The 72,089-nt window shown below is 36.8% G+C and overlaps 4 protein-coding genes and 1 long non-coding RNA gene across 7 annotated transcripts in view; 1 reads left to right on the top strand and 4 right to left on the bottom strand.

The window, feature by feature from the left end:
* Positions 1–3,925: 3,925 nt before the first annotated feature.
* Positions 3,926–6,770, top strand: LOC132614271 (RING-H2 finger protein ATL66-like). Its single transcript, XM_060328689.1, has 2 exons — positions 3,926–4,264; positions 6,597–6,770. The coding sequence occupies exons 1-2, from the start codon at positions 3,926–3,928 to the stop codon at positions 6,768–6,770; spliced, it is 513 nt and encodes a 170-aa protein (XP_060184672.1).
* A 21,175-nt stretch (positions 6,771–27,945) lies between these two features.
* Positions 27,946–31,901, bottom strand: LOC132637962 (uncharacterized). Its single transcript, XR_009581585.1, has 3 exons — positions 30,012–31,901; positions 29,455–29,529; positions 27,946–28,297 (listed from the first exon to the last, which is right to left on the bottom strand). It is a non-coding gene; the product is annotated as an uncharacterized LOC132637962 (long non-coding RNA).
* A 1-nt stretch (position 31,902) lies between these two features.
* LOC132637949 (transcription factor bHLH51-like) lies at positions 31,903–38,703 on the bottom strand. 2 transcript variants are annotated; one of them, XM_060354959.1, is made up of 2 exons: positions 37,970–38,703; positions 31,903–37,706 (listed from the first exon to the last, which is right to left on the bottom strand). In XM_060354959.1, the coding sequence occupies exons 1-2, from the start codon at positions 38,210–38,212 to the stop codon at positions 37,218–37,220; spliced, it is 732 nt and encodes a 243-aa protein (XP_060210942.1). In that variant the 5' UTR covers positions 38,213–38,703; the 3' UTR covers positions 31,903–37,217. The 2 variants fall into 2 exon arrangements, with proteins under 2 accessions (XP_060210942.1, XP_060210946.1); XM_060354963.1 differs by having other exon boundaries at positions 31,903–37,703; positions 37,970–38,694.
* Positions 38,704–40,180: 1,477 nt separating this feature from the next.
* On the bottom strand, positions 40,181–45,326 carry LOC132637932 (uncharacterized). 2 transcript variants are annotated; one of them, XM_060354947.1, is made up of 2 exons: positions 45,094–45,326; positions 40,181–41,132 (listed from the first exon to the last, which is right to left on the bottom strand). In XM_060354947.1, exons 1-2 carry the CDS (start codon positions 45,133–45,135, stop codon positions 40,431–40,433), a joined length of 744 nt encoding a protein of 247 aa, XP_060210930.1. In that variant the 5' UTR covers positions 45,136–45,326; the 3' UTR covers positions 40,181–40,430. The 2 variants fall into 2 exon arrangements, with proteins under 2 accessions (XP_060210930.1, XP_060210935.1); XM_060354952.1 differs by having other exon boundaries at positions 40,181–41,126; positions 45,094–45,325.
* A 23,100-nt stretch (positions 45,327–68,426) lies between these two features.
* Positions 68,427–72,089, bottom strand: part of LOC132637922 (clathrin heavy chain 1-like) — a 15,188-nt gene continuing 11,525 nt past the window's right edge. Inside the window, exons 24-30 of the mRNA XM_060354938.1 lie at positions 71,233–72,089; positions 70,622–71,107; positions 70,341–70,511; positions 70,070–70,255; positions 69,709–69,831; positions 69,101–69,211; positions 68,427–68,980 (exon numbers count right to left, since the gene is read on the bottom strand). The exon at positions 71,233–72,089 is cut by the window's right edge and continues 146 nt beyond it. Coding sequence (XP_060210921.1) covers positions 68,822–68,980; positions 69,101–69,211; positions 69,709–69,831; positions 70,070–70,255; positions 70,341–70,511; positions 70,622–71,107; positions 71,233–72,089 — 2,093 coding nt within the window. The 3' untranslated portion in view covers positions 68,427–68,821. The remainder of the gene's footprint in view (positions 68,981–69,100; positions 69,212–69,708; positions 69,832–70,069; positions 70,256–70,340; positions 70,512–70,621; positions 71,108–71,232) is intronic.

Below are 72,089 nucleotides of genomic sequence, written 5' to 3'. Positions count from 1 at the left end.
CATAACTTTAGTTTTTCCTTAAGGATTGTATGCCGGATCCGGCATACACTCCCCCAGCCCTGCCTTACGAAATTATTTTTTTATTTTATGCCTGAGCGAGGGTTCGAACCCAGAACCTCAGGTATCCAAGCGAAGGTCAAACTTAAAGAACACAAATATGAGGAGCAAAATTTAAAGACCAACCCAAAAGAAGGGCAATCCGTGCAAAAAAATGATTTAATTTTTTGTCTACTTATTTCACATGATTGCTTGAGGCCCATGTTTTTAAGAATATGTCCAAGCTCATGTCTTTAAGTCTTTTAACTCTTTAAGTGTTAAGTGTAAATCTACTGACAGAAGCTCACATTAGAGTCTAATGTCTTTAACTTAAATTTTTAGCCTTTCTTTGTCAGCCATGTGATTTTAGGTTGTTTTTTTTTTTTTTTTTTTTTTTTTGAATTTATACCTTTCTTTTTTCTTGGGTGAATGGGTCCTAAACTTCTAATATTGTTCACATGAAAAGGACGGAGGTTGTAGATATGGAGGTTCCTATAGAAGAACTTCAGTAACATCAGCATTTGCTGCAACTCAAGCACATGGTAATGCCCTAATACTTCTTCCGTGGGTAATCCTCCTAAAAAGCAGAAAAGAACAACTCCTTGTAGTCGAAATCCTTGCCTTGGGGATAATGATAGAAAAACATCTGAAGTTTGGGATCATTACACAAAGTTTTTTTTAATAAAAATGGGAGAATTGAGGGCAAAATGCAAGTACTGCCCCAAAGTTTAGGATCACTACCCAAAGTTTTTTTTTATTTCATATATTTTCATTTTAATTTTAGGTAGTCTTTATGTTTAATTAATATGTATGTTTGTAACAACAACTAAAAGCTCCTATGTTCTACTTTATTTCCAAGTATGTGTATTAAAATGACAAAAATGGTGCAGCCACTACTAAATTAGTTTTAGCTCTATATGTAATAGTTTAGTAACTTTGGGTAACTTGAGTACTACACTATCACTAATAGTGAAAATGTTTCTATGATGCATGTTCCACCTTAAATTATAAATAAAAGTTATCGTTTGAACAAAAAAAAAAAGATATGTCTTTTTCAACTTTTTAATGTTTTACTGATAAGTCTCATGGTTGCTGGTCATAAACTGACAATAATCAAACCGGTGGTTATTATTTTATTTGGGTTGGTTATGATTTTAGACATTTAAAAACCGACTAAATTGGTTTAGTTATGGTTTTAATCAATAATCGACCCAAACTGAACCATGAACACACCTAGGAAAGGGAAATCGGGAAGAAAATTATAACGTGGCAATTCAAACCCTCACCAATAAGATGAAAATTCAGGTAGCCAACAACCGTGAGTTACTAGATCCCTTTGTATACCATATGAATATATATTATTATGACTTATGAAGTTTTTTCATTTTTCTCTTCCATTTCATTATGGGATTCAGATATTGTTAATTTCATGTGCACCTTATCTTTAGAAACTTACCAGCTTAAAGCTTGCCAATTCTGCTTGATTCCCCTTATCAGACTGCCCTTCGTCACGTCACACACAACTTTCTTGGGAACTCAGCGTCCTCGCTGAGGTTTGCCTCGCCATCATACAGAGAGTATACTGGCTCTAATACCATGTTTTTCACAACTCAAGCTCATGCACGTATTGTCCATTTTAGGCGAAGGCCCTCACGAGTTTATCTTTCTAGCTATGCCACATCAAACCCCAAAAGGGCATACACTATGTAAACTTGTGTTGTACCATATAATGCTCTTCACTTTCGTCTTCCATTCCAATGTGGGATTCGTCTAAAATGTCATGTGCACCTTATCTTCCGAAGCTACCAGCCTAGACGCCTACTAGTTAGAGATGTTCATGGTAGGTATTGAAAAATCAATTCCGTAACTTTAATTTTTTATTTTTAAAAATACTATAATTACCACACCAAATTAATTTGGCATGGTTCGATATTTCTAAGTTCGATTTCGGCAAAATACAGTATAATAAATCGGTAATCATAGTTTGTTCGACTTCTACTTATATATAATAGAAAATTATAACTTCAACTATTCAAAAAAAAAAAAAAAGAATCTCAATTATACCATATTAACACCTTACACATACTGAAATATTCAAATAAAAGCAAAAGCAATTCCCTTAATTAATTAGTTATCACAGAAAGGACATTCTAATCAAGACAAACAATTACTATTAAATTTACCTATTCTAATAACTAAGAATCAAATTTTACAGAATTTTAACAAAGAAAATCAAAAATACAAAAATAGTGAAAATGAAATTCAATATCTGAATAAATACTGCACAAATTTTCAAATTAATATTAAAAAATACGGTCAAATATAATCTCACTTTTTAATCAATCAACTAAATTCCAAAGTTCAGTTTATTCTTCAAGCTATTTAGAACATCGATCACATCGGCCAGAAAGTACTTGACGCGAATGCTTTAGTATTTTGTGACACTATTCCTTTTTTGTGGAGTAGTATATTTTTTTTTTAAAAAATGAAATTTTAATTTTTAAGAATACTATAATAATAACATACACGTAGTCATATTAATATTATAATATATTTAAGATCACAAATTTTAATGATAAAAAAATTCTTTCATTCTTAATATGTGTTCTGCCAAATTGGATTGTACAATTTAACGGTTAAACCAATAATCCAGTTACCAATAATTGGGTCAATAGTTTGGATTATTGGTTTAATGGTTTGGGTATCGGTTCATGTCCCAAGTTATTTAATTATTGATTCGGATTTCAGTTTGGACACTATTTATAACAGTTGAACCGATAACCTGATAGTAATTTATTCAATTACTACTGCAATTTTACCCTTCAATATATAAAGTGACTTGGGGTTTATGCTTTGTTATATGTTGCACCTCTTCGAGTTGCTCTTGTGAAACTGCAGGATAACTTTCTCTACTTTCTCAAATATCTCTACTTTAATATTTGAGAACTATTTTCATGTATTTCTTCACTATATTTTATAGGATTTGATTATTAGAATGTGCATATTGTCCTCTACTTTGAAGTATTTACATTGTACTAGTGTGTAATTGTGTATAATCATCCATCTTGCATCTTGCAGGAAAAAAAAAACCGTCAGATAATTCTTGTGTCACCACTTTATTTTAAATTTGTAAGGATAAAATTCCATGTGAAATCTTTAACGGTTAAATCGATAACAATCAATATTCAATTAACTGATAACCGATATCGTAACGGTTCTTTAAGGTTTAGCATGTCTATAAACCAATAACTGATAAGTCGAATCGATAACCTTCAAAATCGAACCGAACCAACATATACGCAGCCCTACTCCCAAATACTCCCCACGTCCCAATTTAAGTGTTTTAGTTTGACTAGACACGAAGTTTAAGAAATAAATAGAGAGACTTTTAAATCTTGTGATCCTAAATTAAAGATGTGTATAGTGTACTAAAATGTCTTTAAAATTTCATGGTTATATACTTGTCATGTAGGATGCGTGAATTGTCAACTTACTAAATATAGAAAAAAATACTCTTTTTGAGACAAGCCACAAAGAAAAGTAACACGGGATTACCATTTTCCAAATAAATTAGAAAAGGTATATTTCTCCATCATATGTTGCGTAAACTGTTCTATTTTCAAACGGGCATCAACAAAAACCGGAGAACGGGAAGGAAATGAAGGCCAAAAAGAAGAAGTGGGATTTCCCGTTTATGTTCCGTAATTCTGTTTTAAGATTCTATTCCCCTTTTGTCTATATTTATTTTGAGTCCTGTCTTCACAAGAGTCAAAATAACAAATAAAACTATACGAATAGTTATTTTTTACACGTCCAATATATTACTTTACTTATTCAAATTCCCTAATACATAGGAGTTTGAATTTAAAAAGCAGAACAAGTTATCACAATGGCTTCACAACCATTCCATTGGCACTATGCTGAGTGCGAAGACGCCAACTACCAACTCCCTGGTACTACTCTCTTCTTCATCATCGTACTCCTCTCCCTAATTCTTTTGGTCGCCATTCTTATCCTCTACTCTCGCTGGATATGCCGTTCCTCTCAAGCGCCGCCACAGCAACTTGTCCAGCTTTCTCATCATCATGGTCTTGACCCTACTTGTATCAATAAACTGCCTATTACCTTTTACGGAACTAATACCAGCTGTAACATTTTTGGTGATCAAGCAGAGTGTTGTATATGTCTAGGTGTTTTTCAAGATGGCGATAAGGTTAAGATTTTGCCGGTTTGTCACCATAGTTTTCACTCGGAATGTGTAGATAAGTGGCTTAGAAATAGGTCGAGTTGCCCGCTATGTCGTGCTTCTCTACGATTGGACTCACCTGTTTGACACCGCTGTAAGAAACGTCTATACCTTTTTTTTTCAGTTGTATGATTTGTCTTATCATAAATTGGGTAAATTATTTTGAGTAGTATTATTTTCTGAATTTTCAAATTTGTCTTTAGATTATGTCAAAGGTTCAAATTTACGCTCCATTTTAAAAAAATCCTTAATTGTGTGACACATGGCATCACTACTAAGCTTCCACTGTTTGAAAATAATGACAAATTTGTTTCATTTGGCATAGCTCATGAGCAAATTTTACCCCACCTAGTAACGACGAAGACATATTTGACCCCCAACTATTAACAGAGGGCAAATTTGTTTCATTTCACATGGTCTAGGAGCAAATACGACCCTTAACAAAGGCAGGGTTACCGTTGAGTGCTGATGTAAATTGTTGTTACTTTAAAGTAAATCTGCTACTAAAAAAATTGTTATTCTGTTAGAGTTAATTAAAATTAAAATTTGGTGTAGCTACGTCTATTAGATTTTAAAACAAAAAAATAAAATTAAATCCTAATCTATGTAAAAATAAAGTTTATGCATACTCAAACAATTACAATTTTAAATGGTAATCCATGCACCTTCAAGCTTTTAGTTGACCTTTAATGATGACTTCTTCCATTAGTATTGTTGTTCTTGTTTTTCCTGTTATTGTCATTGCTGTTAGACTACTTAGAAGAGTAAAAAGGGTATTTATCACTTCATATTATTATTATTTTCTGGAAAAAGTGGTCATTGATCGTATAGTAGCATAAATGGCAAAGGCGTGATATATCTTATTGTTCATGTATTCAAAAGAAAATGAATACAGAGATATAGCATGTTTAAATTTGTTTCATAACTAGGGGCGAATTTACATAGAAAAAATGAGTCACGTGAACACATGGTCACCCGACGAAACTCGGTATATTATGTATATAATTCTTAAAATATGTATCTAATATTAGCCAAAGGAACACATGGTCAAATAGGACTGAATGGAGCACTGGTTAAGTGTTGTGTTTAATCCCTTAAGGTCATTGGATCGAACCCAACTAAATGCACTGAGATGTATCAACACTTAACACAGAAAAACATAGAAAGACGTATGGACGGAAGAAAAAGGAAACCTGAAAGGAGCAATGTCCTTCATAGACACCAAATAATTGACCACCTCTGTAAGAAAAGCGTTAAGTGATGCAATTGCAAGAACGCATCAATGGAACAGTGCAAGGAAATGGGAAAAAGTAGATGAAAACTTGACAACTATAGCTAAACAAAATTATTCATTGATAGTGATACTGATTAAGGACAAATACATGGAATAAATAGCCCGGAATATTCCCAGAACCACTGCCACAGCTGGCCTATTTCATATGAAGCAATAACTACCCAGCAGAGAACCAAAAGTGCCCAATTGCCAGAATTTAAATGAACAATTGTAATTGTAAAAGCTAATAACCAATCAGCCTATAACGACATGTACACCTACACAAGCCACAGGTACAACAAATAGCTCAGCATTTTCGTTCTCTCATTTACATCGCCCCATATCTGATCTTGATGCTTCTTCTAGACTCCAGGATGTCATATTTTTCTTAATACATCACCATAACTAATTACTAGAGTATATAATTTGAAAGAAACAATTAGCAGATTTAATCTGGACTTGTGAATGGTTTTGTCACCTCGGTATCAATCAGAACCTCATGAATATAACAGAGCCCATTTCTCCGTGTAAGTTTGCATTTCCAATTCTCTAAAGCTAGCAATGGCAATCTCACCAAATGAACAAGATGTGAAAATTGAATACCATTAAAAAAGTACTACCTGATTTTTTAAAAAGCAGGGCACAAGCATTCTATGAAGATTTTGGACGTTTAATAAGTAAAGTTGTTCAGTTAATTTTTTCCTCTTTTCATGGCAATAAAATTAGAGTAAGAAGCACACTATACAATAGTTACAGGTTACAGTGAAGCTGAAGCTCTGCTATGTTTTGTACTCCGTAAGAGTTGAAGAGAATGAATGCTATTGATACAACAACATTTCCAACTGTTACAACAAAGCTCATGACCCCTTGAGGTCTTCTGCCAATTTGAATTGAAGGGTATAAATAGAATCATATGTGTATATCCCAAGAAACCATGTGTGCCTTGGAATTGAAAATGAAAAGCTTGCTACAGTTTGTATAAACATAAAGCTACCGTCATCTATTCTGATCTCTGTTGATCTCTATTATTGATGTAAACAGGTAACAAACACCCAGGATGGTGTTTCCTTCTCCCATAGCATCTCCAATAAACCACAAATATCGCAGACGAGTGGAACTTTTAGAAACCAAAATATGAAACCATCGTCTGTCATCATATCAGCTGCTGCTACTACACTGTTGCTTTTATTTCAAGAATACAGAACTAAAATTTAAAGTTTTGAGCTTCAAAAGGAACTGATCACAAAATGTCCATAATCATCATATGGCCATGATACACAAGGATTGCTATATCTAACTCATCATGAAAGACAATAATAGAAAGTAACTCTGCTTAACATATCTAATGGCTTCTATAACACTCTTGTATTACTTCATAGACAGGGAAGTCAAAACAATTAGAAATTCACAAAGCTACTTAAAATGACATTATTTAAGCAATAAAAGGGAGTAAAACTTTCTGTTACCCGTCCAGATCAAGGATAGGATTATACACAAGCATTTCCCAAGGAATTACAAAAGAATACCACAATGGATTGTAGTAAAACGACTCAGAGGACCAAAACATCCTTTTATACGTTTCTAAGAAGATAAAAAATATCCATGCACCAATCTCGACCAAAAAGAACTTTTATAACGAACCTCCCTAACACCACCATGACAAGTGAGAAAGCCACCAGAACTTTTCGCAACAGATGGGTCCAACCACAGGAGTCACCTCTATGAATGGGCAGAGCTGTAAAAGGGAAAGCAAAGGAACTGGAGTTTTTATCCCTCCTCCTTGCCATCCAAGAAGAGAGACTATTTCCTGGAACGCTAAGCTCCAAAGGTAAACCGATTCGAGAGGACTTCTTCACCCCCACTGCTATATAATCCAGCTCATGATTGGCAAAATTTTCCTAAACTATTGTTAATCCAAGAATATATAGCTATGTAACTATACTAGTTCAGTTTTATGTTTTAGGTACAATTGTACAAAGGCAAAGCCTTCTATTGTACTACTCCTATAATCAGTACAAGTTAATTTTGGATTGCTAGTCTATCAGATAAAAACTTTACCTGATGAGGATATGTTGAGTGTCATTCCATTAGGGACAGTACCTCTAAGGGTTATGGCTCTTAAGGATTCTGAATTTCACACTCTTTGTAACACATACATCTAGTTTTATTTAAGCCACTTATTGAAACAACTCATATAGTCATATGGCTGAGTGCTATAAGGATCAGTTGTCAAAATACAGGTTTGCAAATAACCTTTCAATTCTTGTTGCTGGCTGTTTAGTTCTGGTTCCTCCTGTCACTCAACTGATAGCTTGGAACAATTATCTCTTTTTATAAACAACTGATGAAACAGCCATTCCTTACATCTCCTAACGTCAAACTCAATGATCCCTCTGGAGAATATGATCCAACCCAAGTACATTGATGGAGCAAATACATAAATTAATCTGTGCCTATGTACTAAAGTTGTGTTGAATAATCAGATTCATATTTGCTCAAGTGCGGGGGAATTAGAACTTGTACCAATGAGGCTGACTACAACAGCATTTCCTTATGGGGTGGAATAATCAGATTCATATTTGCTCAACTATTAGCATTAACAAACGATTAACTTCCACGTTCAACGAAGTGACGTGACAAATTTACAAAAGAAACAATTCCGTACACTCCGTACTCGTTTTACCAATTAACCAACAACGCAGTTAGTAATAAAACTACTTACATCGACCGCTCTACTAATAATCACTGTCTAGCTATCTTAACCGTCTCCATACTACCATAACAAAACAATCGTCAGAGTTACTACTACGAAATGTACTTATGATTAAATTGGACATAATCTGATTCAAGGTGATCAAATGCTGGATATCATCATCATCATCACGAGCTGCACCTACCTCTACTTGATGCCCCAACATAACAGCAATGTAAGTGAATAAAGCGACGAATACAAAAGTATTAGGTCCAAATCCAAACTCCCCATAAGCAATATTAACATTAACCATAAAGAGTACATTTAGTGCCCGAAAATCTCTGGGCCTACCAAAATAGAGCAGCAGTTGAAAGTAACACATAATTGCTACTATCACAACAGGAGACACGTTTATGTTAAACAGCTTGTGGCTGAAGAGTGGCGCTACAATGGACCTAAGATATCACAATCATGGCGTTTTCGTTCCAACCGGAAGTAACGATAAAGACGGCAAATGTAACGGCTACGATGGAGTGGTATCAAAAGTACCTCAGCTAACAGAATGGAAGCAGCAGTATACATAAGCCACGTTGTGTACCCAAGAGCAGTGGCACTTCCCATAATAAAGAAAAATACAGCCAAGCTCTTCATTTTTCTTTAGCTAAAATTGGGTTTAGAGTGTCAAAGAAAGGTATGGCTGTTTCGTGTTTGTGAAAATGTGCCAGCGAAAGTTACTATGTGTAATGAAAGAATAACCCAAGTAGGTCGGAGTCACTAGCTTTTACATTTGTGATGAGTACTTTTGTTTTCAAGAAAGAAGACTTGTGATTAAAAGTTCACAATTTATGTTTCATGAACATTTTGGAACTAGTGATATTTTACACATTTTTGACAGAAAGAGAACCAGAGGAAAAAACAAAGACTCTGAATTAACCAGCGTCTCTTTCCCCTGCAAAAGCTAAATCAAACCCTTTCTAGAAAAAAAAATTCCTACCTTTTCATAGTTACACCCAAGCTTTCACGGAATTGGCTTTAATAAAAGGGAAAAGGGTCAGAAATGCCCCTCAACTATGGAAAATAGAGTAAAATTGTCCTTAATTTAATTTTGGTCCCAAACATATTCTTATCACTGATGATTGGTTCAGATTTGCCCCTTAACTATGGAAAATAAAATAAATTTGTCTCCTGTTTTAATTTGATCTCAAATTGTGCTTACCATGAGTGAAACTAGCTCACGTTTTCCCCACAAAATTATATCTATGGGATAACAAGCCCTACACTATATTTATATGGGCTCATTGTAGCCAAATAGTATATCTTCATAAGAGCTAATTAGTTCATTCTCATTTGGTAGGAGGTATTAGATAAAATAGTCATGGTATTATATGTGGTATTATTTTGTGCAATGTTTGTTTGATATTTTTGGAGATGTATAACTAATACATGGATTATTCAATACACTATTGGGTGTATTATCTTATACCACCACCACAATGGGATAATTTATCCATGGATAGCTTATACATGGATAAGAAACTAAAATGACAAAATTAGCCTTCTTTTATTCCAAGAAACCTATAAAGGCCAAACTTCCAAAGATATAAATGTAACAAATTGTCTTAGTTTTAAAAATACGGAGTGCAACTTTTGGTGGTGAGGAGTACGGGTTGAGAGGTGGAGTAGGCAAGTGGGGTGGGGAGGAGGGGAGGGGTGGGGTTGGGTTGGGTTTGGTGGTGCGGGGGTGGAGTTGGGGGTTGTGGGGGTGGAGCGTGTGGGGTGGTTGGGGAATGCATTGGTGTGTTTTTGTTAATCCGGAAAATGTTTCCCTCAAATTTTTATGGAAAGCATTTTCACCTATTTGGAGAAAAACATTTTTCAAAATCTCAAGTGCAACCAAACAAGAGAAAATAGGAAAACATTTTCCATCATACCAAACACCTAAGTTTCTCGGACTCGGGTGTGCGTATCCGATACGGGTACGGGTCGAAGTGTCGGATAAGTGAAATCTAAATTTTAAGATTCGAGGGTGCAGATCCAGGTAGGGATACGGGTGCGGGGATTCGGCTAAGAACATTTAAAATTATAAAAATAGAGCTATAAAGAACACGACCCATTGAATTCTTGGTTTCTCTCTATTTGGCCTGAAACATGAAGCAGCGAATATGACACATATAATATTGAAGGTATGCCATTACCCATGTATTAAATCTGATTTATCTTTCATTTTGAGCAATCAAAATCTCAATCCCCCCCCCCCCCCCCCCCCCAAAAATTTGTTCATGGACTCCGGTCAAAGTATCCGAAGTTGGTTGACTGTATCCCAGATGCATCCCGCTCCCATACCCGCACCCGTCCCCTGTCGAGACGTGTGCGGCATCAAAAAGGAAGAATCCGCGCAACTTAGCCAAACGCACCCTACATCTCCTAAAGTTAAGCTCAAAGATCCCTGTGGAGAATATGATCCAAGTACATTGATGGAGCAAAATACTAAGCTCAAATGCTTGGACATAAACTAATCTGTGACTATTTACTAAAGTTGACTTGAATAATCAGATCCATATTTGCTCAAGTGCAGGTGAATTAGAACTTGCACCGATGAGGCTGACTACCACAGCACTTTCTTATGAGGTGGAAAAGACCACAACACAACCATATCATGAAATACTCCTCAATATTGGCAGGACAAAATAACAACAAAGGGAAATAGGAGTACACAATAAAACAAACGAGTAACTTCTACCTCAATTGTATTCAACAAAGTGACGCGACAAATTTACAAAGAAACAATTCCGTACGCTCCGTACTCGTTTTACCAATTAACCAACAACGCAGTTAGTAATAAAACTACTTACATCGACCGCTCTACTAATAATCACTGTCTACCTATCTTAACCGTCTCCGTACTACCATAACAAAACAATCGTCAGAATTACTACTACGAAATGTACCTATGATTAAATTCGACATAATCTGATTCAAGGTGATCAAATGCTGGATATCATCATCATCATCATCATCACGAGCTGCACCTACCTCTACTTGATGTGTTGGGAATAAAATAGACCCGCAAAAATAATATTCACGGTATTAGTGATAAACGCGGAACACTAAGTTATGGTTAAATCAGCAAGAAAAAAATGCAGCAATAATGACACCAAGATTTTACGTGGAAACCCTTCTGAATAAGGGGAAAAACCACGGCCAAGAGGAGCAGCTGATATCACTATAGCGATGAATTTTACACTGTGTAGTAACGAGTACAAATACTCCTAAGACCACTACACCCTCAAAAGAAATAACACTCTTTTGATTTTTCCACCTCACTACAATATCACTCACACTCTATTTTTCTTCACAGACTATTTTCTTACAGTCTATGGAATACCTCACTTTTGCTCTCACTCAGATGTATTGTCTGAGATTTTGGTGTGTTACAAATGAACTATAAGCTGCCTATTTATAGGAATGAATTTCCTATGATGAGATAAGCGCTTACATCACGACTATGATGAGGTAAGCGCTTACATCACGCCTATGATGAGGTAAGCGCTTACATCACGAAAATGTGAACAAAAGAATTAGCTTGTTGTCCAATTCCACAATTGCTACCAATGTGATTTTGTCTAAGGAAGAAAAATCTTCCTTCCTTAAAAATATGGGATAGGGGACTGGACCCCACAAATCTCCCCCTCCAGTCCCATTCACCTGAAGGAGGGTACACTGGCTTCTAATTTGAGTGCATACCGACAAGTTCTTTGCACGATTCGAACTTGTCTCTCGGTACCGCCTTGGTCAGCATATCTGCAGGATTTTCATTCGTGTGAATCTTCTTGACTTGGAACAATTCGCTTTCCAATTGCTCACGAATCCAATGATATCTGACATCGATGTGTTTTGTTCTCGCATGGTACATAGAGTTCTTGCTCAAGTCTATTGCACTCTGACTGTCACAATAGAGAACATACTCCATTTGCTGCAATCCAAGTTCTTGAAGGAATCTCTTGAGCCATATCATCTCTTTGCCAGCTTCAGTAGCCGCAATATACTCCGCTTCCATTGTAGATAGTGCGACACACTTCTGCAACTTTGACTGCCATGATATAGCTCCCCCTGAAAAAGTAAACAAATATCCAGTAGTGGATTTTCTGTTATCAAGGTCACCTGCCATATCAGAATCTGTATAGCCCTTCAAAATTGGATTTGATCCTCCAAAACACAAGCATTCATCTGAGCTTCCTCTTAGATACATGAGTATCCACTTCACAGCTTCCCAATGCTCTTTCCCTGGATTTTCGAGAAATCTGCTAACAACACCGACTGCATGAGCAATATCTGGTCGAGTGCATACCATTGCATACATTAAACTTCCGACGGCAGAGGAATAAGGAATCTTGGCCATTCTCTCTTTTTCCTCTGTTGTTGTAGGACATATCTTTTTGCTCAATTTCAGATGACCAGGAAGAGGTGTGCTAACCCACTTAGCACTCTTCATATTGAAGCGCTCTAGTACACGTTCTATGTACTTTTTCTGCGACAAATAAAGCTTCTTTTCATCTCTCGAACGAGTAATTCTCATGCCCAAAATCTGCTTAGCATGACCCAAGTCTTTCATTGCAAAAGACTTACTCAACTGTTTCTTCAACTCGTCAATCCTGGAAGCATTTTTGCCTACAATCAACATATCATCCACATATAGCAGAAGGATGATAAAGTCACCATCAGAAAATCTTTGTACAAACACACAGTGATCTGAAGAAGTCTTCTTGTAGCCTTGCTCCCCCATAACAGACTCAAACTTCTTGTACAACTGTCTGGGAGCTTGCTTCAATCCATAGAGACTCTTCTTGAGTTTGCATACAAGATTTTCTTTACCTTTTGCCTTGAAGCCTTCAGGTTGTTCCATATAAATCTCCTCTTCTAAGTCACCGTGAAGAAAAGCAGTCTTCACATCCATCTGCTCAATCTCCAAATCAAGACTAGCAGTCAAACCAAGAACTGTCCGAATGGAGGACATTTTCACGACAGGAGAAAATATTTCGTCAAAGTCAATACCTTTCCTTTGACCAAATCCCTTAACAACCAATCTAGCTTTGTATCTGGGCTTCAAGCTGTGTTCTTCGGCTTTAACTTTGAACACCCACTTGTTCTTCAAAGCTCTCATGCCCTTAGGCAATTTCACCAACTCATAAGTATGGTTCTCACGCAGAGATTTCGTCTCATCTTGCATGGCTTCAATCCATTGATCCTTGTGCTCATCTTCCATGGCCTCCTCATAGCATTCAGGTTCTCCCCCATCAGTGAGTAATACATACTCATTAGGTGAATAACGGGAAGAAGGAACATGCTGTCTAGTAGACCTTCTAAGTGGAATATCTGACTCATCCACGACTTCATGAGTAGGAGCATCTACTTCATCAATAGCAGCATCGTTATCATCGTCAACATGCTGATCTGGAACATGATTCTGGGCATCACCATCGTCATCGAGCCCACCAACTTCATCAGCATTTGTATGAGGAACTTGATCAAGATTAACTAAACCTTCAGAACTTGAAGATTTTATCTTCTCCGCTTTGTTAATATCTTCAATGGTTTGATCCTCCATGAAGATAACATCACGGTTTCTCACGACCTTCTTCTCAATTGGATCATATAGCCTGTAACCAACTCATCAAGGCCATAACCAATGAAGATGCACTGCCTTGTCTTGGCAGTTAATTTCGACCTCTCATCTTTAGGCACATGTACAAAAGCTTTACAACCAAACACTTTCAAGTGGTCATAGGAAACATCCTTTCCATACCAAACTCTGTTTGGAACATCACTTTGCAAAGCAACCGCAGGGGATAGATTAATAACATGTGCAGCGGTCAATAAAGCCTCACCCCAAAAGGAATTCGGCAACTTTGCTTCAGAAAGCAAACATCTGACTCTTTCCATCAAGGTCCTGTTCATCCTCTCTGGTAAACCATTAAGCTGAGGAGTCTTAGGAGGAGTCTTCTGGTGTCTGATACCCTGTTGCTTGCAGTATTCGTCAAACGGTCCACAATATTCACCACCGTTATCAGTACGAATACACTTCAGCTTCTTTCCAGTTTCTCTTTCAACTGAGGCCTGAAACTGCTTAAAGACACCCAACACTTGGTCTTTAGTCTTTAAGACATAGACCCAAAGTTTCCTTGAGCAATCATCAATAAAGGTAGCAAAATAAAGTGCACCACCCAAAGTCCTTGTCTTCATTGGACCACATAAATCTGAATGCACCAACTCAAGCAACTCTGTCTTTCTTGAAGGAGGATGAGACTTGAAAGAAACTCTATTTTGTTTTCCAGCCAAGCAGTGCTCACACTTTTCTAATTTAGCACTTTCGAAATTTGACAATAATTTCTTTTTGGCCAGAACATTTAGTCCTTTCTCACTAATGTGGCTAAGCCTCTTATGCCATAACGTTGAAGAGCTATTGCTCTCAACTGCATTCACCATATCAACACAGGTAGAGGCCGTAGTCCAGTATAGACCACGACGTTTTTCGCCACGAGCCACAATCATGGAACCTTTAGTAAGCTTCCACTTTCCAGCACCATTGGTACTGACATATCCCTCATCATCCAAAACACCAACAGAGATCAAGTGCAAACGAACATCAGGTGCATGCTTTACATTGTTTAAAACTAGTTTAGTTCCAATACTAGTTTTCAAACAAATCGTTCCAACACCAGCCACCCTAGATACAGTCTCATTACCCATACTCAAAGTTCCAAAGTCACCCGGAGTATAGGATGAGAAAAGTTCCATCTTTGATGTCACATGAGATGCGGCACCACTGTCCACAACCCAGCTTGACTCATCACAAGCAATATTTATCAGATCCGCATCAAGGACAGTAACAAGATCTTCTGTAGTGACAGCGGCAACACGACTGCCATCTTCTTTCTTTTCCTCCTTATCTCTATTCTCCTTTTTCAAAATCCGGCAGAACTTCTTTGTGTGCCCTTTCTTCCCGCAATGATAGCACTCAATATCTTTAAGTCTGCTTCTGGATTTGCTTCTATGATGTTCTCTATTTTGAGAACCACGATTCTTGCCTCTCCCCCTAGTGTCAGTCACCAAGACATCTGATGAGGAGGAACCTTGAGATTTTCTTCTCATCTCTTCATTTAAAAGACTGCTCTTGGCAAGATCCATAGAGATCACACCATCCGGAGCAGAATTTGATAATGAAGTTCTAATAATTTCCCAAGAATCTGGTAGGGAACCAAGTAGAAACAGGCCTTGAATTTCTTCATCAAAATTAATGCCCATAGCAGATAACTGGTTCATGATCCCCTGAAAAGTATTCAGATGATCTGTCATTGCGGAACCATCGTGGTACTTTAAACCCAACATTTGTTTTATCAAAAACATCTTGTTGTTACCAGTTTTCCGAGCATACAAACTTTCAAGATGCTCCCATAGGGTCCGAGCATGTGTCTCTCCAGAAATATGGTTCAACACATTATCGTCAACCCACTGTCTAATAAAGCCGCAAACCTGCCGATGCAATAAATTCCACTCTTCATCTGATTTATTATCAGGCTTTTTATTGGCAAAGACAGGTTGATGAAAATTCATGACATAGAGCAAATCTTCCATTTTGCCCTTCCAAATGGCATAATTTACGCCACTCAAAGTAACCATTCTACTAATGTTGACTTCCATCGTTTATCACAAACACAAATACTATTTTATTCGAGTACCAAAGTAATTCTTTTCTGATGTGGAAGTTCAGACTGTGCTGCAACCACAGAGCATACTCAGACAGAACCTTGGCTCTGATACCACTTGATGGGAATAAAATAGACCCGCAAAAATAATATTCACGGTATTAGTGATAAACGCGGAACACTAAGTTATGGTTAAATCAGCAAGAATAAAATGCAGCAATAATGACACCAAGATTTTACGTGGAAACCCTTCTGAATAAGGGGAAAAACCACGGCCAAGAGGAGCAGCTGATATCACTATAGCGAGGAATTTTACACTGTGTAGTAACGAGTACAAATACTCCTAAGACCACTACACCCTCAAAAGAAATAACACTCTTTTGATTTTTCCACCTCACTACAATATCACTCACACTCTATTTTTCTTCACAGACTATTTTCTTACAGTCTATGGAATACCTCACTTTTGCTCTCACTCAGATGTATTGTCTGAGATTTTGGTGTGTTACAAATGAACTATAAGCTGCCTATTTATAGGAATGAATTTCCTATGATGAGATAAGCGCTTACATCACGACTATGATAAGGTAAGCGCTTACATCACGCCTATGATGAGGTAAGCGCTTACATCACGAAAATGTGAACAAAAGAATTAGCTTGTTGTCCAATTCCACAATTGCTACCAATGTGATTTTGTCTAAGGAAGAAAAATCTTCCTTCCTTAAAAATATGGGATAGGGGACTGGACCCCACATGATGCCCCAACATAACAGCAATGTAAGTGAATAAAGCAACGAATACAAAAGCATTAGGTCCAAATCCAAACTCCCCATAAGCAATATTAACATTAACCATGAAGAGTCCATTTACTACCCGAAAATCTCTAGGCCTACCAAAATAGAGCAGCAGTTGAAAGCAACACATAATTGCTACTATCACAATAGGAGACAAGTTTATGTTAAACGGTTTGTGGCTGAACAATGGCGCTACACATAACGCCACAAATGGCCCTAAGATATCACAATCATGGCGTTTCCGTTCCAACCGGAAGACAGCAAATGTAACGGCTGCGGTGGAGTAATACCAAAAGTATCTCAGCCAACAGAATGGAAACAGCAGTATATATAAGCCATGTTGTGTACCCAAGAGTAGTGGCACTTCCCATAATAAAGAAAAAAACAGCCAAGCTCTTCAGTTGCTTAATCTTCATTTTTCTTTAGCCAAAATTGGGTTTAGTGGGTCGAAGAGAGTATGCTTGTTACTTATTTGTGAAAATGTGTCAAAGAAAAGTATGCCTTGTTACTATGCGTTTGTGAAAATGTTGTGAAAGAAAGTTGAAAGAATAACCCTAGTAGGTCGGAGTCACTAGCATTTACATTTGTAATGTACTTTCGTTTTCAACAAAGAAGACTTGTGATTAAAAGCTCCCCATTTATGTTTCATGAAGATATTGGAATTAGTGATATTTTACGCATTCTCGCAAAAACAAAGTGAAAGAAACAGAAGTAGACGAATAAAAAGACTCCGAATTAACCAGCGTCTCTTTCCCCTGCAAAAGCTAAATCAGTCAAACCCTTTCTAGAAATATTTTTGCTGGCTTTTCATAGTTACACTAACCTTTCACGGAATTGGCTTTAATAAAAGGGAAAGGGTCCGAAATGCCCCGCAACTATGTAAAATAGAGTGAAATTATCCTTATTTTAATTTTGGTTTCAAACATACCCTTATCACTTGTGAATTGGTTCAGATTTGCCCCTCGATAATGAAAAATAGAACAAGTTTGTCTCCCGTTTTAATTTGATCTCAAATTGCGTTTATCATGAACTAGCTCATGTTTGCCCCTTAAAACTAGATTTATACGATAACAACTCCCTACACTATATCTATATGGGCTCATTGTAAGCCATATAGTATATCTTCATAAAAGCTAATTAGTTATCGTTAATGATTGTATCACACGGCTTCTGGAACACTGTCCATGTTAGTAGACTATCCGAACCTGTATGATGAGCAGGGGCGGACCCACATATAGCATGCCGAGTGCTCGAGCACCCATTAAGCCCGACGGAAACTCTGTGTACCTATATAGAAAACATACGGAAATGGCTATAAAGTATTCGTAAGCACCCATTAGCCAAAAAGTGGGATGGGTGCTTTGGTTCTGAGAGAGAATTTTCTGCACTCAAGTTCTTTGGCGTGGGAGGGTTCTAATCCTGCTGCAGCACTTTTTTTTTCCAATGACAAACAAAATTGGAATAAGCAAATAGAAACTTCTTGTTTTATAAAAAAAATGGTCACTCCTCTTTTATATACTTTTTGCTTACCTTTTCTTTATTGTTTTTCTACCTTCCAATATTTCATTTCACTAATTTTATTAATTTGTAAAAACATTAGTAGGCTTCCAAAAGAAAATGGACAAAGAAACCCTTCCTGACTTCTCCTTTTTTGTTGTAGAAAGCAACTGGGAAAAAAAAAAGTAACAAAGCTACACAACAACTAGCAAGCTTTATTGTCCTCCCCAAAAATCTCAAAATCAAAATACAAGAATCAAGGTAATAAGATTTAGCATTTTGATTAAAGCTAGAGATTTTGATTATAAGTATAACACGCCATAATCTGTCAGAGGATTTTGGGTTTTTGCAATTATTATTGCTGGGTTAATGTGTTTTCACAATGCCTACTGTTTATGCTTTGTAAAACAGATTCAGTGAATCATTTTTGTCTTATTTTTTGTTTAGTTTGTTAGGAAAATGTAAGATACTCGCAATTGTTAGCCATGACGCTATTATTCATCGTTTTCAACATATAAAAAGTCCTCGAACATAATTGTAACTCGTATTTAGAAGTTTTTTTTTTTAATCATGATATTATTAGTGTTCATTCTGACTAAAAGTATTTTGTTACCGATAATATTAATCATAGTTTTTTCTTTAACTTTTTTTCACTATCGCGTTCGAATAGCTATGCACTTCGACTATGTGGTTGATAGCAACTTTATGTTAAAGGAAGTGAGCACTCACGACCTTAAAATCCTGAATCCGCCACATGAAAGATGCTGCTGGATTTGTGACTTGTAAACATGGCGTTCAACCTGCCATGAAAACCATGGCATTTCATAAGGTACTTGACATCGTAAATTTTAGCATCGAAAAATACCTTCAACATCTCTAAAAACACCTTCTTCGTCTCAGTACGTATCTTCAAAGGTGTTTCATCTTCAATCTAGCTATGAATTTGTTTTTTGCATTCTTTTAAGTTTAGCTCTATTTGTCGTTTTCACTAAAATGCTAGATTTATTTGTATTTTCATTTTCAATCTTTTCTTTTGTTTAAATGTTCACAATCAGGAAATTGCATCTTTAATCTAATGTATTTATAAGCGTGCCTCATTGAAATGTTAGATTTATCTGTATTTTCATCTTCAAACTCTGTTTCTGTTTAAAGTTCACAACCTAAGCTTAGTAAAAAAATTGGAGAAAATTTTAATATGTTAAGTTGTAAAAAAATTATCCGTGAGTGTTGTATTTGTATTGTAGTATCTTTTAAGACACGTAAAGATTTTAACTTCACAACAAATATATGTTAGTAATATTTCATTATATTGGGTAATATTTAACTTAAGCGAATAAGATGTTAGCCGTGTGTTTGAAATACACTACCTTTGATCGTGTTGTCAAACCATATCTATATATAATATAAAGTTAGGCATAAACAAGGTGATGTGGCACATCTCTTTGGCCAAGAAACACCATTATCTTTTTCTCATTTTTTGGCATTTTGTTATATTTTCTCATTTATGTGATATGTTAAAAAAGATTAAAAGTCATTTCATTAACTCTCTTAATTATGTTAATGTGATTAATGTGCATTAAACTCATTAGTTAAAGCAAAAAAACTTTACTCTCCCCACGGCTGAGGAGTTATGTTTTGGAGATATATATGAACCTTCTCTTAGGGAAATATATGAGGAGCAAAGTTAGAAATACACTTTTACTAAAACTCTGAAGTGGCTTCTCTTGCAATAATATTTTTTTTCTTATGATGGTTAGGACCATTTCTTTGTCAAAATATATGAAGCTGAATTGTGAAAGGATCTATATTAAGGTACGGAAATAAAAAAAAAATCGGGACAATTTAAATGATTGGTTTCAAATTCTACATTTTATGTTATTTAAATTTCAGAAGTTCATAATTATTCAAAGAGGAGTTTGAGACTATGACATGATATAAAAATTGAGAAAATTTAGCTGAGTGAGATAGATTTTTTGATAAACAAGGTGGAGTGTATGTATCCAAGTTCAATCTGAACAGGCATAAGTTAGGTGGTGTGTACCAATCTTTGGTTAAGAAACATGTTTGTCTTTGTTTTTTTTGCTTTTATTTTTTATCATTTCTTTGATTTATTGTTGTAAGAAAGAAAGACAATGAAAATTTGTAAAGGAAAATGAATAGTTAGATAAACAGGAGTTTCTTTATCATGGTTTATTTGTCTTAAAATTCTACCGAGAATGGTAATCATTTGTCTTAAAGTTGTATTGAAAATGATAATTAATTATCTTATTCTTTGAAAGAAAAAATTTCTCAGTGATAATGTTCCCTCCTACCCTGTAACTAAAGACCAACTATCAAAGATGTTACTACTACTCTGCCAAGGTCAACTTCGAATGAAATTTTGCCATTTATTTGCAAGTGTTCATAATATCATTCAAATATATCTTATACTACTATTATAATTATATGAAGGCATGAGATTATATCTGCCATCCAATCAAAAGGGAACAGTGTAAGCTAAAATTAATTAAATTCCTTTTGTTATTTGTTTGTACTACCATAAATGTCTCTACTGTAAAAAATAAAAAATAAAAAAATCTCTATTGCACCCTCTCTCAACATCATTGGCGGATCATGTGATCTCCGTTTCTTCTGTTTTGGCTTTTAAAATTAATTTCTTTTTCTTTAATCCATTAGTGCGTCATGTTTCAGTTATTATATCATTTGTTATCTAATTTAAATAGAAAAGAGCATGGTCCATTACCATATTTTTCTTGGTAATGTTAAATTGTTTTATTTAAGTTATAACGAAAGTGTCACACCCCAATCCTGATAGGGCATGATGGGTAGATCCGAGCGAACCCGCTGGTTCTCGTTATACTCATAATCTCACAGGACTCTTAAGTCATGAAATGAAATGCATAATGAAAGCTTTTCAAAACATTCTTTTCGTCTTTCTCAATTCAAGTAAAATCTGTAATCTTATGAAATTTGTAATATAATGCATAATGATACATCGGCTTGCAGAGCCGCTTGCAAGAATGACATACTATATACGTGACTCTGTCTGCAAAGTCTCTAACATAAATTAATATACCGTAACATAGATACTCTGACTCGGCAACACTCCGGAAAGAAATGGAGCTCGCCAACCCAGCTGGAACATCTTCTAGCAATATCCTCTACTCATCTGTATACACCTGCATGGCATGAAACGCAGCGCCCACAAGAAGGGGGCGTCAGTACGAATAATGTACTGAGTATGTAAGGCATGAGTAACAACATAACATAGATATGAAAAGTAACAAGGAATAAGAGAGATAACCTGTACATCTGAATGCCTCGTAAGGCGGATGTCATGCATGCTTAGCCTTTGAAGAAAAACATTTTATACATATACATAGTACCATGCCCGGCCAGTAAGGCTCGGTGTCATATATATAGTATCATGCCCGGCCATTAAGGCTCGGTGTTATATATATAGTATCATGTCCGGCCATTAAGGCTCGGTGTTATCATCATTAGCCCGCGTCCGGGCCTCCCTCGTCCGGGGCAATATCATAACATGCCCACTGCAGTGGTGTGCACATCTACGTGCCTGCCCGGCCGACTATAGCGCGGCGCGGTGTGAGAAAATACATACATATATATATAAAGCATACATGAGAGCCAAGTAAAAGCCATAAGTACATCGGAGTGACGTAAGGTCGGTAACCTCCGATTATATTATGGAATAATCATCGTCGCTTTGTCTCACCTTGAAGGAAAAAAAATTATTATAAGGTGAGACCAACAACAATGAATAAAATTAAGAATGGTCAACAGATAGCTCAATATTCTCATATCGTCATTGAAATCATAAACTTGGAACCTTTGAACACAAAATCGTTCTCATCATAGTCATCATAATAATGTAAAGCTCATGTGCATAGAAATCTCTATGAATAAAATCATCTCATAAAAGCATTGATCTCATAACTTGAGACTTTTAGCCATAAAATCATCATCATCATAGAAAATATCCTCATCTTTGACATCATCATTATCATCGTAAAAACATGTTCATCGCTGTTATCATAAGAGCTCACAGAATCATAAATCTCTGGTTTGGAAAATACGGCATTTTGGGAAAACAGCTATGAATTATTAGGAAAGTAGTTATGCCTTGGAGTTGTAAACATTTAACTTTTGAAACGAGGAAGATATGGAAACATTTATGAAGCCATAGTATCGGAATCATGCCTTTAGAAGCTCAATAAGATTATAAGGATCACGAAATTCGTGAACTTCTAGCATTTGCGGAACCAATGATATTATGAGTACGACACAAAGATTTATAACGAAAGGATCATGCCTTTAGAAAGAAGGGGACTAGCCTTAACATACCTGGAAGATAATTTCTCGACTTCCAACTTACTTCTCGTCTTGCAATTCACTTAAGATTATTCGTCGCCTCGTAATCTACATATACAACCATTCATATCATCGTTAGGTTCGTCATCATGCTTGTCTCAAGACTTTAATTAAAATCCTTTTAGATTCTGTCGAAATTCGGGCAGCATCTCCCCTGTTTATATGCCTAGTCCGAAATCATTATATCAACAATCAATCAACAACAACAATACCAACATCATCAATACCATTATCCATGCCAATATATATCCTAAAACATCCCACACGATGTTTTCTAAATTTCTCAACTAACCAACTCGTGATACGACTATTTAATAACTTTATTTCCGTAAGGAAACCGAAATTAATACCAATAATAACAACAACAATACCCTCAACATTCTACAAGATAATTATATATATTTTCATCCAAAATTCTCCTCAAACCTCAATCCATAAGCCAACAACAACAACACAACAACTACAACTTTTATTTCTTGAAAATATTCCTTAATCAAGGTTGATAAATAGAAAGATTCAATGATTCATACCTTATATTTACTAAAGTAGCAAAATCTTCAATATCCACTTGTTTCCAAGCTCATTCCAACACAAAACGAATTTATAATTGCGTCTACGCATTGCCCGGACCTCGATTGATATTCCTTAGCTTGAATTTCACCCAAAATCCTCATCTTTTGTGTGATCTAAGAACCCTTTGCTTGCTGAATTTTCTGGAAATTTTTGGAAGATTTTATGACCAAAAAAGAGGGATTTTGACCCTTTTATAAGTGACAAAGTCCGCAGTACTGTAGCAGTACTGTAGCAGCCCTGTTTCTCCATCGACAGTTCAATTTGTAACGTTCATAATTCTCTACTCCGATGTCCTATCGATGAATGATTTGTTGAATTATAAACTAGACTCGACGAACTTCATTTTAGGCTTTTGTTTCACCTTAAAACTCCAAATATACATGGAGATATACCCTTCCAAAGTTGACTAAAAATCTACCCAACATTTCTCAAATTTTCGTCGAACTTATTTTCTTCAATTTGCTTGACCTCGAAACCTTCCGAAACTCTTCATACATGATATTTATCATTTATTATACATGATAATGGTCATATTCTTGTGTTTCAAAATAGTCTTTCCCGATTACGACTTACGAGATCGTCATTCATCCTTTACGTCATTGTTGCATACCCCCCATGACTTGTACCTTCCAAAACATCATGAGACGTCTCCGACCCTCCATTACTACGGCTACGTACGTGTCATACTCATGGTTTGAAAATTCAGGGTGTAACATTCTCCCCCCCTTTAAAAAAACATTCGTCCTCGAATGTTGGGGTAGAGTTCGCTCCGAGGTAGATGTCAATGTTTTTGCCCGTATTTGTCGGTATTTACTTTTCTTACTTGTAGTCTTACTTGCTCATTTAAAACTAAACTTATCCGAATTATGCAGTTTGTTCTTCCTCTTTTGTAGCCAAAATTTATGCCTGTACTCAAGGTCATCCCTTTTCTTATTATTTGTCTGTCTACTAACTCTCCATGCTATATCGCTTTCCTTGTCTCTTCAGCCTTCGTTGTTTACATTCTTGTATGCCCTTTCATGCCGTGCTTACCACATACTTTTATCCAATTTTGATCTCATCTTCTTTTTATTCAGAAATTCTTGTTCTCTTCGATCTCCACGTGCCTTCCTTATGTTTCACAGATGTCCCAAGCCTTTGTCTTCTTGGAGTTGGCCTATTCTTATTCTTACTTCCTTAAAGATAACCTCAAAACTGGTCACACTTAGCATCATTTGCTTTCTATAGCAGTCGAATTAATATTTGCGGTACTTTATCTTTAAATTAGTTTAACACAGAAATGTCTCGCTTAATTTCTCTTTCCTTCAATTGGACTTCTGGCACTTGGCTATCTAATGGCAATTCTTGTACTTATATTGAGAACATCTCAAAACTCTTCTTTTGATGATTCATTTTCTTCAATTTACGCTTAAAGTTTCTGATCCTTAGTTCGGCTAATAAATTTGGGGGGGGGGGGGGGGGGGGTGGGGTAAATTCAGAAGTTTGTCGAAAAATAACCAAGATTCTTAGTCATGCAGCGAATTCGAATCTCTTCATTCTTTCTTTTGTCTGTAACCTTCATTCCTCCCCTTTTTTCCAACAAGAGTCATCCTGTTACTTGTTCTACGAGGTTTCATTGTCACCCTCTTGTTCCAATCAAAAGTGATATCCTTCGATCACTTCCTTTGGGTTTCTCCTTGTACCTTTTAACCTTTGCCCGATTATCACTTAATAAGTCTTTCCCATGGTTTGGCCCAATTATCTGTCATTTTGATTTACCAATCAAGCTCATTTCGATTTACCAACCAAGCAGATCTCTTAATTCCTTAAATGTCCATCTTCTTTAGTTATATCCTTGAATCATTTTCCTGCGATCTTGTCTTCACGACTTCATATTCTGTTGGCTTAGTTCCTCCTATTCCGCAGCCCTCTATTTCCCTACTAGTGGGCAGCTTTCTTATTTAGCCGCGACACTTTTCCTTGCTTGTTTCTCTAGTGCTATTTGAGATTATGCTCTTAGTATTAATCGATTTTATACACATATCGTCCCATCTCCTTTTTAATGCTTTTGTCGAACTTCTTAATCCCTTACAATGTCATCATAGTTCCACCTACGGTAGCGCCCAGATGGCTTGCAATAGCATTTCCTTGCTAATAGCTTATTATTCTCATTAATTACTTTACTTCAGATTACTCATCCAATGCGTCAAAAGTACATAGCCTCTATATTCAAATGGGACTCCATTTGACCCATACGACAATCCTTAGCACCATTCCTTATGCACTTGTATACAATATTTTCTTGTCATCGTTGTTATCCCTTAACACCAGATTATATTTACAACATACTAATGATCATATCTCCGGATAATCTACTATTCAAAATATTTTCAAATCCTTGTTTGAATCTTTCCTCCAACTTCCTCTCCTCTAATCTCAACACCATTACAAAATAACTTATTAGCATGAGACTAAAATAAAATCTTAGTTAATTACAACTTCCTCTCAATACGAGTGTGCTTCCCTCTTTAAGTCCTTGGCTCTCCTATACCAGCGGCTAATTGAGATTTGACGAGCTTCCATTCTTCTTCAAATATTTATCGTCGTCCCCACACCATTTTACTAGCCGTTTCATCAGGACGATTATTTATATGGTCCTATGACATATACTCTCACGATTTAATATAAACGGTGACTTATGATTTCACGACGCAAGAGATATTTTCTAGTCTCAGGTACTACTGTTGTCGTGCTATCCATAGGCATACTGTCTTTCTTTCTTTTGACGATCATTGAGATTCCTATAAATATTCCTTTTTTAAAACTCTCATCTCTTCCAACGCCGCGATTTTTCTTTAGTAATCCCGTCTGTCCTGATACTTATCCTTGATCACTTGTATGCCTTCTCACTTCCCCCGTTACCTTTTTGGGGTACGTTTGCTGCATATTTACTTGTAACAAATATTTCTCTGGTACGAGCGATTCGAATCATAGCCCGGGACACAACGTATTGCATTGACAAAACTTTGTTTCCTTGGTTTGCTAAACCTTCATTATCTTTTCATGCCTCCTTTCCCGTGTCAGTCTCATAATATACTTGCATTTAGTCCATTTCCGCTTTTTCTTTAGCACATCCTTGTTGTATTAGTTCATCTCGAATTTCGACTCCTTCAAGCCAACACATTTCCTTCTTCTGTACTTGGAAATATTCTAATTCGTCTAAGAATGTTCTCATATACCAGTAACATTCAAATATTGACCGTCTTTGGTAGTCAATTGGCCGAGCCTAGCGATCCTTCAACTCCTCTAGTGCATATAGTGTCGGAGCTACTTTTATTGTATGGTTTGACTTATTTCTCTTTTGCTAATTGAATTCTTGTATCAAGTCAAAAGTCCACACATTTTGAACACAAATTAAACCACTTCCTTCCTTCATGCCTAATAGTCCCTTAGGTTAATGAATCCATGGTGACATTAGAATTCGTTAGGCTTCTTATATCATGCCCGACTATACTATGCTCCTTTAGCCATAGAATAGTGCATTACATTTATTCATACATGCGTACCATTATTGGTCTGGTCCGGAAAAGAAAAAAAATTGTGCAGGATTCCGCTTTTCTTCCGCGATACGGACTAAAAGCGGGAAGTTCTGAGGCCTTCCGCTTTCCTTCCGCGATGCGGACGGAAAGCGCAATGTCCTGAGGCTCTCTGCGCAGAACTCTGTTTTCCTTCCGCAGCAATGTTCTGAGGCTGATTTTGATTGAGAAATTAAGGATTTGATTCTTGGCCTTTCGAGTAACATAAGGTCATAACCTTCAAATGAATTATGGAGCTCGTATCGAATTCAAGGGAGTAGTCGATGATGGTAAACCAAATAATGCTTTATGAATCCTTAAAATAACAAGGTTTTACGACTTGAAATACAAAGCATGGGAATAGAGTGGATTTTGTTATGGAACGCTCGTGTTTATGTACTAATTGGATTCGTGCCAAAGAAAGAGGGAAGCGAACACCTTACATACCATATTCGTCAAACTACCATTTAAAGAGTTCCTTACATCAAAACTTGCCTTTCACCCGAGCCCATATATCGAGAAATATATCATCAATCATACTTTCATCACATTTCCATCAACTTATAAGTACTCGTAGACGTCCCTTCCTTAATTTAGCTCATAGTGTCCCATAGTTTCTTCAATAATGACTTACCAAACGGATGATGGTCACATTTTCCCTTTACTCTTTCTCTATAGACATGCAAACAATTCAATTTGTAAAAATTTCGGCAGAGTTTCATCTATAATTCTTACTACCTCATTCCTGCACACAGCCTAGAAAACACATTCGATGCCCCACAGAGAAATCACAACTACCCATAATATCTTGCTCAAGTTCTTACATCAACATCTATCCATGTTAGTAAAATAGGAAACATACCTTCTGAATGAACAACTTCAATTCTCAACAATTACCTCGTAGCGGCATAATCAACTGCTTATCCATGATAAAAACATTTGGGATTCGAATCAGGGACATCATATCCTATGATTTAGCTCTATGGCACGATCTAAGATAAGAAAGAAGGTCAATGGTTCCTAAATGCCCTGCAGCCTCTTGTTTATAAGTGTGGCGCGCTTCACACCCATAAACAAGACTCTACTGGACACGACTTTGCAGACAACCCCTAGGACGAACAGCTCTGATACCAATTTGTCACACCCCAATCCTGATAGGGCATGATGGGCACCCGACCCTTACTTAGAGTCGAGCGAACCCGCTGGTTCTCGTTATACTCATAATCTCACAGGACTCTTAAGTCATGAAATGAAATGCATAATGAAAGCTTTTCAAAACATTCTTTTCGTCTTTCTCAATTCAAGTAAAATCTGTAATCTTATGAAATTTGTAATATAATGCATAATGATAAATCGGCTTGCAGAGCCGCTTGCAAGAATGACATACTATATACGTGACTCTGTCTGCAAAGTCTCTAACACAAATCAATATATCGTAACATAGATACTCTGACTCGGCAACACTCCGGAAAGAAATGGAGCTCGCCAACCCAGCTGGAACATCTTCTAGCAATATCCTCTACTCATCTGTATACACCTGCGTGGCATGAAACGCAGCGCCCACAAGAAGGGGCGTCAGTACGAATAATGTACTGAGTATGTAAGGCATGAGTAACAACATAACATAGATATGAAAAGTAACAAGGAATAAGAGAGATAACATGTACATCTGAATGCCTCGTAAGACGGATGTCATGCATGCTTAGCCTTTGAAGAAAAACATTTTATACATATACATAGTACCATGCCCGACCAGTAAGGCTCGGTGTCATATATATAGTATCATGCCCGGCCATTAAGCCTCGGTGTTATATATATAGTATCATGTCCGGCCATTAAGGCTCGGTGTTATCATCATTAGCCCGCGTCCGGGCCCATGCCCAATGCAGTGTGTACATCTACGTGCCTGCCCGGCCGACTATAGCGCGGCGTGGTGTGAGAAAATACATACATATATATATAAAGCATGCATGAGAGCCAAGTAAAAGCCATAAGTACATCAGAGTGACGTAAGGTCGGTAACCTCCGATTATATTATGGAATAATCATCGTCGCTTTGTCTCACCTTGAAGGGAAAAAAATCATTATATGGTGAGACCAACAACAATGAATAAAATTAAGAATGGTCAACAGATAACTCAATATTCTCATATCGTCATTGAAATCATAAACTTGGAACCTTTGAACACAAAATCGTTCTCATCATAGTCATCATAATAATATAAAGCTCATGTGCATAGAAATCTCTATGAATAAAATCATCTCATAAAAGCATTGATCTCATAACTTGAGACTTTTAGCCATAAAATCATCATCATCATAGAAAATATCCTCATCTTTGACATCATCATTATCATCGTAAAAACATGCTCATCGCTGTTATCATAAGAGCTCACAGAATCATAAATCTCTGGTTTGGAAAATACGGCATTTTGGGAAAACAGCTATGAATTATTAGGAAAGGAGTTATGCCTTGGAGTTGTAAACATTTAACTTTTGAAACGGGGAAGATATGGAAACATTTATGAAGCCATAGTATCGGAATCATGCCTTTAGAAGCTTAATAAGATTATAAGGATCACGAAATTCGTGAACTTCTAGCATTTGCGGAACCAATGATATTATGAGTACGACACAAAGATTTATAACGAAAGGATCATGCCTTTAGAAAGAAGGGGACTAGCCTTAACATACCTGGAAGATAATTTCTCGACTTCCAACTTACTTCTCGTCTTGCAATTCACTTAATATTATTCGTCGCCTCGTAATCTACATATACAACCATTCATATCATTGTTAGGTTCGTCATCATGCTTGTCTCAAGACTTTAATTAAAATCCTTTTAGATTCTGTCGAAATTCGGGCAGCATCTCCCCTGTTTATATGCCTAGCCCGAAATCATTATATCAACAATCAATCAACAACAACAATACCAACATCATCAATACCATTATCCATGCCAATATATATCCTAAAACATCCCACACGATGTTTTCTAAATTTCTCAACTAACCAACTCGTGATACGACTATTTAATAACTTTATTTCCGTAAGGAAGCCGAAATTAATACCAATAATAACAACAACAATACCCTCAACATTCTACAAGATAATTATATATATATTCATCCAAAATTCTCCTCAAACCTCAATCCATAAGCCAACAACAACAACACAACAACTACAACTTTTATTTCTTGAAAATATTCCTTAATCAAGGTTGATAAATAGAAAGATTCAATGATTCATACCTTATATTTAGTAAAGTAGCAAAATCTTCAATATCCACTTGTTTCCAAGCGCATTCCAACACAAAACGAATTTATAATTGCGTCTACGCGTTGCCCGGACCTCGATTGATATTCCTTAGCTTGAATTTCACCCCAAATCCTCATCTTTTGTGTGATCTAAGAACCCTTTGCTTGCTGAATTTTCTGGAAATTTTTGGAAGATTTTATGACCAAAAAAGAGGGATTTTGACCCTTTTATAAGTGACAAAGTCCGCAGTACTGTAGCAGTACTGTAGCAGCCCTGTTTCTGCATCGACAGCTCAGTTTGTAACGTTCATAATTCTCTACTCTGATATCCTATCGATGAATGGTTTGTTGCATTATAAACTAGACTCGACGAACTTAATTTTAGGCTTTTGTTTCACCTTAAAACTCCAAATATACATGGAGATTTACCCTTCCAAAGTTGACTAAAAATCTACTCAACATTTCTCAAATTTTCGTCGAACTTATTTTCTTCAATTTGCTTGACCTCGAAACCTTCCGAAACTCTTCATACATGATATTTATCATTTATTATACATGATAATGGTCATATTATTGTGTTTCAAAATAGTCTTTCCCGATTACGACTTACGAGATCGTCATTCATCTTTTACGTCATTGTTACATACCCCCCATGGCTTGTACCTTCCAAAACATCATGGGACGTCTCCGACACTCCATTACTACGGCGACGTACGTGTCATGCTCATGGTTTGAAAATGCAGGGTGTAACAGAAAGTGATGGTGTCATATGTGTGGTCATGGTATATGAAGTTTGAATATATAGGGGGAAAAAAATCTAATTGTCTTTTTATTCTATAATTGCCAAAATTAGTATAGACGGAAGGTCAAATACAACTATATATAACTTAAATAATCTTTATGGGAAATGAAATTTTATTGTTTGTATCTTTCACTTACTTTATAAAAGATGTACTTTTATCTTATAAATACAATGGATGAGGCATGGATTTTTAATTCGGATTGATACATTATAGTAATGTCTTAAAGTTGTATTGCTCTCTCTCTCTTCTCTGTTTGTTTGTTTTATTTGATTATTTTCAAGTTACATCAAGAAGGAAAAAATATTTCTCTCTAATATAACATTTAATTAATTAGATATTATTTTCTCATTACAGTTGTAACATTAATTTTTCTATCATAGTTAATTTTTTGATATAAACGCGCGAAGCGCGGTCGATTTCTCTAGTTTACTATATCAATTGAAGTATTATGTTTTATATGTACAATTTCTCTCAAAACTTTTGTTTGAAAGAAACTTTATCTGTCATTGTCAAAGTATAGTATATTTAATGAACATTAAAGAGGAAGGAAATAATTATTTTTTTCAAAATCCTAATATCTCCTTCTTAGGAGTTGTTTTCAGATGGAGAGTAGAGTGAATTGTTGAATACCAATTTCTGAAATTCTCACAGCAATTCATTTTTCAGTTATTTATGTCCATCCCTATAAAGAAGATGCATCCTGAATAAATTAAGCATTTTTACATGATACACCTTTTTCTAGACATATTTACTCATAATACCAATGCTTTTTAAACCTACACAAAATACCCTATTTACCCATTTTTAATTATTTATTAGTACTACATATGCCACTAACGCTATCTTCTTAAATCCCTCCTCTAATTAGATTGTGTATATCAACTAAAACCCATTTACAATTACTTCGCTATCTCTATTTGAATTTGTATAAAGTCTCCATAGTCATTCTGTTGAGCATGAGCGTTGTCTCTCTCTTGTCATCAACCTTTGTTTACTATTCACAAAACTCAAGAAAGTGATCTAATACCAAATAATGCAATTGCAAGAATGCAGCAATGGAACAATACGAGAAAAAGGGAAAAGGTAGCTATACATAATAGTTTAATACTGAGAAAGGACACATACATGGAATAAATAGCTCAGGATATTCCTGATGGAATACAGGCTTAAACAGCGGAAGCAAATAGCCAGGATCGAACTTGCATGTAATATAGACAACACATAATCATCAATTTTAATCAAACATGAAATCGATACTTATCTCTTGAAGCGTGGCCACGACACCAATTCGAACCTTCAAGCATGAGTAAAAACCGTCCTCATGATCATCCCCCAGTTCTACGATCTTCTACTGTGTAACCCGAATAATACCAGAATCTGTGACATTTGTGTTGGCGAATTTCTATGAAAATTGTGTAGAAACTTGTTATGACTGTAGCCTCCTTATGGAATAAGACCCTTTATATAACTACATGTTTAAGGTTTAGACCCTTTCCCAAACCTGCTAGGTCTTTGTAACGACCCGTTTGATCGTATAGGCATTTTACCCTTTTACCCCGTTGACCTTTACTCTAGCCCTGATAGAGCGTGTTTGACTTGCGGGGATGGGTAGCACGGCTCCCGAGGTGATGGGGCGAGTCTTATTTCATGAGAAAATTATAAGTTCTAAGTTGAATATATGAAAAACCTTTGACTAATAGTTGACTTTTGGGTAAACAGACCTTTTTGGGATTTCCTTTGGTTCCATTAGGTCCGGAGGGTCAATTATGACTTGGTGGGATGACTGGTTTGGTTCTTGAGGCACTCGGGAGCTTTTTGGGCCTCTGGTTGGAATCTTAATTTGGCTGTTTAGGCGTGACCGGGCCAAGGTGACCTTCGTTGGGAATTCTGAGGCCATGATTGAGTTCGTAAGGCATTTTTAACTGTGTCTTCATATTTGGTTTGTATCCGGGAGGTCTCGAATGGAGGTCGGTTTTTTGGGTTGAACTTGATGAAAACCAGAAAATCTGGTTTTTTGGTGTGTTGCTTCTACGACGTGGTGATCTCCACTGCAGGTCCGCAAATGCGAGTTTCTGCTAAGTAGAGTATTCTCCGCACCTGCGAAGTTCCTTCCGCTGGCGCGGTATCGCACAGGCGAACATTCCTCCGCGTCGGCGAGGATGCTGCGTCATTAATGAATTCGCATTTGCAGACGTTTCTCCGCAATTGTGGGATCGCGTAGGCGGACACAAGTTTCGCGTAAGCGAGATCGCTGATATCAGAAACCTTATATTCACCATTCCGAACCCACTCCTTCCGTGCAGTAAAATTAAAATCTAGAGAGTTCTAAGGGTGATTTGAGGAGATTTTGGCTTGATTCTTCATTGGGTAAGTCTCTTTTACTCTATTTGTGTTGTTTATGGTCTACGTATAGACTCTATGGTGGAAATAAGGGATTAGTTGGGGAAGATGGGGTTGTAAATCCTAGTGTTGAGTTTATGAATCTTGTGCTATAAAAATGGATTTTGTTGGTAAATCTTATAAAATCTAGTCATGAAATAATTGGGATAACCAGATATTAAGTTGAATCTCTCTTTAATTCATGAAATTTGAGAATGGAAAAGTTAGGGGTTTTCTCTATTTTGGGGTTTTCTATTAATGATGAAATTGATGATAAATTGAGGTAAAGTAGTGATTTGAGGGATGGTATTGGACTTCCTAAGGGTTGGGTGAACCATTTTAACTTGAAATTCCAATTTTGCCCTGGTGGGCTCGGGTTTCTCTTTTAAGGTTATTTTTCGATTCAGATAAGTTTATGGCAATATGGGTGTTGTTAGTCTCGGTTGCTAATGTAGATTAATTTTTTATTAGACTTTGATAGTTCGGAGGCTTTCGCAAAGGGAAGGCATCTGGCTTGAGGTTCGTGGCACCTGATCGGCCTTCGAGGTAGGTTATGGCTTACCTTTCTTAGACTTTGATTAGCGAATTGCATGTGTTATGTAGTTATTGATGGTGAAAGCATGATAGGCCTTCGGGAATGGTTGTGGTGTTAAATCCACTGGCTTGGTATGATTTCTGATTATTTGGGCTTGCCACTGTACTTTATGCAATTATTGACATGTGTTGTACTTAACAAGGTGGTTGTGGTTGTGTGGGTTGTCCTAGTTCTATTTGTTGTGATTGGTATTGAGTATCTGATATGTTCCCATGATAGTCTTGATAATCCGTGCAGGGGTGGAATTGTCATTGTAGTGCTTATGAATTTCCATCTCATATTAACCGGCATTAGTTACATGTGATTCCTCATTTCTTGCATTCATATATGATGAAAGAGTTATGGGAACGGATTTTGAAATGGAAAGAAAGAGAAAGAGGAAAGTAACATTATTATTGATATAGTCTGAGGTCTGTACCGGATATATAGTGGCCGAGTCATGATCTGAAGTCTGTTTCAGAGTGGCTAGTAACATTATTATTGCTATAGTCCGAGGTCTGTATCGGACATATAGTGGCTGAGTCACGATTTGAGGTTTGTTCCGGAGTGGCTAGTACATGGACGCCGCGGGTCCCACATGGGTCATGACTATTAAAGCGAAAAATGCTTATAGCATGTATGTATAGGTTCGAGACATTGATCATGGCATCACATTGCATTGCATCCCATTTGCACTGTACGTCTTATCATTGTATCACACATTACTTTAGTGGATTCTTATTAGTTATTCTCTTGTGTTGTAGCTTATGGTTGAGGATTTACTAAGGACTTGGCAGACTTGTGGTTTAAAAGCTTTAACCTAGGCTATGACCGAAAGATATTGAGACTTACTGTGCCTTTTGTTGTTGTTGACCATCTTATCTGTTCTTCTCGTTGATTTTTGTATTTCATGTGTTAACTAATCTTAGTCGGCCTATGATACCCACGAGTACGTGTGTTTGTACTCATGCTACTCTTGGTACACCTTTTTTCGGGGTTTAGAGTTGTTCCAGGTTAATGTTTGAGATATCAAGGTAGATTCCGAGGATTTTCACCGAGATGTTCGGGTGAGCCACTAGCCGGTCCTGCATTCCGAATCGCTTCTTATGTACTCTGTCTATTCTACTCTTACGAACAGTGTTTACTATTTTGGAGTCTGTATGTCTTTTCAAGCTTGTAACTTGATGTAGAAGCTCTTGTACCGTGTAAGATCAGATTTTGGGAATTTTATTTATAAAAGTCTTGTTTTGTCACCTGTTTATGTCATTATGATTTAGATTATGCTTCTAATTATTTTAATTCCTCACCTACTTCCTGAAATGAGGTAAATGATTTAGGAATGGTACGCCTACCAGAGGGAATAGTGTAGGTGCCACCACGACTGCTATTTGGGTCGGACAATCTTTCTTTCCTCCAAGAAATCGGATTCCATTTAATTCTTTATTATTCGTGCACACCAGGGGCCACATAATTTAATTAAAGGGACTTCCTATTATGGAATTAATTTGAAATATCTGAATTAACTCTACCATAATAAATTGTGAATTATTCCACTAAAAATTTGTATTTGCACTCCTCAATTTAATTTCGAAATCTTTCATTAAATCTTATTTAACTGCTCATGTTAAGATTACAGATACCAATCAACTAAATTAAATTACTGACAATTTAATTCATTGACTAATTAAATGCTTTATACTTCTGCTTAACTTATTTCATGTGACGGATACAAAATCCACATGCAGGGTTTTCACATGAAAACTTATAAGCATCCATAAGGGGGAATCATCAATTTCAAAGTCGAGACATGAATTCTATCAACTAATTACTATTTCACAAATGCTAATTGTTAATATCCAACCTATCAGTATACATTGACTCACAATAGAGTCGTGTCTTTTGATAAGTCAAAATAATGAATAAATCACCTTGATCATAATAATTATATCAAGATTAAGAGTATAAGTACATTTAATGAACTAGAGAAGTTGTTTATATATTCGGTACAAAAACACTTATCTCTACTTGGTCCATTCAATACATACAAAATGTACTAGAACAAGAAGTCAGAACTATACCGTTCCCATAACGAAGATGAATTATATTTAATTTTGTGCTACAATCATACCAATGGCTTTGTCCAATTTCCATCTTATATTGTGAATATAAACTTTATACTTAAAAGAACTGATGATTTAATCTTTCTTGTATAAGCTAAACTCTATACACTAAATCATCTACTATATAAGTGAAGGACACACATACGAATATATGCTCTATTTAAATTTTTATTAAAAATTGAATAAATATTTTTTCTATAATAAATACTACTATATCCAAATACATGGTTAATAGCATATATTCCAACAATCTCCCACATAGACTTTTAACCATGATAATTATTAGAATATAGCATATCAAACACATGGTTAATGGTATATATCCCAACAATTCCAAGGACCACCGCCACAACTGGCCTATTTCATACGAAGAAACAACTATCCAGACCAAATGTGTCCAATTGCCAGAACATTAGTGGCCTAATGCGAAATAAAACAAACTTCTACTTTAAACCTACTGGAACTTAAATGAACAATTGCAAAAGCTAATAATCACTCGGCCTATAACAACTTTAACGGCTATGTACTCCTATGCAACTTTTATCATTAAATACGTTATACTAGACCTATCTGGAATTACGAAAATTAATTAAATAAAATGATTTTGTTGAATCAAACTTTTCTTACTTTAAAAGTTTTAGACCCTTTATGGCTCTTCTTGCATTCTAATATCAACTTAATTTATTATGTCTTTCCTTGCAAACCCATAAATAATTGGTCATTATTTTGCATAATAGCAAAACAAGTCACATCAGGTGGAAAGAAACACTGAAGCACAGCAACACCAGGGTCCAAAATCGCATTGAAAATCTATGTCAATTCAAGACACTTTTCACTTGCCAATAAGATTCTGTCCATGCCAAATGATATGATACTTTCCCCAGCAAAGAACTTGCAGAACCAGGGGCCATAAAATTTGGGCTATAGATTTTTATTACTAAATAAAAAGAACTTAACTCTATACATAGACAGTGCAAAGACGGTGTAATTTAACATGTTTGTAGCAAGTTATCCACCTTATAATTTTTAGAGTTTAATTAATATCACGGCAATGTAAATAATTTTTACATCCTGACCATGTCATCTTTATCTGTTGTAACAGGTAACATATCTTACTTTTAATATTTCAAATCCCACATTTTAAGAAACATACCTGTAGATTTTTTTGGATGAACTGATAGTGTAATAAATGCTTACATTGACTGTTTACAAAACTTAAACTCTCATTTTTAAGATAACTAGTTCCACTTATTCCGAGTTATCACCTACAGTTATGTTAAAAAGTAACCTGATAGTATAAAAGTTAAACTCATAAAGTAGGAAATTAAGAAACCTGAGCCGGCAAGAAGAACCTCTGCCTCTTGCTTTTAGTTCTGTAGTGGGATGTAGAGGGGAATATAGCAATTCTAGAGAGGACTACTCTGAGAGACTGTTTGAGAGAATTCATGCAAACATCTTTTGCAAAGTTGTCACTGTGACAAAGCAGAAAAATACCCTTAATTCTGCCACCCAAAGTAGTTATATCAGCCTCTATAATTGTTAGTTTCAGGTTCTTAATCCCCCGCTGTAGCTCTGAGAATAATTCAGGCCGATCATCGCAACAAAAAGAGGCCTTAAGAATCACACTATTATCCTTCCTCTTGCTTGTGCTCGTGCTTGCGGGCCCTTTGTTTTCTTCCTCATTTAAATGCTCAATTATTACTTCATCAATGTCTGTTGGAGTGTTCAACACTTTGCTGATTTCTGTTGTTTTTCCTTTCAGATCCTTAACATGATCAACTACACTTCCTAATAGAGCTGCCTTATCCATCTGCTAGAAAGAGGGGTCAGGGACATTTTGTAATCATGTAAAAGGAATTGAGTTTAACTGTTATAGTGTTAAAAAAAAAAAAATGCACCATCCAATCACCTAAAGGATAGCCACATGTAACCGTTCATAAAAATGAGATTATTGACCTAGAAAATAAGGCCAGTAACCAAGTTACCTGCTAAAACTACTTAAAATTTACTGATATTTTAAAAATTCTTTATATCGTCAGTGTATAAAAGTTAAATTTCTGGCGGCGTATGTTTTACCTTTTCAGAAGTGGGAATAAGTTTTCTGAGAGTAGAAAGCTGAGCATTAATTCTGTCTCTGCGCCTTTTTTCAGCTTCACTGTGGCTCCTAGAAGCACTTGCAGTTCCCCCTTGGAAGGATTCAGGGTAATTTTGAAGTTTGAAGGAGGTAATATTAGGAACTTGTGGGAGTGAAAAAAGTGAATCTTGATTGAGACCAGCAGTTTGAGGCCAATATTCTGAACAAAAGGAATTGTCCATCATGTCCTATATCTTTCTTTCCTTCTCAATCTAATGAAATTGATATATCTCGTGTTTTAAAGAACACAAATGAAGTTGGATGTCACTGTTTGTGCACTTTGTAGCTACGCGTGATGTTCAAGGACTGATGCTGGTTGGTGTGATGTCTAATGTAACTTTTAATTGGTCATGCGGAAATCTTTATTGGATTGATCAATTATGACTGTCATTTCAAGAAGACAAAATTTTCCTGAGTTCCCTTAACAAACAGAAATCTTTGATAGATATAGGATCTTAAATGTCGAGAAGGCATTTACACTTCTAGCTCAGTATGTAGACAAAGAACATGGCCATTTGCTGGTTCACCTGCTGCTGATTTGGATTTGATTTTGTAATAGCAAATAAACCCATACATAGACTCAAGTTGCGGTGAAATTAGAATTTGAAGTTATGATTTCGGCTTTTATACGCATGTTAGTTTTTTTTCTTAATACCTGTATATAGGATTCAAGCTAGGCGCACTGAGTTCTGTTGAACCAGATGTATCTGGTCCAGATCCACTATGAGAATCACATAAATGGCTTTTCCATTGATGGATAAGTATAAAGCAAAACGTCATGATTAATTTACTATTAATGGATAAGTTTACATCAACTTCATGACTAATTTGCCATTAGTGGATAAGTATAAACCACGTCACAGATTAATTTTGAAGATTGTCAACCAGACATGATGAAGGATTAGATGTTTTTCTATAGTCAAGCTTAAATTGATTAAATATTTCCCTTGATGCTGAAGTATCCAAAACAAAGATTAATCATTACAGTAGAGGTGAAGGATACTGCTATCATTGAAACTCTCTTTTCTCCTACTTCATAGGCTAGAAGTCCATAATTTTGATGTATAGAGTTGTTCACTTTACTTCATGAAGTATATCCGATCATGATGGACCAAATTATTCGATACATGTATTAGTAGGAGGTAACACATAAGTGGACACAAGTGACACCACTATTACATACGTTTGATTAGAACTGTCCTTGCACGAGAGGACCAAAGAGCTTCATTCACAACCACCCAGCCTGTTGTAACTTCAACAATAAAGAGGGTTTAAAAGATTGATAAGACAAGCAATCTACCATTTCCCCTTCCAGCTTAACCTCTGTTTATCTTATAGAATGTGTGGTCTTCGTATCTCCCTTATATTTTTCCACTAAATTTTTGGTAGTTACTTCAAGTGCTGCTGCAATTTGCTATACTCCCTCCGTTTCAATTTATGTGAACCTATTTGACTGAGCATGGAGTTTAAGAAAGTACAGAAAACTTTTTAACTTGTGGTGTTAAATGATTCACATATATTTTGTGTGGCTATAAATCATTGGATAAAGGTAAATTATTTCCAAATATAGAAAGAGGTTATTCTTTTTGGCATAGAATAATAAGAAAATAGGTTCACATAAATTGAAACAGAGGGAGTATTATTTTCTGCTTCCCCTTTTCTCTTTTCTAGGTCCCATCGTTTCAATTATCTTGCATTCTTACAGCATTGTCGGTGTCACAGAGAATGTGGCGTAAATTGATACAAAATCTGTAGAGATACTACTTCATCCAAAAAATATCTGTAGAGATACTAAAGTACAACAGCTCCAATAGGGGGTGTCTCAAACAGGATCAAACACAAACTGGATGCTCATGCAAGGAAAATTTGTCAGCTTAATATTGGAAAAATGGCGTACGCAAAGCGAATTATCAAAATCAAAGTGGAACAAAGATTATGAATAGAAACTACAAATACCAAAGGGAAAAATAGGTTTTTAGTTGACATAATGATCTTTATTCTATCTTGTAAAACGTTAATCCAACCATAAAGACGCTTGAAAATTATCATGAATGTGCAGACATTCAGTTGGTATACACTACAATCGCATGACACTTGAACAAGCAAAGATACTGTAAATTTAACTTGATGAATCAACAATCATAGACCAAATATAAGGCAATAAGACAGTTCCATAATATATTGTTGAAGAGCTACACTTTTGTATTCAAATATACGGCATCCCTACCCACTTGAGATCTTCGGATTCAAAAGAACTTTAAACTAGCGCCAAAAGTACAATTCTCAGCTAGAAAGCATTTGTTGTACATAAAACTCTGCTCATCTCGGGTGCTTGTGGATGGCTAGACCAGTACCATGTCCCGAAAACCCAAGAAGGGAACCAGCTATACATGAACACCTACCTCAGTACTCGTTAAAATGGATAGCACCAACTTTCCACACAAGGTATGTTGTAGCAAACATAATTGTGCTGATGAATACAAATGAAAATACAACAAGGAAGACATCAAATCCTCCTGGAAACTCAAAAGTCCAGCCTGGTTTTGGCATCCCTCTTTTGCTATCATCGAACAAATTTGTAGGCGCCTCTGGAAGTCCAGGTCTCTTTTTCCCCTTCTCACTTTCTCGTAGGGCCTCAATTAGTTTGCTTCCAAGCTGAGGTTTAGAGGAGACCTTTGATTCATTGTACCGGCTGAGAACCCTAGCTGCCCTAAGTTTCTCTCTTGCTGTCAATGGAGATCTCTTTAAGGTTGGTTTTGGACTGGAGGAAGATGCTTCCTGTTCCAAGTTTGTGGAATTTACAGATCCGTTTGGAACTTTGGATTCTTGCACTGCCAATCTAGTTTGATCACTGGACTGCACTTCACCCTCTGTTTTTGAAGATTCAGTAGGTGTAATAGCTTCAGAGTTTGTGCTTTTAGCATTTCCAGAATCCTTATCACTAACTTCTGTTTCAAGACTATCACTTTTAGCAACTAAAAGAAAGAATTTCTCCCTAGTAACTGGCATGCATCTTCTTAACCCTGGCATCTGAATGGAAGATGGGAAGTATGAAACCTTCTGCAGTGGGGCACTCCTAGAGAGATGCCAGTAGTTGGCCTGCAGCTTTCATTGAGAAGAAACAAATAAATCGTGGTGGTAAAGTAACACCATATTCATGAATCAAGAGAATTGTGAGCATAACTCTCCACCTGGATAAAAACGGAAACCCTTAATCACAAACCACTTAGAGGTCACTATATGCCGTATCTATTCTACTCCCTTTTGTCTTAGGATAAATTAAACTACAGCTAGGATTCCCTAAATACCACAACATCTCCCAAACTGTCATACAATCTCTAACCAAAAAGTAGAAAGACTCGTGTCAAATATCGGACCTCATGTAAGTGTGTCAATGACGATTGCTCTTAACCCCGACTAGTTAGTATTGCCTATATGGACATTTCGCTTCATTGTATATTGCTATTTACTAAGCTTACATGGATTCCTACAAATTATATTTAATTGGAGACAACTTCCAGTCAGGTGATCACAGCTTTCTCTTCTTGTTTGTTCTCTATATGTGGTACTTGAACAAACTATCCGATGCAATCATTTTCAATCTTGCTTGATCTCACATCTCCTAGCATCTAACTTTTTATGATACCTAACTTGTGGAAATATTGGGCCTTAGGGGCCCAACATTCGCTCCACTATAATATTGTTGGCTCACCAGTCACCACCATTATATGAAACTATCCTTTCTCGGAGTACTTCCCAGTGGAGATGGGGTTGCACCAAGGATCAGCTCTTAGCCCATTTTTATTTGCTCTAGTGATGGATTGTCTGACGCGGCGAATTCAAGGTGAGGTGTCATGGTGTATGTTATTTGCGGATGACATAGTCTTGATCGACGAGACACGCAGCGGAGTGAACGCTAAGCTGGAGGTCTGGAGACAAACTCTGGAGTCTAAAGGGTTCAAGTTGCGTAGGACCAAGACAGAGTACATGGAATGCAAGTTCAGTGACGTGACACATGAGTCTGGCATGAAAGTAAGGCTTGGTACCCAGGTCATCCCAAAGAAAAGAAGTTTCAAATATCTCGGGTCTATTATACAAGAAAATGGGGATATTGATGATGATGTCTCACATCGTATTGGCACGGGGTGGATGAAATGGAGGCTTGCTTCAGGAGTGCTGTGTGATAAAAAGGTGCCACTAAAACTTAAAGGCAGGTTCTACAAAGTGGTTGTGAGACCAACCTTGTTGTACGGGGCAGAGTGTTAGGCAGTCAAGAGTTCTCATGTCCAAAAGATGAAAGTTGCAGAAATGAGAATGTTGTGATGGATGTGTGGGCACACCAGGCGAGATAGGATTAGGAATGAAGATATCCGGGATAAGGTTGGAGTAGCATCAGTGGAGGACAAGATGAGGGAAGCGAGGCTGAGATGGTTTGGGTATGTGAGGATGAGAGGCAAAGACGCTCCAGTGCGGAGGTGTGAGAGGTTAGCTATGGATGGTTTCAGAAGAGGTCGGGGTAGGCCGAAAAAGTATTGGGGAGAGGTGCTAAGACAGGACATGGCGCAGGTTCAGCTTACCGAGGACATGACCCTAGATAGGAGGTTTTGGAGGACTCAGATTAGGATAGAAGGCTAGTAGGTAGTCGTTGTTTCGATCTATAGTCTATTGCCCTTTGTTTCTTGCTACTATATGTGGTTTCTTGTACTTCGATTATCTTATTTATCTGTGGTAGCTACTGTTCCCTTTTTTTTTCAGACTGCTTTATTCTGACTTATTCGCTTTCTTTAGTTTCATTTGCATTCTGCTTTGAACTGTTTGTGCTTATCTAACCTTTCTCGTTGTGATTTCTCTTGAGCCGAGGGTCTTTCGGAAACAGCCTCCCTGTCTTCTGAGATAGGGGTATGGTCTGCGTACACTTTAACCTCCCCAGACCTCACATTGTGGGATTTCACTGGGTATGTTGTTGTTGTTGTTGTATCCTTTCTCTTTGATAAGGCCCTCCTGTCGCACACAACTCTTATCCAAACACTCCATTTCAACCAACCTATTTTAATTTTGTGTTGAATCTTCATCACATTATTTTCCTCAGAGACTTGAGCGTAGATATCAGAAATATTAGTGTTTAGGCATCACAACATAATCTAATATCACCTGAACCTCATTCTTCTGACGTTGGCTAAACATGCGGTGCATATATTTTAACTTACTTATATTAAAATTCTTACTCTATGTATTGCTTCTCCACAGTTCAACTAACTCTCTGCTAGTGTCATCAACATAACATTGTCTACGAACAGCTAACACTATATTATTGGTCGGCTAATCCATAACTATGGTAGAGAAAAGGTATAGAGTCTAGCAGTTCTTGGTGTAAAACCACATATACGGAAAAATCTTATATATCTCCTCCCCTTGTTCTTACACGTGTGATGGATCCTGATATATCCTTTACAAAATTTATGTATATTGATGGGAATTCATTTATTCTCCAGCACCCAAGAAAGAACTTATCTTGACATTTTATCATATGTTGTACCTCAATGAATGTCACATGGAGATAACTGATTCTTTCATTGTAAACTTTCTTCATTTTCTGAAGAAGAATATAGCCTCCACCGTGGATTTAAACGACATAAATCCAAATTTGGTTTTCTATGACTTTTATAGTGCCCAAAAGCTATCACTTTTCCAATATTTAGTCCTATGAGACTCATTAGGTTAATACCAGACAGTTCGTACAACTATAAATAGATCATTTGTTCTCATATATCGAAACAAGGTACTTAGTACTTATTTGGCATCTTTTAACTACTAATATAACTTTGAATAGCTTGATAAACCGTATTTATCCGGGCTATCCAAGGCATTCACAAACCTGTATAGGAATACCATATGGTCTAATCCTCATATTCATAGCATTTACCAGTTCGGCAAATCTAATTTTACGAGTACAGCAAGGTTCCTCTCTTAAACGAACGCACAATCTTTAAAGTTATCCTCATGATTTGAGTTAAATAATCGATCAAAATAGCCTCTCCGTCTCTCTTCGATTTCACTATCTCATGTCAAAGCTTATCGACAATTGTCTTTAACAAACTTAAGTTGATTTAAGTCTTTACCTCTCTTTTCTGTTTTCTCTTAAATGTGCCAGTTTATGAATTTCTTTCCCCTTCTCGGGTTCGTAACTTTTGGTAAAAGAATCACTTAGGCTTTTCTAACATCTTTTTTATCTTCATTCTTAGCTCTCTTAGGCTTTTGGAAAGTTTCTGCATCTTCAACTTTCAGTAACTTCCTGTAACACTCTCTTCTTACTTTAAAAGCTCTTTGCACCTCCTTATTCCACCACCGTGATTCGTCTGGTCGAGAAATTAGGCCTTTAGACACATCTAGAGCTTCATCTATACTTTCTTAATGTAAGTGGTCATTTCCTTCCGCTGAGCATCTGCTTCTGCTCCAGACTTTAATAACTCGTCATTAAACACTACCCCCTCTGTCCCAATTTATGTCGCACACCTTCCTTTTTATTGTAGCCCAAAAAGAATGACACCTTTCTATAATTAGAAACAACTTAACTTTAAAATTTCCCTTTTACCCTTAATGAAACAACTCATAGTCACACAAATGTCTGAGGTTTGTTTTAGACCACAAATTTCAGAAGTCATTCTTTTCTTTCTTAAACTTCGTGTCTAGTCAAACGATGCCACATAAATTGGGACGGAGCGAGTATTTGATTTGTGTTGTTTAGTGCCTACCACCCAATTCTCTGTTGCTTGCAGCTCTTCTCTATTTTCGCCTGCTCCTTCACAGCACTTGATTAGAAATTTCGCTAACTGTGATTTCCATTTAACAAGTGTAGTATCATGACAATATCTAAGGGATCCTAATCTATAACTTACACATTAAGGAAAATAAATTCTTGTTTCTACTCCCTCTGTAATTTACACTAAGTACATGAAACCCAAAAACAGCAAAGCAATGAAGCGTTAGAAGGAAATCATAAAAGAGAATGATTAGAACAAATAAAGGGGTCTAAGTAATTATAAGGGAAAATGAAAAGATAACATACAGTTGAGTGAAAGCCCATAACAGAATTCAAAGAAGCAGCCATATATGGACTCCCTCTTTATTGTGTGTGTGGCTCTTGTTCAAAAAGAGCTAAGACCCAACCATGAAATCTTGGAGGCTATAAAGTTAAACTGAAGCCTTGGAGATGATGCAGAGAAAATTTCACACTTTGCCTTTCAGTTTCCAAAATGAATGGTGCTCATAGGGAGCCGTAATTATCCTCCAATATATATTTTCCCAAAGGGATCCATCTGCTTAGCTCAGTTATATTGGTCAGGGGCAGGGGTGTCAAATTGGGAGTCCGGAACCAAAATGCCTCAAAAAAACCATTTTGAAACAAAATACCCTAACAAAAAAAAAAGTTAACAAAGTACCTTTAGCGCAATAAAATACTGCGCTATAGCACTTCACGGAGACGGAGCCGTTAAGTGCTATAGCGCAGTATTTTACTGCGCTATACAAATGTTTCTCTCACCTATAACGCAGTAAAATATTGCGCTATAGGAGTCCGTCATTTTCCATATCATCACATTTTCACTCCTCTTTACGTAGTTTATCTTTTTTACGTAGTTTAGCCGTATATTAATCATGCTTTGAGATTCCGAAACTTCAATATTTTATATAGAACTCTAGTTATATTTATTCAATTAATAAAATAGGTTCAACACATCAACAATACGCAATACTTTGGATTGTCGTTTTAGTGGTTGAAAAGTACTCGAAGTCCTTTTTTATTTGAAGACTTGTAGTCATTAGCTTTAAGTTATTTATCTTTTAGGGTTTCGTCTTAGTTTTAAATTAATGCTTAACTTTATTTCGAATGAGTCACGTTTTTTTTTATTATCAATTTAGGATGTGAAACTATAAACAATAATAAAGACTAAGATAATATTTATAAATATGCAAAATATAGATAATATTTACGATAAATTGTATAACACTAATGTATATACACTATCGAGGATGGGTCCCACATGTAGTATGCCGGAGACTATCCCTAGGCCTAAGGCTCATACCATCCCCACTGCCCTCGCCATCGTCTCCATCACCCTTTTTCCTCTGAATAACCGGGCGCTCCAAATCATGATCATCTCCTCTTCCCCTAGCTCTTGCGCCCTTAACTAGAACGTGCTTCTTCTTGGGATCTAGTCCCGCTAGCACGCTCAGAACCTCAGGCTGAGCTGGGTCTGGAAACTCGACCTCTTCCTCGTCGGGAGTGGCCACCGCAGGCGCCGAAGGATGAACCTGAAAAGTATATAAATATTAGTACCATTTCTTATTTTTATTGAATACATTAACGTTATTTATTTAATCAAACCTGTGTGTCAACGGGCGCATGATTAGGCTCCTGAGATGGGTCTGTAGGCTCCTGAGATGGGTGTGGTGGTGAATATGAGGTAGTCTCCTGGACGAGATGCTGTTCGAAGTCCAAGTAAAGGTTATAAAAATTAAATAAATATTTACCTTATATTGAATAAAATTAGTTTTAAGTAAAAAACTTACATGCGCCTCGATAGTCTCATGAGAAGACACCTCTTCCTCGGCAGGCTGATGAGAATGCTCCGGAATGGGCAGCTCCTGTGGACCCACTGGCGCCGAATCCTAAAATACGAAAAAAATGAAATAATAAGTAACATACATATTTAAAATAAGTACTTTAAATGATCAAATATGTATATTAAATATTGACCTTATATTGAATAAAACTAATTTTAATTAAAAGCTTACATGTGGCTCGACAGTCACATGGGAAGACATCGCTGTCTCGGCAGGCCCATGAGAAAATGCCTGAGTGGGTGGCTCTGGTGGACCTGTTGGCGCTGAATCCTAAAATATAAAATATTACTAAATAATGAGTAACATATATATATATTTAAAATAAATAATATTAAAGGAACAAATAAGTATTTTAAATATTAACCGGGATCAAAAACTCATCGAAGTCAAGAATCTGGGCTCCCTCTAAATTCCTCACAGGCCGCTCATCAGCTAATGAAGCGCGTAACGCCGCCCAATCAACGTTATCACGCTCCTCCATGTATTCATTCTGGCTCGGCTGTGATGAAGACCCGGGTATCTCAGCAAGTAAGACCGCCGGCGTAAACGTAGGTGAGTCCCCAGGTGAGCTGCCACCGGCCTGGAACGGCTGCGAATGGACTAGACCGTGAACGCCCTCTAGAATGGGATCGGCCTCATCCGCCTCATCTACCAGATGGTGTCCTCCACCACCAAGTCCTCTAGCAGCAGCGTCGCGTCCTCTACGCGCACGGCGTCCTCCGACAGCACGGCGTCCTCTGCTAGCACGGCCTCCTCCTCTGGGAGCACCCGGTGCTCCCTGATACTCAGCCTCCGGAACAGGCTCCGCCATGCGCCTAATCTCGCCTGCCTGCCGGATACCATCCTCGGATATCCTAACCATCTCCGCGGCAATCCCCGCAAGCCCAGGGTAAGGCATATGCTCTAACCCCAAGATGCGTAAACGCTGTACGGCCACCAGCTGCATTTGTGTTTAACAGAAACAAAAAAGTATATTTTTAAAACGTAACAATTAATGCAATTAAATAAATCTAAATACGATAAATTTACCAATGCCTCGTACTGCCCCGCGAGTGCTGAGTATCCTACATCCCTAAGGGGACGCAAAGCTGGGTTGCCGATCAATCGGTGTGTGATCTGATGATACCAGCGCATGTAATGCTCAATGGGAGTCAAATGGCCAACCATCGCTAAAGTGCCTAACCTGTTCTCCCAACGGTGGAGCTGGACATCCTTGAAAGCCAAAAAATCATCATCAACGGAAGCCCGATCATCCCGCTGGTAGTGTCGGAGCTCATGACGGACATCAGGGGGTATACTCTGTGTATGCCCAAACTGTCGTAAGACACGCTCGGGCATGTGATCCTCTATGATGTCTAGGTGTATCAATGGACACCGCGACCTCCAAACCCTCTGACCTGCCCTACAGAAGGGGGGCAAACCATCTAATATAGCAGCGTACGGCGTCCGTATAAATAGCTGCATAACATATAAATACAAATCAGTGATCACCAAGTAGAAAAGACGTTTAATTAAATTATTAATGTAAATTTAAATAGTTTTACCGCATCGTCCATCATGTGATCAAGCTGGTCCCGGAATGGAAGAATACTGTGGTGCGTATCCACATCCCGATCAAAAGTCGGTGTCCACCTCCTCGCATAAGGCATGTCAATCTCGAGGTGATGCCTAGGTACGGGCTGAAAAGGCAGCATCTTCTCCCACGCCCATAACTGTAAGCGATATTAGAAAATACGATTTTTTAGTCATCTTTTCAAGAGGTTTGTTGACATTAAAGGAACGCACACTTAAAATATTACCTGGAGAAGAGAAAAAAATCCACACACATCTCTGACTGCACCAATAGACGCTCAGCACAGGCATCTGTAAAGATACGCCAAAACAGCACCGCCCCAGCTGTAGTCTCCCAAGCGGTCCAGATGCTCCAAGAAAACCAAATAACGTAAATTGACAAAGGCACCCGATGAGTTCGGGAACAAGATGCCCCCGAATATAATAAGCAGGTACAAACGGGCATGACGATCAACATCGTCCTGCGGGGTGTCGTCCACAACCGGATCCAGACCCTCCAAATAAGTGCAGAGTGCACTAAGCTGAACCCGACTATGTCCCGATATCTGGGCCGCGGCATCAGGCACAAATTGGGTGAGCCTAGTCAACTCTGTCACCCACGTCTGACCAGGAGGAGGCTCGTACCGAGTGTATAGTGGCTCTCCATCTACCCGCAATCCAAAGAGGACCTCCACATCCTGAAGTGTAATCGTAGCCTCACCAGTGCGAAGATAGAAGGTATGTGTCTCTGGCCTCCACTGCTCAACCATGGCCGTGATGAGCGCCCAATCATGTTGTACCCGACCAACGGACGCGCAACGGTAGATGCCGCCCCGAAACAATATCTCCAACACGCGAGGGTGTGGGGGGTGCTCGCGTAAAAGAGCCCACGCTCTCTGCAGCCTACGGGGACGGAGCCTAGTAGATATCCCTATAGTACCGGCCCATAATAACTCTGACCTATGATTGTCTTGCAAAGACAATACTGATCTATCAGCGGGCCTCGGGTGAACAGCGGGCCCCGGGTGATCATCGGGCCCGGGGTGAGCATCGGGCGCTGGGGGAACATCGGGCCCAGGGGGAACATTCGGATCCATGAAAGAGTCCGGTCTGTATAAACTAAATTAGTCATTATTCTTGAAATGAAAGATAAATTATATTAACTAATTAATAATTTGTAGGGAATATGTGAATTATGTAGTATTATATCTTGTGAATAATTAACATGGGATATGCAGTAAATTTAATATGTGATAGTAAGGACACATATGTGATGGCAAAGATTTTTAAGTTAATTACTTTTGAATTATGTGATGGCAAAGACTTGTTAAGTTAATTAGTTTGGGAATCGAAATTCAGCAGTAATATTTGTTTGGAACTCTATTTTGAATATGTGATATATTTTTAGTTGACCAAATAGCCAACACAACTACGATAAAATTAAACTAAAAGAGTATATTCGTCGACCACATATTTTCCTACAAACTTTACATTTTTTTCGTTAGATTATGTATTTATGAAAAGAAGAACTTTAACTATTCTTTTTAAGATAATCTTTTTTTATTTAATATATATATTCACGCTTTTAAAATTATATAGATTAACATTTCATAATCATTTACAACTTGTTTGGATGGTTGTTACCTATTGTATTATATTATGTTGTTAGTTTAAATAAAATGTTTGCTTTGATTGCTACTTTAATTTTATTGTTATGTAACGACGAAAGGTCCTATTTTATGTAACCACTGATTTGGTCCTATACAATACAACACAATACGATAAATGTCAAAACAATACATAACAATCATCCACACAAAGTGTTAACAACAAAATAATTCATTACCAATCAACTTCTTTCAATTCACAAACAATATTTAACAAATAATCAATTAACAAAATAATAATTCATTAACAATTCATAAATAATTAACAACTCATAAACATATAACAAATTAACAATTCATAAACATTTAACAAATTAACAATTCATAAACATTTAACAAATAATGAATTAAACAAAAAAAAAAAAAAAAACGGAACAGTGGCAAAAGCCACTGTCCAGCCCGATCAAACAAAAAAAAATGAAAGTTGATTTTTTTTTTTGGAAATTAACGACGATTAAATGTTAAACATGCATGCAATATAATGTATATAACAAAATATTAACAAAAGTTCATAGTAGAAAACCTTAATCGAAGATTTTTTATAGAGTTATTTTAATCGAGTTGTACGCCACTTTTTCCCAAAATTCGAACTTAGAATCTTGCTCTTTGACTTGAATATACTGAGAATCTAAACTTTCCGGACGAAATTTAATAGAAAACGACGTTTTTTGGATGTGGGGACCACCTTGGCTCGCCTCCAATGGCGTTTTCAAAAAATCTTTTTGCCACTGGAGGGACCAGTGGTGGAACCCGACGGGGTTTTAGCGGGGTGATATAGCACAGTATTTTACTGCGCTATAGGTGAGAGAAAAAGTCCTATAGCGTAGTATTTTTACTGCGTTATATGTGAGAGAAACATTTGTATAACGCAGTAAAATACTGCGCTATAGCACTTAACGGCTCCGTCTCCGTGAAGTGCTATAGCGCAGTATTTTACTGCGCTAAAGGTACTTTGGTAACTTTTTTTTTGTTGGGATATTTTGGTTCAAAATGATTTTTTTGGGGGCATTTTGGTTCCAGACTCTCAAATTGGCGGTTGGACTAACTTTGGGCATACGGTATAGATCTGTTTAAAAGTTACTTTGGTGGATTAGGGCTGAAATTAGCTAAAAACCAGATCATAACTCATTTTTCCTAATTTTTATTAAGTTTTAGTTTCTTTATTTGTTATTTTAAAAAGTTTTGGTACCTACTCTTTATGTCCCAATTTATGTGATATTTTTCGCTTTTCGATATTCAAACTGCATGAACTTTGACCAATGTATTAATGAGATGTAATTTTTCATAAAATTGATATGAGTTTTCATGTAACTTTTACATATATAAATACTAATCTTAAAATATTGAGTTAATCTAATCCAATTTAGGTTCATAATTTAGTGTATTGGCTCCCGAAAACGAAAAGTATCACATAAATTGAGAGACCGAATAATAAAATTATTATTTTTCTTTACTATGACTATAATAACATATCGAATAAAAAATGTCTTGTTGAAAATATTTTGACAAGATTTTTCATACTCAATTAGGGCAAAATATCAGCCCAATTTTTTATGGGCTGAACTGATAAATGGGCGGGTCAATAGTCTGCCCAAATATGGACAACTTAAGCAGATCATGTTTTCATGAGCTAATGTTGTCACTCCTAATTTGGGGTACTTATTACCTATATACAACGTATATTTCAGCCTACTATTAGTTTTGGCAAGCAAAAGCCAAAAAAATCAGAATTGTGATTCGATTCGATATTTACGCTTAACGATTCAGCTTACAAGTTATCGGTTTTTAAATATACTAATTCGCTAATCTAATTAATAAGATCTCGATTGGTTTGATCTGAATTTTATGATTATTGGTCGGCTTATCTGTTAATCAACGAGCTATATCAAACTACTTCTCGCCTAAAATAAAATGTTAAAACTGTAATCAAATTTTGTCTCTAAAGAAGCTAAGCAAAAGAAAATGTTCAGCACATTGTATGTAGCATGGAGAATACTTGAACAATATCAGTAGCTAAAGAACTTCAATTTATCAACTTCACACATGTGGAGATATTTGATCAATAAAAGTTGACGCAAGAAAATTGTTCCTGCAGCATTTGGAACATCAAGCAAACAGAATGTAAAGTGAGAAACTATTACGCTTCAAGCAAATAGTTTGTCACGACCCATTTTACTAGGCCGTGCAGGCACCTATTATTCCCACCGCGATAGGCGAACCTTTATCCCAATATAACCAATTTAAGTAAAAGGGGAAGAAATAAATATAGAATAAGTCTCAAATCATCCATATAAGATAAAGTGCGGAAATACTAAATACAAACCCATAGATCTGGTCTAATTCATACAAGAGCACTAACTAAATACTACAAGTCTGAAAGATGATAAAGTCTCATAATACAACTGTCCCGAAATAAGAGTAAGATAAGTAGGTAAAGGAAAGAACATCCGGGCAGCGGCCGTCATCATGCTCACCCTGGAATGATTCGACAGCAGCCTCGTCAATCAGCCACGGGGGAAGGAGTGAAACCTCTCTAATACTTTGCATCCATAAAAGAATGCAGCAAGCGTAGGTCAGTACAAAACAACGGTACTGGTAGGTATCATCGGCCAACTAAGTATAACTAACATAATTCAAACAATAAAGCAAGATAGGCAGATAAATCGACAAGTGTAACCCAACATAATCAGTACCAAGTACACGTCATCACCTAAATAGAGCATCTAAACCCAATTGTACCAAGTCTCAATATGTCCAATTCGAAACCAACATCACAAGTAAAACACCAAATCATCTCAATATAAGTCATGATGCAATGCAATGCAATAATGTATGAATGCAATGCAATGCCATGCAATGTTGTGTACAAATGTACTCCGGACGGAAATATCGACATCTCGGTAGCACAACCCAAAGTGACTCACGAAGTCTAAGAGCCACCCGTCCTGAATCTTTGCTCGGAGGGTTTCTCACCGCCACCATCTTGGGGGACCCGCGGAGACCATGCACTCACTCAATCCACGATTCCAGAATGAACATCAGATTTCGGACTCTGACGTCACTCAAGTAAAAAGAGTTTTCATCAAGTATCAATTCACCCAATCCACGATTCCGGGACGAACATAGGATATCGGACTCTTACGTCACTCAAGTAAAAATAGAGCCCAACTCATCACAGTGTTTCATCAAGTGTCATCAAAGTATAAACAGTGTATCACGAATGGATGAGAATGTGTGCAATGCATGTATCAACAGCAATAATCTAATCAATATCACAAGTACCAACATGGGTATGCCAAAAATATAATCAATGTCACAAGTACCGACATGGGTACGCCAATAATTTAAGCAATGTCACAAGTACCAACATGGGTACGCCAACAATATCAGTGAAGACTACACAAGTCATATAAAACTCTATCCTCGTATCAACATCAAGCCATAAGATACTACAATATCACAATCAAGATGGACAACAGATTCCAATATCTACTAACAACACGTGGCATCAAGCCAACACAATAGAACGATCAAGTCACAACACAACGGGGTGGCTAGCCCCAATCACGCAACAGGGCCCAACCTAAGGCAATATCCATCCCAACTTCATAACCGAAGGTTTACATGCTGTCTCTGACAATATAATCTAAATATATGCTTCGTTACATAAAGTCTCACCAAGGGTAAGCCATAACCTACCTGGATGGCCGAACCGCAAACACCAACTACTCATTCCTTTGCCTTGCCCTTCCACTGAACCTCAGAATCAAAGTAGTCTAAACATATTTGAAATCTAGATTAGAAATCACGAAGAACGATACTCATATTGCTATCATTCAATTTAGGTCAAATTCGACCCTAGAATTTGGGGAAACGGGGCTCACAAGGTGAAAACAGGAAATTCAGAAGCAAATTATCAAATTAAGCACAAGGTGATCATAACCCAACCACTAATTGTTGATTTAACTCATGAAATCCTCTAATTTCGAAATTGAAGCAAAACTCCCAAATTTGGGCATAAACCCTAACCCTTTAATTCAAGAATTCAACACTAATAATGGGATATAAATGATTAACAGCCTTAGATTCATCATAATCTAGCATAAACTCCATCAAAACTAGGGGTGTCAATAGTTTTCTAAAAACTGATTTAATCGACCGACTGTACCGTACCGAACCGATTTTTAGATTTCTTTTAATAAAACCGACGGTTTTTATATAAATTTAGAACCGTACCGAATAATTAGGTTGGTTTTTAATTTTATAAAAAGAAACCGAAAAAAACCCGAACCTTACCGAATAAGTTTATATGTGTAAAATATATTCTATATTAAATTTAAATATAATAAAATATTAAAATCTTGGCCTTGGATTAGGGATGATGAAAACGACAATAAGTCGGCAACATAATTAACACCTAAAGTTACAATGCTTAACCTTTTTTTTTACTGCTACGCTTAACTTTTTTTAACTACTTCTTTCAAAATTAAATTAGTTCTAGCACCTCGAGTAGTAACTATCTTGTAAGATACAAGGTATTCCAATGAACTTGGATAGAAACCTACAAAGTATTAGATATCTTTCCTCTAGTATGATTTTAAATATCTCTTAGTGGATACTTAATCTTAGTAGATATAGTTCTTTTACACTACCGTAAAATAGTGGAATCAATTTTTATTCTTGTCGTCTTTCATGTTTTCTTATCGTATCTAAACTTTCATCAGTGAATATAACATGATGTTCTTGTTTAAATAAAAAAACCCGAAAATTACCCGACCCGAACCGTACCGATACCAAAGAGAAACCGAGATGATGGGACGGTTTCAAAAGGTTTAATTTTGGTTCTACAAAATGAAATAACCGAAAAATTGGTATGGTATAAATTTTATAAAATAACCGTTCGAACCGTACCATTGACCCCCCTAATCAAAACCCACTTTTAATCTTCCATTACTAAGGGCTAACAAGGAAAGAGGAATCATTAAGATGATTAAGAAAAATGAAATAGCAAGAAGGTTAGGAGAGCTTACCACCAATAATCCTCTAGAAATGCTCCCAATATGAACCACTTTCGGATAACAATGAATGAAAAGACATGGGGTTTTATATCATTTAAATACCTCAGTCACTGCCTGATCACCGCTTCCGCCGTCACTCAAACCGCTTCAGCGGATCCGCTCAAGCGGTTCCTTGACCGCTTCAGCGGTCAAGCCCAATTGGCTTGGACCGCTCCAGCGGTACAGCTGCCGTGATGCTGGTGCCGCCAAAGTGGGCATGAAACACCAAAACTCCACCCAAGTTTCAAAATTCAATTCAATTTTCCGACTAATTTCCGAAGCCATCTGCTCACATACAACACACATAGACACACATAAAAATACACTACGAACGCGCTCGTGGCCTCGGAATTCCTAACGGAGGTCTTGTTGACCGAGTCAATCCCTGATACCTTAATTCTAATTTCCTAACCCAAGTCCGTTTACCCAAAAGTCAATTTTTCGAAGAACGTCCGTTTACCCAAAAGTCAACTTTGGGTCAACTCGTTTTCATTTTAAGCCCGTGTTACACAAAAAGTTGTCGGAATTCGATCTAGACACCTCAGGAATCATGCCAACTGTTCCCTCAGGTCAAATATGAGCTAACCAAGCTCGAAAAAGGGCGAAAATGCCAGAAAGACTATAACGACCAAACGGGTTGTTATATCAGATGCTAATTGAACCGTCGCTCGTCCTCGAGCGGAGAAGAGAAAGAAGCGGGAAATACCTTAATCAGTAAACAACTGGGAATATCGGCCACGCATGTCAGACTTCTCCTTACAGGAAAGATTCTCCCCGAACAAAACTGAACCCCAACGGATGATGCAGAAACCACCACAACGGTACTTCTCCAACACAGAAACATGGAAAACCGGATGAACATTCAACAGATCTAGTGAAAAAACTAATTCAAAGAACAAGGGTCCAACAACCGGTAGTCTCAAACAGGCCAAAGCACCTCGGCTCACTTACTAGTCACAATTCTCCAAACTTAGCTCAACCTCCAATCCTCATATCCCCGTATTCGAATTTCTATCGCAACTGATACTCGAATAAACGAATTGCTTGCTCGAATACTCTGATTGATAAAACCGCAACTCTGAACGTGATCAATAGACCCCACAAACACTTTCTCAAACCAACGCAATCCTCTGAAACATAGTCACAAACCATGGCCCATTCTGAACCGATAAAATACTCTAGTTCTGCTAACTCTTCTTCCCACATCTTCTAAAGCCGTTACTCGCACCGTGATTTCTTAGAAACACATAGACATACAGCACAAGCCCGAAACCATAACTTACTCTTTCTAGAAATGAATTCTCGATTCACCTGAATTCTCTATGCAATTCCATCAAAACTTACCTCACTGACAGTCAACTTGGCTAGTTCCAAGTCTTCTAAACCTTCAAATCAACAGGAACCATACCACTAAATATCTCATCGAACAAAGTCTGTCGGAACTCAGCTGGTCACTATAAAGACCTCTCGAACAACAGTTCATTCTCAAATCTGTACTAGGCTCATTATATACCGTTATCCTGTCCAAGTAACTGTTCTCAGAAAGTAGCATCAATTCTACTAGGACATCCTAACAAAGCTCGGTAAGTCTATCTTACCTTGAACCTGAGCCGAAATGCATTGAATATTTAAATATCTTCCTGGAAATATACTTGTAGACCGCTAAGCTTAACTCAAACCATGTTGACCCTGAATGAATGCACAACTCTCGAAAACCACCAATAATCATTAGAACCGACTCTGAGTTTCGAAACCAATCACAGCCATACCACGCATAACAAATCCTGCCCATCACCTTCAACTCCACAAGTAGAGTCCTATCCTAGTTATCAACTTAGTACCGAAGAACTATACCTTACAAATTCAATCTTCATATTTCTCAACCTTTACCTGATATGCAAATCTGATATATAACTGAACTTTTCGACGCAAAACCTAATGCCCCATTTAATAATTACATAACCATCAAACCTCTCATAATACCACCTCGATATGCCCGTAAATCCTTCGAAAGTATCCAATCTTACACTGTCGCTCGAAATCTCACGCAATTACCCCCAGGTCCTTAATAACCAAAAGCTCTTACACAAATTGTCCCGTCAATATTACTTGCAATCACATTGTATTACCACGAGCAAGGTTCCTCCCGAAAATATAATTCTGGCCCTTACCTGATAGGGATTCCACAATTCTTTCTCTTAAACCACACTGACTCATTCACTGTGGAATATTACGAACTTTCCCAACGGTGTAGCACCACACCACTTCTTATAAATCTCAACATGTTGGTTCACTGAATATGCTTATAACTAGCTGCCGATCGCAAACCTCACGGAACTCTATCATGCCACATAGTCCATTCCTATAGATTTCCTTCTTAAGCTCATGCAACAATCACATCTCAATTGGAATATGCAAGAAAGCAACACTACAATCCATATTGACCCAAGAAATCCCCCAAGATGTACCTTTTCTTAATGATCCACAATCATCTATACCCTTTCTCGACTCGTCAATTTCCCAATTTCTAATCAATTTATGATCATTAATACTGTAGTCAATCCTCAAACCCACTCAGTCAAATACAGCATAATCATAAGTTCTGCAAGCTAGCCAAATCAAACCGGGAAATAGGATCATACCACGCACTCTGCACATTAGAGTTTTTCTTAACGCTTACAACTTGAAATTGAATACTCTCTAAACCCAACATGTCGCACAATAATCTCACTAATATCCTCATGTATCCCACTGAAGCGTCCTTGCCCGAATTGCTTACTCAATTCCTGAAATGTATACTGAACCTAACTCAGTTAACCCATCATCATCCATTCTATCATTTCAAGTACCCATGTTTACTAACCCCTTACTCAAATCCTTAACATCACTAGTCCTCGAAGAATCGTCTCTTACCTTAATTATCGAATCTGAACATCTCTAACCACTCGCACGCCAATCCTTTTTATTTAATCACATAAGCCGAGTAATAACACCATTAGTAGCGGGATCTAGCCTATTCTTTTAAATAATGAATACAAGGTCCCAACCTTAGTCCACCACTAATCTATATTAGTCTATGATATAACTGAACATTCCAACTCATCCACAACCCTCCAGCCCACTCTAGACTGTACAATCACAACAGAATTTTCACATCACCAACTCTTGTTTCAACGATTTCCTTTTTGCTCTTAATCTCGAAGACATCAGTCAACCTCATCGGCCACCCTTTTACTGAAAGTCGTGATATAATGCCCCTGCAACCCAAACACAACTCACATACCCATGTTACCTCACCTCAAGTCTTACGAACCTTAATCTCCTAAACTCGATAGCATGATGCCTCATTGTAATCCTTCAATTCTCGTATTTCATTCAAATCACTTTTATTACTATCAACCAACAAACTCTCAAATCCACTCGATCCTCTAAACTAATCATCCATTTAAACCTAAAAAACTGCAAGCAATATCAATGTTTCTCCTCCCACCTAAGTGAACAACCAATAACTCTTCAAGTCCTACAACCCAATCAGATTTACCGATCAAACGATGTGCCTATTGCATTCACTTAATAACTGAGTAGTCCTTTAACATCAACTAACTTATATCAAGAATAACCTTAGCACCAGTCGCAACCTTATCCTGACGACCATGCCAGATACCAATTTCTCCCTTTCCAATCTCTCCAAAAGTACTCATGCCCAAGATATCCTACAAAGTCTCACTTCGCTACGCGCTTTCCACCAAAGTATTCCTTCATGTCCTTATGATCAACTTCTTTTCTCTATTACATGCGATCATATGCTTGCCCATATTCGTTGGTCACCACTGAACTTACACCGGTTCTCACATACCAAAGTCTAATACTCTACCATTGCTGAATCGTCGACCGTCGTTGATTTGCCAGCATCACGGACCCCATTATAAATCTCTAACAAAGCTGAAGTCAAACCGATCATATCATCGAGCAACACACTATCGTTAAGCCATAATTGCACTTTGTCACTTCCGAGCAACCCAGCGCTGAAACATGGAGACCATGTAACCCTCTGAACTGTCTTCTCATTTCTCATGAACTCTCACAATAAATGAGTCTAATCGTGACTCCACACAATCGAAACCTCAGACCATAGCTAGTTACTGAACTAAATCATGCATCCGAATGAGGATAACACGTCTCGGTACCATTCCACAACACGTCATAGACTAACCGTTCAAGTATCAACAGTGTATCATGAATGGATGAGAATGCGTGCAATGCATGTATCAACATCAATAATCCGATTACTATCACAAGTACCAACATGGGTACACCAATAATATAATCAATGTCACAAGTACCGACATGGGTACGCCAATAATTTAAGCAATGTCACAAGTACCAACATGAGTACACCAATAACATATCAAAGTCACAAGTACCAACATGGGTACGCCAATAATATATGTGTCACAAGTACCAACATGGGTACGCCAACAATATCAGTGAAGACTACACAAGTCATACAGAACTCTATCTTTGTATCGACACCAAGCTGTAAGATACTACAATATCACAATCAAGATGGACAACAGATTCCAATATCTACTAACAACACGTGGCATCAAGCCAACACAATAGAACAATCAAGTCACAACACAACGGGGTGGCTAGCCCCAATCACGCAACAGGGCCCAACCTAAGACAATATCCATCCCAACTTCACACCTGAAGGTTTACCTATTGTCTCTGACAATATCATCTAAATATATGTTTCGCTACACGAAGTCTCACCAAGGGTAAGTCATAACCTACCTGGATGACCGAAACGCAAACACCAACAACTCATTCTTTTGCCTTGCCCTTCCGCTGAACCTCAGAACCAAAGTAGTCTAAGCATATTTGAAATCTAGATTAGAAATCATGAAGAACGATACTAATATTGCTATCATTCAATTTAGGTCAAATCCAACCCTAGAATTCAAGGTGAAAATCGGAAATTCAAAAGCAAACTATCAAACTAAGCACTAGGTGATCATAACCCAACCACTAATTGCTGAGTTAACTCATGAAATCCTCTAATTTTGAAATTGAAGCAAAACCCCCAAATTTGGGCGTAAACCTTAACCCTTTGATTCAAGAATTCAACACTAATAATGGGATATAAATGATTAACATCCTTAGATTCATCATAATCTAGCATAAACTCCATGAAAACCCATTTTTAATCTTCCATAATTAAGGGCTAACAAGGAAAGAGGAATCATTAAGATGATTAGGAACAATGAAATAGCAAGAAGGTTAGGAGAGCTTACCACCAAGAATCATCACCAATAATCCTCGAGAAATGCTCCCAATATGAACCACTTTCAAATAACAATGAATGAAAAGACTTAGGGTTTTATATCATTTAAATACCCCAGTCACTGCCCGATCATCGCTTCCGCGGTCACTACTCGGACCGCTTCAGCGGAGCCGCTCCAGTGGTCCCTTGACCGCTTCAGCGGTCAAGCCCAATTGGCTTGGACTGCTCTAGCGGCAGGGTGACCATTCCAGCGGTACTGCTGCCGTGGTGCAGGTGCCGCCAAAGCGGGCACCAAACACCAGAATTCCACCCAAGTTTCACAATTCAATCCGATTTTTTAACTAATTTCCGAGGCCATCTGCTCACATACCACACATATAGATACACATAAAAATACGCTACGAACACGCCCGTGGCCTCAAAATTCCCAACGGAGTTCTCGTTGGCCGAGTCAATCCCCGATACCTTAATTCCAATTTCCCAACTCAAGTCCTAAAATGCATCCGAGTGCATTGGAAAATGAATCAGATATACACACAAGTTCTAGACGACCATTCGGACCTCTCAAAATCGACGAATTTTTGAAGAATGTCCGTTTACTCAAAAGTCAACTTTGGGTCAACCGTTCTTCACTCTAAGCCCATATTTCACAAAAAATTGCTCGAATCAAATTTATACACCTCAGGAAGCGTGCCAACCGTTTCCTCGGATCAAAAGTGAGCTAACCAAGCTCGGAAAAGGGCGAAAATGCCGGAAAGACTAACGACCAAACGGGTCGTTACATAGTTCTTCGGCACTATCTTCTTTGGAATTACCATATTTCAAATATCTATACAAATTAAAATACAATTAGAATAAGTATTTAAAAGGCGGTTTGGGGTGAGGCGTGAGCCCTGTTGTTTTAGGTATAAGCTTAGGCGTTGGGTGAGTTTTTGTTTGGGAAAAGGACATACAATGGCCAGCAGGCCAAAGTAATCCCACATTTGGCCTACATTTGGGCCTAATACCGTGAGCTAGCCAGTCGGCCCAAACTATTCCCAAGCGTTGGCCGGCCCAGCAGTCCAAGAGCCTTTAAAAAAAAGACTTTATGGGGTGACTTTTTTTGTCGCCACTAAAGATCAATTTTTTTTTTCTTTAGTGACAATTCAAAAAGTCTCCACCAAAGGTTAAAATTCATATTGAGCCTTCAACAAATATTCCAAAACATGTATAATATATGTATAATTATATAGTGATTGAACTTTCAAAAAATATTTCAAAACATCTATATTATGTGTATATTTATACGTTGATTGAGCCTTCAAAAAATATTTCAAAACACTTTTGTGGCGACTTTAAAAAGGTTTGCTGCAAACTTCCATTTATTTTCTATCTTCTACTAGGGATTAAAAAAGAAGAACTAAATAAATAAACTAAAGTGACCATCATGAAAAACTTAACAAACTAAATATATCAACTACAAACTAATAAAATTAGTAAGTATACATTATTTATACACTTACCAAACATAAATTATACGTTAATTATACTTTTATTATACACATATTATACAATAATGATACAGTTTCTATACGTATGATAAATTTTCTATACATATACTGTAGTGATACATATTCTATACAACAATGATATAGTTTCTATACGTATATGTATGATATATTTTTTTATACATATGATACACTTTCTATAAAAGAATGATACAGTTTATATACATATGCTGGAATTATATACACTTTCTATACAAAAATGATACAATTTATATACACTTTCTATACAAGAATGATACAGTTTATATACATATGCTGGAATTATATATACACTTTCTATATAAGAATGATACAGTTTATACATTGTATGTGTATGATACATTGTCTAGACGTATGATACACTTTCTATACAAGAATGATACAGTTTATAAATAAATTATACAACAATGATACATTTTCTATACTTATGTATGGAATATGTCTAATATGTGAATCATTTATAATCAATGTATAATATATGTATGATTAGTGAGTATACGTTGATGATATATTTATTATACACAAATTACACAACATTGATACAAACCTATGATACATTTTCTATAGATATACATTTTTGAGACATATGTGAATCATTAGTGTATAATCAACGTATAATGTACATACTAATATATAATATATGTATGATTAGTGATTATATGTTAATGATACATATTATGTATGGAATATGTATATTGTGTGAATCATTAGTGTATAATCAATGTATAATGTACATACTAATGCATAATATACGTATGATTAGTGAGTATACGTTGATGATACAATTATTATACACAAATTACACAACAATTATAAAAACCTATGATGCATTTTCTATACATATACGGTAGGGATACATATTCTATACAACAATGATACATTTTTATACGTATGATACATTTTCTATACATAGTTGATCTTCGGTGGCTTTTACCAAAAAAAAAAAAAAGATCTTTAGTGGCGACTAAAGCCGCCACAAATAGTACTTTTTTTTTCTGCAGCGGACTTTTAGCGGCGACTTAAAATCTCTCCAAAAAGTCGCGCTGGCTACACTTTGGGTTTGGAGAAACATGGGTCATCCGATGGGAATAGTTTGGGTCGGACGACCCGTTTGTCCTTGGGCAATTAGCAGAATTGCCCTTCTTTTGGGGTGGTCTTTAAATTTTGCCCCTCATATTTGAAATCTTTAAATTTTTCCCTTCGGCTAAAACCCATGGGTTCCAGGTTCGAACCCCCACTCAGTCAAATTTTTTTAAAAAAATCGCAAGGCAGAGTTTAAATTTCGCTATGTCCCCACCGGCATAAACTTGTGAAGGAATTACCAAAGTTATGCCGGACCCAACATACTTATGCCTTATGGCAGACTTGGCATAAGTATGTCGGGTCTGGCATAACTTTGGTAATTCTTTCACAAGTTTATGCCGGGTCCGGTATACTTATGGGCAAAATTTTAATAAGCAAACTTTTAGTTAACCCTTAACTAAAAGTATTTTCCTAGTTATGCTTTATGGGGCAGACTTTTAGTTAAGGCATAACTAAAAGTATACCCCATAAGGCATAACTTTTCCTTAAGACATAGACTTTGTCTTATAACGCAAATTTTTAGTTATGCCTTAAGGAAAAGTTTCGTCTTATGGGGCATACTTTTAGTTATGCCTTATAGGGCATACTTTTAATTAGTTGTGCCTTAACTAAAAGTCTGCCCCATAAGGCATAACTAAGAAAAGACTTTTAGTTAAGGCTTAACTAAAAGTTTGTCCATAAGTATGTCGGACCCGGCATAAACTTGTTAAGGATTTACCAAAGTTATGCCGGACCCGGCATACTTATGCCAAGTCTGCCCATAAGGCATGAGTATGCCGGGTCCGGCATAACTTTGGTAATTGCTTAACAAGTGTATGACTGGTCCAGCATACTCGCGACCCAAACCTTGTCTTGCAATTTTTTTTTTTTTAATTTATGCTTAAGCGGGAGTTCGAACCCAGAACCTCATGATTTATGCGTGAACGCTCAGGGTTGCAACACGAAGGGCAAAAATTAAAGACCAGCAATATGAGGGGCATAATTTAAAGATCACCCCAAAAGAAGGGCAATCCGCGCAAAAAAATGTTTGTCCTTTTCCCTTTTTGTTTTGGGCGTAAGCCCATAAAATCTCTCCAAATTAGAGTTTAAATTGCTAAATAAATATTTAATTCAATACCAAAAAAATACAAAAATTAGATTTATTAAATTTAAAAAGATTGAAAACTTAAACGTCAAAAGATATTTTTATTTTTAGCCCTAATTTTTATTTTTTCTCTTCGTCTTCTAGAGGTAGTTGGGAAAATGATCAGTTTGCCAATTACAAAGCAAAAATGCTTTATCAATCATTACTTTTCCTGATTCGGCACTATTAATTGTAGATTCCATCTTCACTTTTCTTTCTTTTCAAGTTCTTTTGCTCTTTCAAGTTAAAGTCATAAGTTTCTATTCATTTTTTTTTTCGAACTCTCGTTGGTTTTTTTTTTTTTTAAGATGAAACAGTTCTAGATATTTTTCGTCAACTGCTAATTCTGATTAGCATTTTAAGATGAAACGTTCTATATACATATTTCACTTATTCTATATTTTCTTGAATTTTGGTAATTTCTATGTAATTTGACCTCTTTCAATATTTATTTTATATTGATGTATAAACTATTAAAAATTAAAGATTCATAGGGCTCAGCATCATTTTTTTGCGCGGATTGCCCTTCTTTTGGGGTGGTCTTTAAATTTTGCCCTTCATATTTGTGGTCTTTAAATTTTATCCCTCATATTTGTGGTCTTTAAGTTTTGCCCTTTGCTTGGAAAGATGGGCGAATACATGAAGTTCTGGGTTCGAACCCCCGCTCAGGTATGAAATAAAAAAATAATTTCGCAAGGCAGGACTGGGGAGTGTATGCCGGATCCAGCATACAATCTTTAAGGAAAAGTTAAAGTTATGCCAGATCCGGCATAACTAAAAGTCTGCCCCATAAGGCAGAATTTTTCCTAAGACATAGTTTAGTTATGCCTTATGGGGCAGAATTTTAGTTAAGGCATAACAAAATTATGCCCCATAAGGCAAGAACTTTTCTTAAGGCATAGACTTTGCCTTATAAGGCAAAGTTTAACTTATGCCTTAAGGAAAAGTTCCGCCCTATGGGCATACTTTTAGTTATGTCTTTAGGGCACACTTTTTAGTTAAGGCATAACTAAAAGTTTACCTTGAAAAGTAAAAAAAAAAATATATATATATATATATATGCTTCAAGACAAAGTCTGCCGGAGGGGGCAGACTTTTAGTTAAACACAACTAAAAGTCTGCCCCCTCCGGTAGACTTTTAGTTAAACACAACTAAAAGTCTGTCGGAGGGGGCATAGCAAAATTTAAACTTTGCCTTATAAGACAAACTTTTAGTTATGCCTTAAGGAAAACTTACATCTTATGGGGCATACTTTTAGTTATGTTTTATGGGGCACACTTTTAGTTAAGGCATTACTAAAAGTTTACCTTGAAAAGTAAAAAAAAAAAATACGTATATATGCTTCAAGGCAAAGTCTGCCCCCTCCGGCAGACTTTTAGTTAAACATGACTAAAAGTCTGCCGGAGGGGGCATAGCGAAATTTAAACTCTGCTTTGCAAATTTTTTTAAAATTTTTGACTGAGCGGGGGTTCGAACCCGGAACCTATGGGTTTTAGCCGAAGGACAAAATTTAAAGGCCACAAATATGAGGGGCAAAATTTAAATACCACCCCAAAAGAATTGCCCGCTCAGCATCCAAAGTTTACACCTCGGCCTGTATCAGGTAAAATGTCTCAATTTATGCAATTTTTTGCGCGGAGTGCCCTTCTTTTGGGCTGGTCTTTATATTTTGCCCCTCATTTATGTCTTCTTTAAATTTTTCCCTTGCCGCCTGTTTAATGAAAGTTTTTTGACAAAATTACCCTTACCCCATTAAAATCCTTTTTATTTCGTCATTTGTCCTTTTCTTTTCTTTTTTTGCTTCTTCTTTCCTCCTCTGTTTTGTGTTTGTCTCATCTGTTCTAAAACTTAGGTACGAATTTGGATCTTTTGCTCGTTTCAATATTTATTTTTATGTTAAATTGTTATTTGTTGAATTGATATCCTTGTCTTCATCGTTTTTTATATTTAATTGATCCTTTTTTATTTAAAATTATAGTGTTTTGTTATAGTGTCTGTATGATTTTTTGAACTTTAGTTTCATTCCCCATGTATATATTTTGGTTTTTTGAATGTCGTAATATGTTTTAGTTGATTTTGATATGCATTTTGGTTTTCTCTTTGTTGAATCGTTGAAGTTTTGCCTGTGAACAGCTGTTTTATGTTGTTGCTGCTGTTTTTATTTAATAATCTGGTTTTTGTGAAGAATGTGTTTGTCTGAGGCAACATATGTCGGGTCCGGCAGAGTTCTTGGTTTTGAAACTGAAGTTATGCCGGTTCCGGCATAAAGTTATGCTTGTTCCGGCATAACTTCATGAATTAAGTTAATTTATGTGTGCTTGGTTTTTTGGTATTGTCTTGTTAATAATTTTGGCTTTTATGCAATCTTATGTGTTTTTGGTGTTTTGTTAATAATGTTTTGTTTTGGTTATGAAAAATGAAAGTTTGCCTCTCACGGCATACTTTGTAATTTTGTAAACTGAAGTTATGCCGGTTCCGGCATAAAGTTATGCTTGTTCCGGCATAACTTCATGAATTAAGTTAATTTATGTGTGCTTGGTTTTCTGGTGTTGTCTTGTTAATAATTTTGGTTTTTATGCAATCTTATGTGTTTTTGGTATTGTTTTGTTAATAATGTTTTTGTTTTGCTTATGAAAATGAAAGTTGCCTCTAACAGCATACTTTATTCTTTTGTAAAGTGAACTTCTGCCTCCTCCGGCATACTTTTCTAGTTCTTAACACTTGCGTAAATTTTTGTTTTGCCATGAAAATAAAAGTTTGTCACTAACAGCATACTTTGTTCTTTTGTAACGTAAACTTCTGCCCCCTCCGTCAGACTTGTCTAATTCTTAACACTTGTGTACTTTTTTATTTTGCTTATGAAAATGAAAGTTGCCTCTAACAGCATACTTTATTCTTTTGTAAAGTGAACTTCTGCCTCCTCCGGCATACTTTTCTAGTTCTTAACACTTGCGTAAATTTTTGTTTTGCCATGAAAATAAAAGTTTGTCACTAACAGCATAATTTGTTCTTTTGTAAAGTGAACTTCTGCCTCCTCCGGCAGACTTGTCTAATTCTTAACACTTGTGTACTTTTTTATTTTGCTTATGAAAATGAAAGTTGTTTCTAACAGCATACTTTGTTCTTTTGTAAAGTAAACTTCTGCCTCCTCCGGCATATTTTTCTAGTTCTTAACACTTGCGTAAATTTTTGTTTTGCTCATGAAAATAAAAGTTGCCTCTAACAACATACTTTGTTCTTTTGTAAAGTAAACTTCTGCCTCCTCCGGCATACTTTTCTAGTTCTTAACACTTGTATACTTGATGTTTTGCTTATGAAAATGAAAGTTTGACTCTAGCGGCATACTTTGTTCTTTTGCAAGGTGAACTTCTGCCTCCTCCGGCATACTTGTTCAGAACTTTGCCTGATTATTTTTTGTCAACTGAAGTTACTATAATTTCAAGTCTAAGTCATTGAGCATTGTATACTAATCAAATGGAACGTATAAACTAATCAAAATCAGAACAAAGCAATAAATTTGATCAATTCTATGTTGTTGAGTAAAATTATGATTCGTAATGTTGAATCTCAACTGAATATCATTTGTTTAGTTCATAGAAGATGATTTGTTGTTATTTTCAAATATTAACAAATCTAAACTTAATAAAGCATCAAATTGAGTTGAATTACGTTCAATTGAAACGCTATATATTATTTATTTATCTTTTCCGATGTTGTAGCAGCAAAATCAATGGAGATTTCTCCGGTGAAATGTTGGAACGATGGAACGATTGAAAGGTTTGTTGTTGGAATGATGGATAGGTTTAATTGGATGTTTGGGGTTCGTTACAGACTTTCAGGTTTTTATGTGATGGGTAGGGATAGTAACGTCTTTTCTTATTATTTTTTAGCTTAGAAGGACAAATATTAAAGACCACGCATTACGGGGGCAAAAATTAAAGACCAACGCATTTGAAGGGCATTCGCGCGAATTGCCCCAATTTATGTCAGCGCCTTTTAAAGCACCGACTAGAAGTCTAGAATACATAGGGATATAAATAAAAATTTAATAACTCTTTAACCCATTAACAGCTAAAACGATAAGAAAAACGATAAAACTATACCCCGCATCATTAAGACGTTAACTATAAAATTCCAAACCGTTCCCCAATCATTAATGCGATACCTAGTTATAAAATTCATTTTGTTCCACTAATTGTCGATGTTGGATCTGGTTTAAATGAGTTGATTGTTCTGCAGAAAATAAGATATTAGTATAAAATTGTGTACTCATCCTACGGGTACAATGCACGCGCATTCGGTAACTAGTAGCAATAAGAAGCAACAACGTATTGTAACTCCCAAAGCTTTAAAAAATGGAAAATGACTCCGCAAGACTGGGCAGTCCTGGAACAAATGAGAAAAGAAAAATAGAAGAACACTAAGAAAGTGCACATCAACAGACATACATGCAGTTGTCGATACATAAAACGATCCCCAAAATAAAGCATTAAAACAATATTTTATCCACAAGATGACGATCCTTGAAATACTTACAGAAGTTCGGAAACTAATCCTTGACGACCACAGAACATAGTACAAACTACAATATAATGGATCTCTACATGGTTATAAGATACTTGTAATATCCTCAATCTGCTGCCTAACTGCAAAAAATAGCCTCTTCAAAAAGAATATTACAAAGGAGATATCAGCACCCTATCAAACACAACATAATGGTTATTTTATCTAGCCTCCATTTGTGCCCATTAGCAATCAACTGCAAACTGAAAGAATTAAGGGAAACAGCCCTAACTCTAACAAAAACGGGGACCGAATTGTGTGCCTCCCTCTTGTAGTGTTTGTTTGTTTACGCCAGTATCTGAAGTAACATTGGATTAGTAGGGACCCATGGGTGGCATACCAAATGGAGGCATTCCCATTCCACCCATTGGAGGTGGCGGGGGTGGAGCAAATCCTCCTCCCATGCCTGCACTTCCCATGCCCGGCATTGGTGGAGCAGGCAAAGCCAGAGGCAGCAACTGTGCATACATATTCTGCAAATCAAAAGTGAAGAAGTTTAGCAATGGTTTATTTACACAATCAAACATTACAGGTATGTTCCATAGTAGCAGTAGACTACAAAATTATTGCAATATAGATTACACAATGAATACCTGCTGCTTCATAACGTTCTTCTCTTCATTCTCTTTGGCTTTTGCTTCACTTTGAGCCTCTATTTTATCTTTTATCAGCTCATCAACCTTGCCAGTATATTCACGAATAAACTACAAGAGAGAGAGAGAGAGAGAGAGAAAGAGCTACAGAATCAGAAAATAGTTGCAGATTACACTACATTTCAACAAGCAATAGAAAATCAGAAAACTAAAGCAGATAGCAAAACGATTACCGCAAATGATAGAAGCTACGAGGTAACAATGATATGACATGCAACACAATGAACTATAAACAGGAAATAATCCGAAATAGAGCTCCAGAAGATATTCAATAAGAATATCATGTGAAACACACCCAAGAGGAACACAAAGCCCTTTTCTATTTTTCCGATAAGTACATGGACAAGTTTTCCCAGAGCGAATCAGACATCCTTGCAGCCGTGGCAAGGCTGCAAAGATGCACTAGCATACACATCCATCAGACAAGGCCTATCAAAACTAAGGGGCTAAAAGTCCACAAGGAAAGTGAATGCAAAAGAATTTTCTCCTTGAAAGAAGATAAACAAGCGAACATATAGACACAGGGTTAGAATGGAAAGTCAGTGTACCTGTAACAGGTAAGGGAATGCAAAGTCGATCATCTTATTCATCCACGCTAGTTCAAGAGCAACATCTGGGCGAATCAAATCATAACAAACAAACAAGCATGACGCAAAGCATTCTTTCTTTCCCTGCAAGAACACATAGCAAGATTTTGAAGCTTGAATCCATTTTCCATCAATTTCGTATAATATTTAAATTTAACAAATAACTAAAAACTCACAATTTTCAGATATCAGTTATTGCAAGCTAGACAAGCATTAAACAAATGCAATATAAATGTTTGAAGTGAATCTTTGGGGTGGGGTGGGGAGAGAAGAGAGAGAGAGAGAGCATGGTATGGGTGAATCTTTGAAATACCACTGATACCTGTTCAATGAAGTAAACAAGCAACTCTTCAGCAAGTTCACGATCCCCAGATTGTGAGGCAGTCTCCATTGCATCTTTGTAAAGATTATCTTTCTTCGACAGAGCAATGGATTGCTTCCAGCGACCAGCCCTTTTATAGATATAAGCAGCAACACGCCTCATCTCAAGAAGCTCATGTTTCTCTATCTGTTCACTCACACAAGAAAAGTGGAACTGGTATCAGATATCTGATAGATACAGGGGAAGGCAATTTGGTGAAACTATCCTCTACCTTCTGCGCAAGACCAATCTGGTCAAAATTATCATGCAAATCTACTGATTCACGTAATCTATCATAGTCTTCTTCTTCAACATATATCTCATTAAGGGCCTCGTTTACAGCAGAAACATTGTTACTTTGAACAGCAATCATGTAAGGCTTCACTAGGCGAAGATGACCAGCCTGTTATCCATCCCAGAAGAAAAAAAAAAGGAGAAAAGGAAGGTATTAACATCAAACAATCTAATCCAAACAATCTTTGTAAGTAAGTAGGCTTCTATGAAAAGACAGACCTTTCTCATTATGTCAACTACACGGGTGTGGTCTACCCTAAGCGCAAGAACATTTAGCATATCATTGATGAGATCAGGATGCTCTTGCAAATAGAAGTGGACGGCCTTGTAATAAAGCTCCACATTAGCAACTTTGACAATAATGTCTTTGAACTGCATATGATCCCAAGCATCTGGAGAATGATTCATGACGGTAGTGGCAGCATTGTCAAATTCATCATATTGGATATACAAATATGTGAGTTCTTTCCAGTGTTGCTGCTCATCACAGGCACGAATAAGCTTGGGAATGTTGAGACGGGTGGAAAATAATTTAATGTGTTCCATGAGCTTCTCGTAACGGTATCTGGCATAAAGGACACCAAGTTCTGTGAAGATACCCATATGGGCACGCTCCAAACCCAGCCCACTCTCCATAAGGGAGATCAATTCATTGAAACATCCTCTGTTTTGGTAATATTCACTCACTTCCTCCAGATCATCCACCTGACAAAGTTGAAACAAATACAACCAATCAAAAGTGTTCCAGATAAATTTAAATAAGCATGTTGACACAGAAATACAAACAAGGATCCCTGGGTAGTAACTTATGAAACGCAATGCTAACTTACCTGTATTATAATGTTAAGCCCACAAATCTGAGCTAACCGGAATTCTTCGGCGTCAACACAAGCAAAGCACACTTCTTTCCACGTTTTTGAACTATTTGCTTTGCGTGCTGCATCAACAGCACCTTGAAATTGATTTAGCTTCACAAGTGTGATAGCCAATTTGGCCCAGTTTGAAATAAAGGCAAATATGATCTTTGCAGCTTCATACAAGGCTTCATCATACAACCGGTCACCAACATTCGGTAGATTAGCAACATTTGGCATGAGAATAAACTCTTCAATGTCACTCAATCGATCTATTTTAGCATATGCATAGATTAGTTCACTGTCAACCTTGGGCTCCTTTGTCTTCTGCCTTACCATCAGCAGATATTTCACCAAGTCATTGTAAACATCTGCATCCTCTGCAGCACGAATGACATCCAAAAATTGGGTGGTATCATCTGCACGAATAAACGACTCAATAGCATCACTGATTAATCCTTCTCTCAGTTGAGCCTTAGCCACTTGGCTCCAAACAGCATCTTCTTCAACTCGGAAGGCAAACTCGACAGACCGGTTTATATCACGAATATTATCTAGCAGAACATTGACAGCCTGGACATTTAAATTGAACTTCTTGAAGATTGCAAAAGCTTCTTCATGAAGTTGGGCTTCTACAGCTACCTCCCCTACTGCAGGTCCATCAAAATTATCAAGCCTGTTGATATAATCCATAACTCTAGATGGATCAGCTTTAATGGCTGTCAAGATAAGCAAGTTTTGCAGATTAAAGTTCCCACTGAAAGCAGAGTTCTGGAGCACAATCTTTTCAAGAAGCTCAATCAGTTCATGCGGAAGATCAGCAGTCATGAAAG

The sequence above is a fragment of the Lycium barbarum genome, chromosome 1, assembly GCF_019175385.1.
Source record: "Lycium barbarum isolate Lr01 chromosome 1, ASM1917538v2, whole genome shotgun sequence".
NCBI lineage: Eukaryota > Viridiplantae > Streptophyta > Magnoliopsida > Solanales > Solanaceae > Lycium > Lycium barbarum.
This window is presented reverse-complemented; position numbering and strand designations above follow the sequence as displayed.

Excerpts from the sequence above, each read along its gene's own strand:
- LOC132614271 (XM_060328689.1), top strand. The coding sequence starts at position 3,926 with ATGGCTTCACAACCATTCCATTGGCACTATGCTGAGTGCGAAGACGCC. Across the intron at positions 4,265-6,596 it reads ATAAGGTTAAGATTTTGCCG|GTAACAAACACCCAGGATGG; the intron begins GTTTGTCACCAT and ends TGATGTAAACAG.
- LOC132637949 (XM_060354959.1), bottom strand. The coding sequence starts at position 38,212 with ATGATGGACAATTCCTTTTGTTCAGAATATTGGCCTCAAACTGCTGGT. Across the intron at positions 37,707-37,969 it reads TTATTCCCACTTCTGAAAAG|CAGATGGATAAGGCAGCTCT; the intron begins GTAAAACATACG and ends CCCTCTTTCTAG.
- LOC132637932 (XM_060354947.1), bottom strand. The coding sequence starts at position 45,135 with ATGGCTGCTTCTTTGAATTCTGTTATGGGCTTTCACTCAACT. Across the intron at positions 41,133-45,093 it reads TTATGGGCTTTCACTCAACT|CTGCAGGCCAACTACTGGCA; the intron begins GTATGTTATCTT and ends TCTCAATGAAAG.